Source organism: Pristis pectinata, chromosome 22, assembly GCF_009764475.1.
Source record: "Pristis pectinata isolate sPriPec2 chromosome 22, sPriPec2.1.pri, whole genome shotgun sequence".
Classification (NCBI taxonomy): domain Eukaryota; kingdom Metazoa; phylum Chordata; class Chondrichthyes; order Rhinopristiformes; family Pristidae; genus Pristis; species Pristis pectinata.
The window spans coordinates 20,725,958-20,784,286 of record NC_067426.1 but is presented as its reverse complement, the minus strand read 5'-3'; the positions used below and the strand labels follow the sequence as shown (position 1 = coordinate 20,784,286).

At 38.1% G+C, this 58,329-nt stretch overlaps 1 protein-coding gene and 1 long non-coding RNA gene across 4 annotated transcripts; one reads left to right on the top strand and one right to left on the bottom strand.

Moving 5' to 3' along the window:
* Positions 1–605: 605 nt before the first annotated feature.
* LOC127581587 (protein argonaute-4) lies at positions 606–55,978 on the bottom strand. 3 transcript variants are annotated; one of them, XM_052036072.1, is made up of 19 exons: positions 55,805–55,978; positions 43,517–43,688; positions 42,773–42,893; positions 41,547–41,728; positions 35,124–35,260; positions 33,852–33,986; positions 32,753–32,840; positions 32,452–32,599; positions 30,588–30,707; positions 23,264–23,446; positions 18,077–18,210; positions 17,457–17,641; positions 16,062–16,221; positions 15,232–15,322; positions 14,351–14,575; positions 13,748–13,882; positions 10,219–10,320; positions 8,956–9,155; positions 606–8,627 (listed from the first exon to the last, which is right to left on the bottom strand). In XM_052036072.1, exons 1-19 carry the CDS (start codon positions 55,821–55,823, stop codon positions 8,519–8,521), a joined length of 2,646 nt encoding a protein of 881 aa, XP_051892032.1. In that variant the 5' UTR covers positions 55,824–55,978; the 3' UTR covers positions 606–8,518. The 3 variants fall into 3 exon arrangements, with proteins under 3 accessions (XP_051892032.1, XP_051892033.1, XP_051892034.1); XM_052036073.1 differs by having other exon boundaries at positions 23,318–23,446; XM_052036074.1 differs by lacking the exon at positions 55,805–55,978 and adding an exon at positions 55,214–55,350.
* Positions 55,083–56,696, top strand: LOC127581588 (uncharacterized). The gene is made up of 3 exons (XR_007957972.1): positions 55,083–55,185; positions 55,282–55,374; positions 56,270–56,696. It is a non-coding gene; the product is annotated as an uncharacterized LOC127581588 (long non-coding RNA).
* The last annotated feature ends 1,633 nt before the right edge of the window (positions 56,697–58,329 follow it).

Genomic DNA, 58,329 nt, shown 5'->3' with positions numbered 1-58,329 from the left:
TCTCATCAAAAAATTCAATGTTGTTTAAGCATTAAATACCTTTCACAAATATGTCCGGCTTTTCTTCATCAACTTCCACCTTTGCAAGAGCTCATTTACCCCCATTGATTATTGCTTCTGAAAGCTTCCCCACCGTGGAGGTTAAGCTGACTGGCCAGGCTACATTTGGCTGGCACGTCAGTGTGATGCAAAAAGGTTACCAAGCATGTATCTGAACTAGATATGGTATGTGTGATCCAGGGATTTTACAGGACAATTCGCTGGCTATCCCAAGGTAATTTTTTTCTTTGCCAGATAAACATTTATCCTCCTATTGACCTAGGACATCTATTAATTTTATTCTCTGATCCCAAGCAAGTAGCTGTTCCGAAATCAATTGTTATATTGATCATTTACAAGTATCTTGTGCACAACCACACTGGGTAAATTCCAAGTTTTTGGTGGATTCAGTCCAGGGAACAATAAAGCTGGCCACACTCCCTGGAATCAGTTTCTGTCCCCTCTCTCCACAGCCCACATCTTTCACTCTACATGTAACCTGTAACTCATGACAATGAGACAACCAAAAGAAAAAAGACAATGAGGAAATTGTTAGACTTTACAAGTTCTGGCATAAAAATACCATTTTATTGTCATGTGAACACAAGTTGTCCCTGCAGACTAAAAATCATATTGCAATACAGACTTGCAATTCAATCAGCCAATATCTTTTACCATGTAGGGAAGGTTACCACACAATTTCCATTCCTACAGCTCAAGATAGTACCTCGTATTGGTAGACACAAAAATCAAAATAATCAAAACAGCACTTATCTAAACGTGTAAACAAAAAGAAAAGCTTTTCCAACTTCATTGAAGAATGCATACATCTTATCAACAGCTTTCCCAATGAACTACACAAAAATTGTTTACAGCAGAACTATGCAGCATGAAATGCCTTCAATGAATTTTCATACAGCAAGGGCTGGGGCATTAAGCCCATGATTACCAGGCTAATTTACAGTATTACAAATTCTAGGCTCCATTTTATTTTCTGCAAAACCCAAACCCTCTCAACTTCACCTCGGGTATAAAACTTGTTACTCAAAAACATTAGATGAATGCGTATCACAAAACATGCAATGATCAGTTTAAAAACTGGTAACACATTTGGGCATTTAAAATTTCATGGCGGTGCATTCGTTAAGAAATCTATTATTATTAGATGACAAGAGCCACTCAGAAAGGAAAACAAAATTGCATGTGAGAAGTTCAGAATGATAATCCCTCTGGGCAGGTTAACTGAAAACCACAATAAATCAATTATGATATAATTGGTAGTAAGTAATTCACTCATAACTTTCTTTATAGATGTTATCTATTCTCAGCAATACTTATAGCAACTGGAAACTTCTACCTACATATGTACACAGAAAATCTAAATGGCAAGACAAGAAAAAATATAAATACTTTCACACTTGTATCAACGAACATGTACATCTGATCATTGTTTCCATTAATATAAAGGGCAAAACTAACATGAATCATTAGGTACACAGTCTAGCATGGTACCAAGCTACACAGATCGTGAAAATTCCAGGTAAAAATACAGCAATTGTGCTGAATCAATTTATTTCTGCTAGGCAGCAGAAGTGATATTTAGTTCAAAAGAGAAAACCTGCACAAGGTTCCCAGTAATGCATAGTTTGCAGTAATTTGTGCTAGATGTGTGCAGGGTGGGGGGGAAAGAGGGTAAAGTTAGTTTTCTTGTCTCCTTGTGGGCCAAATCTGTCAACAGCACTAAGATTTTCAATTTAAAACTGGCAAAAGTAAAATGCCATAATGGAAGCTGATAATGCAAGAAAATTCAGAAAACTACACCAATTACTTTTAACATATGTATTATAAAGCACACTGTGGTGAGATGTTTTTGGACTGATTAAATGCAATCATCAAATATCATTAGCAAGTAACATCCACTGGATGAAAGATCTGCCCTTCTCAATCTTTTAACAAGGTCAACCCACACCATCCTCCTCCAACACCTCTCCACCTGTGGTCCAGCTTTGTGGGATAACCCTCATAGTTCCAATCTCATCTATCCAGTCACAGCCAGAAAATTACCTGCAACAACTTCTCCACCTGTTCCTGTAGTTACTTTTGGTATCTTCCAAGAATCAAATCATTGGCACCTCATTGCTCATTTACATACTGCCCTTTATCAAAATTAGGTTATACTTGCAACATGAAGCTGTTTGACAACTGCGCTCCTATTTCAAATACCTTTCAATTGTTGGATTGCAAGAATCATATCCAGTACTGAATGAGCAATAATTTCCTCCACCTAACCATTGGGAAGACTGACACAATCATCTTCTGTCCCCACTACAACTCCAGGCACCGACTTCTTTCCCCATTGTGGCAACTGTTTAAAATTGAGTGTCTGTTGCCAGTCTTTGTGTCAAATTTACCCTAGAGTTGTACTTTGTACCACCTATCCACACCACAACCCACACTAGCTGGCTCCACCTGCTTCAGCAACTTTCACCCATCCGTCTTCCTATTTCTGGACCCATTGCACCTCCCATAAACTTGGCACTGCTCATCTTGTACCAAGTTTGATTCACTCATCAATCCAGAACTTACAACCAGCATTGGCTCCTAGTGAAGCAAATCCTCAATATTATATTTCTCATCTTCAACTGACGGCTTTAGGTACTGTGCAGATACCTTGCATACTCATTTCTGGGTCTTGAACATCTCCAAATCTACTCACTCTAATAGCAATGGTGTCATCTGTCAGTTGCCTACATCTTAAGTGGAACTGCGTCCTTAATTCCTTGCTTCCTCATCTCTTTCCTCATTTAAGAGGTTCCTTAAAACCTAACTTTGACCAAATTGTTTTGTCAATTGCCCCACTATTTCCTTATTTAGCACAGTACCAAGCTTGTGCAGGAATCTTAACAAAATGTGAGATGTTTTTCTATGTTAAAGTTATTCTTTAAATACTGCTGCCATTGATACAAAGAATAAAAAAGTTGGGGCTCAATGTATATACAAAATTATTGATCTGTTAGCCTTCCACCTATGTATTGTGAAGAATATGCAGTTTTCAAACTTCGGTAAAGTTATTTTTATGTACTGAATTCCATTGATAATACACTGATTCTAGAAAGACAAGAGTCTGCTTCTGGGCATCACTGGCTAATAATGTAGAGTGATCTATGGTCCTGTAGCCATGCTTAAGGTACCAGCTTTCAGTATGAAGCTGCTGAACCCACTGATCATGGTGGTTCATCCCTACCCACAGTGAAACTCACCATTTGCCTGTCATCTGATGCAAAATATGGCACAATAATAATACTTAATGTGATGCAAACTGTAGATTTGTTGTTAGGGTACATTTCCTTATGTTGTAGGAAGCTATGCTATCCATTGAATCTTGTCAGCTTTCAGAACAATCCCATCAATCCCATTCCCTCAATTATTTCCCCATTACCTGTTCTCTCTTGCATGCCCATCAACTCCATACCCCTCTGATTCTCCTACTACCCAGATATACTTAGGGTAAGTTAGGGTAGACAATTAATCTACCAACTAACACATCTTTGAGACATGGGGGGAAACTGGAATACCCAAGGAAACCAATGTGAATATAGCAAGAACATGTAAACTCCACACAGATAGCACTGGAGATCAGGATCAAACTTGGGTTGCTGGAGCTGAGGCAGTAGCACTACTTGCTGCTCCACTCCGTCTTATAACTGGGAGTGATAGAAGGAATAAAAATGATTGAAAAGTGGAATGAAAAGCAAGTAAATTATAAGAAATGGGACTTTCAATGATGTCATGACGTGTCTAAATTTATGACCAGATCTTAATGTAATTATTCAAATCAATGAACACTTAATGCTTTCATTCAAATTACAATTCTGAATCTAGCATTAACAGGATTTAAATATGATGCTGGAAACCCATAACAAAAATAGAAAATGTGGAAATACTCAGCAGAATAAAAAGACCATTGACCTGAAACATTAATGCCAGTTCTCTCTTCAAAGATACTATCTGACTTGCCGAGTATTTTCAGAATTGTGTGTTTTTTTGGTAGTTTTTTTTTTGCAAATCAGAAGCAATACTCTATCTCCAAGGCAGAGGGATGAATTAACTGCACACATTATTCAACTGATATTCTTAGTAAAACAAAAATAAGGAATGGAGAGAAAAGAGGATAATCCTTAAAATCCTTAACCAGATGCATGCCCAGAATGAGTACTAATCAGAATGGAGTATTTTTGTTATGGTCATATGACAGAGAAAACAGTTTGATCAATAGCCAGTCAGCAAGATGGCAATGGTGTAAATTTATGACAAAATGGAGAGGTTAGGAAGAACACTTAAAACAAATAAAGTGCACAGGGCAGTCAAGTCACAAAAGATCTGATTAAGAAAAGCAGGGAGACCAATAACAACTGTCCAAAGAAAACTATGTGTGGGACAGTGCAGGAGAATGGGAGTAGATGGACAGCTGTCTGAGAAAAGTGCAGGAATTATGGTTGAATGGTGCCTTCTGCACAATAAAATTCTTTCATCCAATGTGCATTATCTGTACCTATATAAATATTGTTAATGCAAAGAATGACATTCACACGCCTCTACTATTTGTTTCGAATAGAATTGCAAACATTTTTTTATCTGCACCATTCACTGCACCACAAACTAGTACACCAACTTAAAACTGGAAAATTCCATGTTTTAGTAAAATTATTCATATTCAACTGCAGAATGTTATCAGACTTGAGGTTAATAAATAATGGATCAGCAAAGTCATACTTTCCCAAAAACTGTTTTAATCAACTTGGTTTCTAGATTGCACCATTAGATATTAAATTCTCAGCAGGTAGACTTATGCTTCGCAGTTATGAGCAGGTAGTCGTTATTTTATTGTGAAGTAAACTTCCAGCCTCTATCTCAGATACAGCAATTTTAGCTGGTGGGAAGTATTGTTATAGACTACTTAATTTCAAAAGTTATTTTCTTTTGGTTCTGGTCAAAGCTACAAAATTTCTCTGGCACACTCATAACTTGAGCAGCATTTACCATATCCTTACAAATCAAAAAAAATGTAAAAATAAGTGTCAATTACTCTATCATTCTTAATTACAACCTCTGCCTCAGATAAATCCTATGACAGTAATTGAAATTTAGATAGTCAGAGATTATCTAAAGAGTAAACAAATAGAAACAGAATACTGCAATATGCTGAAGTCCCGGCTGTCTGCATTATATATTTGCAAAACTATTCTGGTGTTCTTTTGAAGACATGGATCCAATATCACAGAAATTTATTACAATATTAAGTACAAATACACCTTCAATAAAACTTGCCTCACTACATGGTCTGCATCCCTCAAGACCTGATTATTGTCTCCTGTATTCAGGAAACAGAAATAAGTGGCATAATTCTGAAGAGCCATTTCAAGCACAAATTCTGAAAATTACTAATATTTATGTCCTTTAAAACATTAGGTTTTTATGATCTCTACTCTCCATTTTTCTAGGCAACATCTAGTTTGAGCAGTCTATTCTGGAAAGTACAGGCATCTCACAATATGAAAACTAATTATACCAGTCAGGAGAATTGGCTACAAAATACTGGTGACTGAATACCATGAAGCTATCAGTCTGCTGGTAAAATTCACTGCATTAAGACTGCAAAAAAGTGTTTGAAGACAGAAGAATAACAATTAATTAAAAAACCTTTTTACAGGTTGGAGTACTGAAAACTATAATGTAATAGTATCAATGGTATAGCCCCAGAATGTTGAAAAAAACAATTCATTAAGTGTATGTTCAGTCAAATTTGATAAGGAACATGGCCTCATTACTGCTTCAATTACTGCCATTGTTATGACCATAATAACCCCACAGAATTTTATTGAATATAAAGCCATTTCATGAGCAACAACACATACTGCAATGTGCATTATAAAGTTGACCATAGACAAATCAGTAATCATGTTTCTAGTTGATTTAACTGTCAGCAAAATCCCAATTTAAAAACTGAAACTTTATCTTGCCATTTGCAAATTGGCAGGCAAAGTTTAAAAATAACGCCAGGCTGGTATGGTAATGGAACATCCAACAGGTCACCAAATTAAACTGTTGTATACAATCATTTCAACTGTCAAAAAAATAATTTTAAATGTTTGGGGAAAAGACATTCATGATTTGATAAATTATTTTGACTGTTGTTACAAAAGGATTCATCTGGAGATCAGATTACCCATACATTGTCATTTCTTTAAAAATAGCAACTGTTGCACCAGAAGTCCGACAGAAAAATTTCAAAACTAAGCTTCCTTATCAGTACCTTCATCTATGGAATGTTAAAATGAAATAAATGAAAAACTAGCTGACAAAAGTGTATGTGGCAGCATAATTGTTTTAAGAGTAAAGGTTGACAGAATAAAACCAAGATCTAGCTGTGACTCCCGAAACAGCCTTATTAGCTAGTTTAGGATAACGCTGGTTTGCTTGCTTAGAAATAAAAACATTCCTACCCTACAAAAAAAGGTCAGTACCCACGGAAAATTGTGTACAAGGACATAGAACCACATAATAAATCAATATCCCTTACCAAGATCCTCGAGAACTATACTGGAAATTTTAAATGACTGCTTTTTAAAATCACCCACATGCCTGGCCAGCAAACCCCTTTTTATAGCCTTTACCTGTGCTTTACAGTTGAAGGTTTTTAAACATATATTGCACAAAACTTCAAATGCAAAAAAGTATGCTCAACTTCAAATAAAACAAACCATTGCAATTACAAATTAAAATGTCTCCTCCAAGCATTTGAACTGTAGTATTATATCCACAGTTTTGGTCTTCTTCCCAGTACAGCATTGAGTACAGCTTTCTTCCCTAAGCTATAAAATGATCATGGACAGTCCAGCTGGCAAAAGCCTCAATATAAATACAGTCAAGTATTTTTCAAGCACCATAATAGTTTCTGCAATAATCAAACAGGCATCTAAATGTTACTCCACTGGAAACATAATGCAGCAAACTATCGGTACTTAGAAGCTTCTGATGCTGATGAACAACAGCAAAAAAAAACCTGACAAATACCATTTAAAATGTTGCATAAAAAGTTCAAGAATCTTTTTCTTTCAAAATATGCAAGTACAGTACACTCCACAGTGCATGTTATTCTATTGAGCAACTTTTCCTAATTACTAACTTTATTCCTGTCAAATGCAAGTCTGGTGAGGAACTTTGTTGATCAATCACACGTGACAGAATTGTACTACATTCAACTATGATTAAGGTTTAAGGTAAAATCACAAAATGTAAACTTTCAGTGCAAAATTCCTATTTAAAAAAATTAAATTCACTGGTACAAGGAATGGAGTTTATCACTGGCAATTGGGGCTGCATCATCAATTGTGATTTTCATGGCAAAAACATGTCACCAAAGTTAACTGACAATTTGTATTCATGACTGACCTGCCACTAACTAAGTATGGGAAATGTGTTGTGGTTTTGGCAGTTCATGGCAACTGGGGTCAGGCCATAGTGATGACCATACAGGATCAAAAAATAAAATAGAAAACAATTGTCAAACCACCAAACAGATTAAGACAAAATGATGTAGGGCACTCGTTAATGGGACAAGCACACCTGATATTTTACATATTACAGAATGTCAATGTTGGTAGCAAAACATTTCAGAACCATAGGATTCTGAAATGATTCATTTAATGCTGAATATTGGACTTATTTACACTTCCCTTTAAATTCTACCACAAACCTCAACCATTTAGAATGCAGCTCAATCTCCATGAACAAGCTAAGTCACGAGAGGGACTTAAGCCTTGCAAAGATGGACCAAAAGAACTACTTTGCAATTATGAGTGCACAATGCGGTTTGCCTGTACTTGTATAGTTTGGAAACACTTTGCACCTTTATAGTTGTACAATTTCAAGGGTTCCCTTTGAAACTGTTGCACAATTAATAGACTTGAACTAGCTATAAAGAATCTCTAATGCCCATCTCTCTCTCTCATACGTGTATATACACACAGACACACACACTCACACAGTCCTTTTGTAAAAGATTAAAAATAGATGGGAGTTTTACAACAGTGTTACCTCGTATAAACAGAGAAAGAAAACACACAATATCAAAACTTGCTACCGAATGTAGTAACAATCAAAGTCATTCATGCAATTTTCCCCTATGTTCAGCCTTCTAGCCTTGAGGTAAAAAATATAAAATCAGTGTGGTAGGAAAAAACCACCACAGTTGTCCTTGTATAGTGCTTCTGATAGATTATGAAGAACAATGGCTCATTTCTCTGTGCATTTAAATCCTAATGAGTTAAATGAGTCATTCAGTGCGTTGCATCTTTTTCGCTGGTAGATTGCTGTCTGAAACCTGCTTGGCCCTTACGAGTTTGTAAAAAAAATTAAGCACGAAGGACGTTTCAGAACGGCACAGTATGCTGGAAATGGCTGGAAACTTCAGCAGATTTTATGCAAAGTACATTGTATGCTGGGTATCGTGGTGGACCTGTACAGCCTTGGCAAGTGCCAGTGGATCCCGTCCATTGCTCTGTCCAGAGATGTGGCTTCCTTCAGCACTGCAGAGATCAAAAAGTTACATTTTAACTCGAAACTAGTCTTAGAATGTAGGATTTGATATATGCAAGCAATAGATTAAAATAACTATTTAACTTTCAAAGAATTGTCCTCTAAGACGCACCTACTATATTGCTGTTTTATTTCAATAGCCATTATTAGGTGTAGAGATAAAACTCCAATGAAATCTTTTTCCCATTAATGTATATAATTAACTTTCTAAAAATGACAACTCATTAGTTTGCAACCATATTAATTGCATGCATTAATGGTGATTAATTGGTTGCTCTAATGAATACTAAATTTATACACTGAGCCCAAGCATTTTACCTGTCATGATCCTTATCGACGAGATGGTATCTTGCTCTGAATGCAACTAGTCTGGCATAATATGCTGGTGCAGGGATTGAGACAGAGCGTGTGCAACGTACATAAGTATGACACAGCTGATACGTCAAAAGCTGCAGTTCATCTGCTGAAAAGCAGTTATCATCCCACAGGACATGATAGTGCGAAGGACGACTGGTACCCTAAGGAATACACATACAATAAAAATCAAGATTAGGACTATGGGACAGAGAACAACATGGCATTCTCATCCTGCAATAGAGTTCCAAGAACGAAATGTGTCAAAGAATCATTTATTTTGAGATTTCTCCATGAGGCAGCTGCAACTCCACCACCAACTCAGAGCATGTTCAAAGTAGATTAGTGTCTCTAGGTGCTTCACAGGATGACACGAAATTTGACAGAAAAGGCACAAAAGGAAGTTAGGACAGATGGCTAAGAGCATTAACTTTACAGCATCTTAAAAAGGAAGAAAGAGACAGAGTGACGGAGAGGGTTAGAGAGAGAATTCCAGAGTTTATGGCTGGGCAGCTGAAGGCACTGTAGCCAATAGTGGAGTGATTAAAGTTAGAGATGCTTAAAAGATCAGAACTGAAGGAACTTTTAGTAAAGAATGAGATTACAGGAAGAGGGCAGTGAGAATTTTAATACTTTCCATAATACTTATAATACTAGTGTAGGTTAGTAAGTGCAGGGCAATGAGTGGAAAGGACTTGCTGCAAGCCAGATTTGTACAGTTTCAAATTTATGGAAGGCAGGAATATGCTGTGATCCTTGGATGAAGGATAACAAAAGGATGGATGAGTGTTTTGACAAAGGGAGGCTGGAGTTGGCAATGTTACGGAGCAGAATCAGCCAGTCTTAGTGGTGATTTGTATGTGGCTCACAGTAGGTCAAATAGGACACCAAAGTTGCAAATAGCTTGATTCATCCTCAGAGTTGCCAGGCAGAGTGACAGAATAGGTGGCTAAGAGGGAGCACTGGTGACAGGGATTAAAGATTTTCCTAGATGGGAGGAAATTTCTGTGAGCCTGATTTAGATACAGTAAAGAAATTGAAAAGAGATGATCGTATGGTGGAGTTGGGTACTGTCGGCTTGTAGGTGGAAAGTGACTTTCATAAGGAGCTTGTAAAAGAATGAGCTTATGTTTTGATGTGATTACTTAAATTATGGTGAAGTAGTTTAAAAACTGGAAATTTTAAATAGGTTTAAATATCAAAAAGAGGCAGTAGCATTTACTGTACCTGAATTCCTGCATGACTACAAAGGTAGAAATCAAACTCAGAAGGATGGGTGATGGTGCTGTCAACAGTTGTGCCAGCAGGAACATTGCCACTTTTACCCACCTGTCAATTGAACAATAAAAAGATTACAGGAAAAAACTAAAAGCTACATACAAACAACGAAGTAAAATATTAAATGAAATAATTTGACTTACTGCCTTTCACAACCTTAGGACATTCCATTTAACATACAATTAAATACTTCTGAAATTTGTCACAGTTGCATTGGATGAAAACACTCAATATGTAGACATCAAGGTCTAATTAGAAAGTTTCAGTGATGCTGGCTGAAGGATAAATGATTGGAACACTGGGTCATCTTCAACAAGTGCCATGATATTTTTTAAATTCAAGTAAAGAGAAAGACTGGGCCTTGGTTTAACATCAAGCCAAAGATGGCACCTCTGACAGTGCAACTCTCCCTTGGTACTGTGCCAAAATGGAGACTAATTATATGGACTCTCTAGAGTGGGGTTTCAAATACAAACATCAAACTTCTGACTCCAAGGTGAAAGTGAGACCACACAGATACTTTGTTTAAAAAAAAAATCACAATCTTAGCAAAGCTATCACAAAAACTACAAGATTGTTGTAAAAAAAAACATTAGATTCACTCATATCCTTTAAGGGAGGAAATCTGTCATATTTTCTTGCGCTGGCTTTACCTATCAATATGGTTGATTTTTAAATGCCCTCTGAAATGGCCTAAAAAACCATTCACTTGTATCGTTGGAATGGACATAGGCAGACAGACCAGCTGGCACTGAGCCAAACACTGATTTCAGACATGGTAAAGTTGCTCCTGGCTCAGCTGCATTGCAAATTCCTCCTCACAAACAGCTGGGGACTGAGGTCCAAATTGGGATAGTTGTCTTATAAACCAGTCACGGAATAGTCTGGCATAATTATACTCTCAGGATCATAACTTCCTAAGTGTCAAATTCCTCTATCACAATCTCTGGATAGATCTATCCCAATGGTAGGACATGCTCCCAGAGGTGGAAGCATAATGATGTATAGATGGGAGGGAGGATCTTTGGAGCCCTCAATATTGACTTCTGATCCCATCAAACCTCATAGGACTGTATCTACATGGGGAATGAAACCACCTCCTGATTACTATCTACTGTTTCATTAGCTGAGGGAGGGCAACATTCTTCCATGTTGAACATAAAGGGAGGAAGCAATTAAAGTAGCAAGGGTACAGAATGTACTCTGTGTGGGGGAACTTTGATGTCCATCACCAAGTGTGGCTTGGCAGCACCAACGATGACCGAGCTAACCAAGTCCTGAAGAACTTGGGTGCCAGACTGGATATCCTCAGGGCAGTGCTCTGTGCCCAACCACTTTTAAGAGTTTCATGAATGACCCCCTTTCATCAAGGTCGAGAGGTTTGCTGATGATTGCATAACATTTAACTCTATTTGCAACTCATAAGGAAATGAAAATTATAATTTCTGTCACCCTCCCCCCCACCCCCCCATTAAGCACATCTCTATCTCTTTAGCTTTTAAAATAGTTTTCTTCCCCTTCCCACAGTTGCACATTGTTGGAATTGGTATACAGATCCTCCCCAGGTTATGAGAGGGTTCCGTTCCTGTCAAACGTTTGTGAACTGTTCGGGTTACAAGTCAGAAATGTGGCCGCAAACTGAGTTCCCAGACAGCAAGACGACGCCTGCAGCCTGCAACAACCAGTAAGTCCATCCCAGCGGTCTCCCAAGCACTTGATTGTATGTACGGGCTGTATGCAAGTCAGGTGTTCGCAAGATGGGGAGGACCCATACTTGCAAAATATTTACTCTATGGAGCATTCTCAGCAGTATTACCAATTAACTAAGCATCATATCTTGTTGGTTAATGGTTTAGAACGATTACCCATGGAGAAAAAATATCCAAGACAGGAAATGCTGCTTTCCAGTTTACAAGTCAGAAGCCAATGGTTCATCAATTTGTTGGAACCACAGTAATTGAAGAGCCCTAGAGTGCTGGTACATAGAAACAGGCTTAAAATGTAACCAGAGACACCAGAAATTGCAGATGCTTGAATCTGGAGCAACACACAAAACACTGGAGGAACTCAACAGGTCAGGCAGCATCTATGGAGGGAAATGGACATTTGACATTTCTGGTCAAGACTCTTTAACTGGACTGAAAGACAAAGGGGAGATAGCCAGTATAAAAAGGTGGAGCAGCTGGCAGGCAATATGTGGATCCAGGTAAGGGGGCGATAGGCAGATGGGGGAGGGAGGAAAGTAGGAATGGCGTCAGAAGCTGATATCTGGAAGTGCCAAAGGGCTAAAGATGATGGAATCTGATAGGAGAGGAAGGTAGTGCGTGGAATAAAGGAAGGAGGTGGGGAAGGCAAAGGGGAGGGGAACCAGTGGAGGAGTGTGTGGGTTATGGGCAGATGGGGGGGGGGATTGGAGGGGAAAGAGATATGGTGATGGGGGCCAGGTGGATCAGGAGGAGATGGAAAAGAGACAAAAACAAAGGGGGAGCAGTTACTGGAAGCTGGAGAATTCAATGTTCATGCTGCCAAGTTGCCAGGCGGAACACGAGGTGCTGTTCCTCTAATTTGTGTTTAGCCTCAACTTGGCAGTAAAGGAGGCTGAGGACAGAAGTGTTGGTGTGGGAATAGGAAGGAGAATTAAAATGGCTGGCAACCAGGAAATCCAGACAGCCATGGCATGCTCAGCAAAGCAAAAATGTAACTGGTTTAAAAGGCCTATCTAAAAATAAATTCTAAGGAGACCATTCATTAAATAAAAACAAAATTACATCAGGCTATCGATGGAAAACAGAAATCTTTATGAAAACAAAATCAGTGCAGTTTGATTCACTGTTTAGCAATTTTCTCCTCTGCTACTGCAGGAAAATAATTCTTGGTTACTTCTTTGGCAATCTTGTAGAATTTTTTAAAAAATTAATAAAGGTGAGCCGGGATAAAAATTTGCAGGCTATTTTGGAAGCATCATTGTGGTGCTCCAATCTAGCTTCACACATGCAGAATTTCCAGGTGGTGTCATGGAAGAGTGATCGGGTGGGGACAATGGGTTGTTCCTCCGCTTCACCAACACTCTTATGAAGCTTGGTTAAGCAAATGATCATTCTTGTGGTGCGTAGCTGAATTTCATAACTAGAAGTGTATTTAGATAAGATTTCTTTATTAGTCACATGTACATTGAAAAACACAGTGAAATACATCTTTTGCGTGGAGTGTTCTGGGGGCAGTCCACAAGCGTCGCCACACTTCCGGCACCAACATAGCATGCCCACAACTTCCTAACCTGTACGTCTTTGGAAAGTGGGAGGAAACCAGAGCACCCGGAGGAAACCGACGCAGACACGGTGAGAACGTATAACCTCCATACAGACAGCAGCCTGAGTTGAACCTGGGTCACTGGTGCTGTAACAGCGTTACGCTAACCGCTACGTGACTGTGCCTGCCCTACCCAAATTGCAATATATTTACATTCTAGAACACCTACCCTTTCACTTCTGTCAGCACAGAATAGTCGCGTATGATGTCGTTTCTGAACAACAAGGTACGTAATGCCAGGTCTGTAGTCCTCCTCTAAGCTAATACAGGCTTTTCGAATAGCAATAAGCTCAGGCCAGGCAACCTAAATTCAAGTTTGAACAAAAATAAAATTACACAATTGAAGCAGCAGGAACATTCAATTATTTTCAACATTGTCTTTAATTCACTTTTCAGCATTTTCCCTGCACACCCCACATCCAACCTAACTCTCTGCAACATCCTCCATCCATGTAAAGTGGCCACAAAGTACCCAATGTGAAAGTAGAGCAGTCCAAGTTACTCAAATTTATTTTCCAAGCTAAGTGAGCTGCTTTCAAGCCTTCAAAACCAAATATGAATAATTTGATAAAGTAATTGTTTGTTTCAACTCAGCTACTAGTTGAATTACTGTGAAGCAAAGCAAAATAGTCAGATGCTTCACTCCAAAAGGCCCAACATAGACAAGAAAAGTCTCAAGTCTATATCTCAACATAAAGTTTCAGAAGTTTATCAATGCTTGAAACTGCAAAAAGTGTTACAGAAAGCACCCCAATAGTAACAAAGTACAAACCTGTTTCATCTGCCCTTCAGATACTCCACCCCTGTAGTAGATGATACGTGTAGGCTTGAAGCGAGTTGATTTGTAAAACTGGATTAGAAGCTCACGCACCATGTTGGACAGATCCTGGATTACCTCTTGACTAAACAGAAGGTCCTGAGATGTTTCTTGCCTCGATGTCTGCACACGCACTGTTGCACAGTATCGACTGGGGTGTCCATCCATACTACCAACCACCTTGAAGGGAATTTAGAACTATCAATATTACAGCTCTGAGGGTCAAACCAATACCGTTGTTTCAGAGGCAGCGGAGGAGGGAGGGATTTTCTTTGAATACATTTAGTTATTATTAATGGAATACATGAAATACAACAACCATTTATTCAGTATGAAAACATGCTGAAAGAATGTCATACTCAAGCTACAAAATATACTTGCTTTTACCCTTCTCTCCCAACTCCCCTCATGCCCCAACCACCTCTACGGTCAATTCCACAGGTAATGGTTACTGGTGTCAGCAGTTTACCTGTGTTTTTTTCTCCCCCCCACCGCAGGAACCCAAATAATTGTCAGCTGGCAATCTGTGTACAGTATATTATAAGCTGGCATCTCCTGCTAGTGGGTGTGTGACATCAGTGACCAAGATTACAACTGGTTGCTGGAGCAGGGATAGCTTACTTCCAACAAGAATTCCATAATCACTTTGTAACACATTTTTTTCTTAAACCAGATGGTGTTCTGGTTGATTTTTCTCTACCCCACTGTCTGTGCCAGGTTAAGAATATCCAAGTCTGCATAGTTGCATTCTGAGGAGCCTCAAACAGTTGTTTCAGGTGAGTCAACTTTTCTCCAGCTCTGGCAAATTTGGTTTGCTAATAGTAAATTGAACTTACTGCTGCTATTGAGGGTTTCTTGCCATCTCCTGCTGGTGGGTGTGTGACATCAGCTCCCAAAAAGATGACTGGCTGCTGGAACACAGATGGTCTATGTACAACAAAAATTTCCATCTTTTAAATAACTGATGAAGATGATCTACGGAATCATCATGGTTAGCACATTATTATGTACCTTCCCTAGTTCTATTAAAACACTCAATTAGAATAACATGTTTATGGTGATTAAAATGCAGTTGTGATGCAGACATATTGAAAGAAAGCAGCGGGCATGATGATCCTCCTGAAAATAACATCAAGAAGCTGCACTCTTCCTGGTTTTACATGCTTACAAATGTTTGAAGTTGTTGATATTAGTGTTTTTTTCAGCACAGTAGCAAAGATGAACAAATAAGATGGTATAAAAGGAAATAAAAATCATGATCATACAGTATTAGTTTTAAATATTTCCCTAACTCTTTTTTAAAAAAAAACATTTATTCAATATAATTTTAAAATAACTAGATGTTAAGTACAGTTATCAGGTTACTTCACTTAGAAGTGAAGACTTTTTTGCTCTTATGTGTTTCTTACTATTGCTCTACATTAAAAACGTTTCTCAATCAACTAATAATACTAACGTTCGGTCATTATTCCTCTCGTTAGCATTTGAGATGTGCTTTTGACCTAGAACTGCTATGTTGGTCTTTATATGTCAATGAACTTCAAAGTTAACATGTGGAAAACAACTTAATAATGCAATAGGCATTACATAAAACATTTTATATGACATTACACAATTTGCTAAAATGCAAAAGTGATATACAAAAATTAATGCAGACAGAACTCACCGTTGGTGAGGTACAAGGACATTATTGATTCCACCAAGTTTTGCATTAATCTTCAAGCAAAGATTTGATAATGTCTGGGGAGATGTTTTGACTACATTCTTCACCTGAACACACTGTGTGGCCATTCCCAACAATGTGTCACCCACACGTTTTACTTCAGCTGGAAGATAGATGAGCAAAAATTTTAAAATGAAATCTTCTGCATGAACATACACCTTGAAATGTTTCCAAAATGGAAAAGCTTTTGGTTGACGCCAATATTTTTTTTAATATATAGATGTCTTTGAGTATATAAAAACCACAAACTGCTGGAGGAACTCAGCAAATTAAGCAACATCTGTGGAGGTAAAGAGATAGTTGACGTTTCAGGTTGAGACCCTGCATCAGGACCTAGAACCAGGCCTGATGCAGGGTCTTGACTTGAAATGTCAACTATCCCTTTGCCCCCACAGATGCTGCTTGACCCACTAAGTTCCTCCAGCAGTTTGTTTCTTGCTTCAGATCCTATATGAAGTTTCTTGTATCCCCATATCTTTGAATGTATTTTATTCTGCAGCACGTAAAAACCTTTCAGAATGATTTTTTTGTTACAATAAATTTTTTACAGTTGTGAATATCAACAAATACCAATTACTTGATATGGATTTTATTTCTGTTTTTCATAAGCAAGAAAATCAAAACTATGTATTACACTACATTGGTACTGAACACCAGCATAACAAGGTCATGGAATGATCAAACAGAAATATTTAAGGGAGCTTAACAATCTCCTCTGTAAAGCAAGTGGTGGATGAGAAATAGTCCAGTGGTGGACAACTGAACCTAGAAGATTTAACTTTCAAGTAAGTTCACAATCAAATTAGAAACTTCAATTTAGAGAATGATGTTACATTATTGCCTAGAAGTTTCCAACTTCTCATTTTAGTACTTGGTGCCAATATTACTTGTGTATAGGGCCAAGCCAACAATCTGCCACCAGATCCTTGCAAAATTACTTTAACTGGTTTGTGGATAATACCCCAAGTTGTACATCTTTTGAATTTGGATTCTGTGATTATTTTTCTCATCTTCCTACTCATTTTTTCCCCTCAAACTTGCTTGATGGGAAACTCATGGTGTGAAGGTTTTGCAGATAATATGTTTACACTGCACCAAATCAAAAGTTACAATAAATCAAAACATTTCCAAAAATAACCATTACCATGACTAGCAGTTTTTGACTTGGTTTTTTTTAAAAAGAGGAATTGAGATCACCTACAGAGCTGAAAAGTAACTGGTGGACCATTTCAGCATTTAAAGGAGTGAATCTACTTTTGACTCTGTTAACACCCATGGACTACCTTCCAGTGTAATATCCGTGGAGTTACAGTTACGTAATACTCATTACATACGTACCATAAACAGGAGTCTTCCCAGGGAGGATGACTACAATCAACTGCAGACCAACATAAGTCATCTTCAAGTGCTTAAACATCGGTTCTACACTGTCTGCACCTTGTGCATATTTACAGAAACATGGTTGTCCCTGAATAGGCATTCCAGCATCTTTGGAAATCTTACGCAGCTGATCAGTAAAATTCCTGAAGGAGAAAGGAGGAATAGCGAAAACCAAGCGGCATAATTAAAGCTATTTTTCTGATGCTTTGCATCTGCACTCATATGATAATCTGAAATTGAGTAGAAAAAGAACAATCACCACCACCCATTGATTGTGTTTCAACTCATTTTAGTAAGAATACAATTCCTTTTTTGCTCAATAAAAATGAGAATTTCAAAGACAAATTTCAAACAGACCGTTTGAGGTAATAATGCAAATAAAAAGAATGATAGTTAGAACAGCTGTACTTCAATTTCAAAACCTGATCATGCAAAAGTACAGAAAACGGTGAGTTGAAATGAAACCATTAACCCAATTTTTTTTTTTGAAAAATGTCCTTATTTTTTGTTTTTGATATTAATGCTTTCCAGCAAACCTAGAAGCGAATGCTTCATTCTGTAAGTGAGAGGATCCTTACTTTAGAACTTCCTCCCGGCACTGCTTCTGTGGTGCAAAGCAGGCAACTGCCCAGACTTTAATCTCAATGCCAGCATAGAATTGTTTGCCTCTCATGTCCCATACCCCCTGGTTTGGGGTAGCAACAGTCTTATTCTGAAATAAATGCACAGGGGTTGGGAAGGTGAAAAGAAACCTGTTAAAGACAATTAACAATTACATCTTAATAGAAAGATTACTTGTTTCTTTACACTTTTCCTACTCTGAACTGCAAAGTACAAGTAGAAAATTACATCTACATATGTGGAATCAAGATCATCCCAAATAATGTATATAATCCCTTTAGCATGACCTTTACTGTAATGGCCACCAACTATTCTTTTTTTGTATATGGAGTGTCATGCATGCTTAACACAGCAAGTACTGAACTCCACTGTGTTTAAAAGATACCAATTCCCAAAATCCTTAGATGGTACATTATCTTAAGCAAATTTCTAGTCATTTTCCAGTAGAAAGCATGAAATGTGTATAAAAACAAAAAGTTAGCCAAATTTAAAAGGATTGAGAAATTATTTACTTCCATTTCCAAAACAGGTTACTTCTTAAATATAAACTGCTATAAACAATTCTAATTGAATCTATTAATTCTGCAAATGAACCAATTAAATCCTAGTACTTATGCAAACCCACTGACTTAAAATGCAAAACAATATTTACACCAATTCATAGAGAATCAAGGCGGATTACTATCCAAATCGAATAATCCTCATTCTTCAAATAAATTGCCTCCACCCACCATGGTATAGAGAGCCCAGATCTAATCATGGAAAACCTCCCTCTCCCCCCACCCAATTCCACCCATGAGAAAGCAGTCCCTTTGAAAGACTTGAGCCAGAATCTTTCCATTCCCATGTACAATTGTTGCAATCCCACACAGCCATCTTCAGTTCTTTGGACCAGAAGAGGAAAGTAATGCAAGGTAAAGCAATGAAATTTCAATGCCCCTTTCCCCTACACAGGAGGAATTATTCTTCTGATCTTTTTAATAGACTGTTGGCAAAGAATTCAGAAATAAAAGTTAACAGTAAATATGACAGACTGGATTATTATCCAATAACAAAGATAAACAATAATACAATTTTAAAACCAGCAAAATCACAAACACATTAGGAAGCAAAGCCAAGAAGGTACAGATATAGCCTCCACAGAATATAAAAAATTACATATTTGACAACTGTCTGCAAACAAGGGTTACAATGCAGAAAAAAATTAAGACATCATTGTACAGCTGTGGCCAGAGTGCTATCTATGAAGCAAATGTTGTATTTTTTGAGAAGCACGCCCACTGTTCTAGTCTATTGCTGTTGCACTGTTGTCATTGTTTCCCCTTCTCACACCATAATTAAAAAGAAATCCCACAAAATAGAGCTTGGAATATCATTTACACCTCAATGTTTCCGTATTATGAACATTAAGAACTAGGAAGAATAAGACTAATCTATTCCACCATTCAAATAAGATCATGACTGATCTACCTTAACTCATCATCCAGTTCAATTTTTTGATTCCCTGAGTGTCCAAATATTTATGAATCACACTCAACAACTGAACATCCACACCTTCTGAGACAGAATTTAAAAGATCTATAACCTTCAGTGAAGGACTTCTCATCTTCATCCTACAAATCCTTTACCCAAGATTATGGCCCCAGTTCTATGGGCAAGGAAATGAGCTTCAGCACTTGTCATTAAGATTCTAGGATTTTAATAACAGCATTTTACATTCTTCTAAACTTCTGACCAATTTTTCTTCATAGGACAACACTTTTACCTCAAATCATTCTAGTGATATTTTCTTGCAAATATGACCTTCCCTAGACAAGGAGATCAAAACTCTACACAGCATTCCAGGAGTGGACTCAAACTCAAATTGTGGATAGACTTACTATTTTTACACTACTCTTAAACTCTTGTCAAAGGCTTCTCCAAAGTATGCAAGTCACTAATCTCTACCTCAAAAGGAAACATGGACTGTGACCTCAAGAGAATTAGTTTTCTCAGAAACAAGTACAAGTCAAACAATGATACTAAATCAAGACCAGAATTTACAGAGATTGCCTGTTTTTCTCCCCCTAAAGATATAAAGCAACTTTGATCAAGTGCATTGTAGCAGGCCACAAACATCACCTGGCCTCTTGGCAGCACCTGAAAAACAAATTTAAAATCACACTACACAACTAGGGGATCATGATTGAAGAATATAGGAATTAAAAAATATTTTTTCACTTAGAGCAGTGAATCTTTAAATTCCCTAACCCCAGAGAGCTGCAGATACAAGGCAGTGTAGTTTTTTTTGAATACTATGGAAACCAAGGGATATTGAAGTGAATCTTCCTGAATTAGGCCTCCTGGACAGAATTGCTGCACATGATTCCTGCCCACCTACACTTACCTGGGCTACAAGTGGAGGGTTGATCTCACTGACTTTTGACAAAAGGGCCCTAATTTTGAGGCCTTGCCCTTGCAATGCCTTGACAGAATGCAAAGTGGTAGGTGTCTTTTGTCAAAGCCAATGAGCATTTTTTTGTTTAAATATAAATATTTCTGATATTCAGGAGACATTTAAATACTATAAGTGATGTAGATAATAATAATGAATAAAAAAGATTAAATAAAAACTCAATAAAACACAAAAATTAAACTAAAGCAAAATGATGTAAAAAGTTGTGCCATCTTCATTCTCTAGATTGGGAATACCTATTCAAATGAATGGAGGCTCCAATCCCATGCCAGGCCAGACCTGGCCTAGGGTCTATGGGTCAATTCCCCAAATATTGCTGGAAAATCCCAGTAAACACTGGGCATTGCATTGAACTACACATGGAGTCCTCTAACAGAGCAGAGGACACACATATTGATACTCAGCAAGTCCAGGACTTAAAGACCAGGACTTACTTGCATGTGATTGGCTGAACAAATGGGGACTCAGCCATTGAATTATGCAGTAGAAAAGCAGGAAGGTAGGACAGCCAGGATCTTCCCAAATGTCAGAACAGGCTCAAGGGATCACATGACCTGGTTCTTGTTCTGTTGCTTATGACTGTTTTTTTCCTGCTAGAAGGCAAACAATCCCATCTTCTCTAACCTATCCAAACATTGGGTTCCTCATTCTATTAACAGCATTACATACAAATCCCAAACATTTCAAAAAAAAAAGTTTGTTTCCACAGATTTCAGAACTTTTTACAAGAAAGGAGTCAATATCAATACTTCAACACTCTTCCCAAGTCCTTTACTGGCCCAAAATATTGACTTTTAATTAGTGATTAGTCCCTGGGATTAGTTCATTGTCTCTCAAGCATCAAAAGGGATGCCAAACATGTAGACATTTCCTGCTAATGTATTAGGATGCAGGTAATGCATTAATGTAATACCATTCAAAAGAAAACATTGGATAATTTTATCATGGCAAATTATGAGTTAGGAGACTTGAAAAGGTAATCTTTTATACAGTAGCTGAATTCCACTTAGCAGAGCAAATTTAATGGCAATGATAAATTCCAAGGAAAAAGATTTGATCTGACGATGGCCAACCCATTTAATGCTTTTGTCCAGTCTCTCAAAGTTGGAATGCAAATGTGGTCAAAACCTTTACTTAGTTTTTATTCTCTTGCTACAGTGCAGGCTAACTTCTAACTCAGACACTAATCAGCAACCATTCCAACAATGACACAGACACAGACTTTGATTATTTAACAAGAACTTAGGGCATTTTACTGGAACACATTTTGTAAAGTTGTCTTATGAAAAGTCTACACGTTGAAACCAGACAATCTTAAAAGAACACAAACTTTTGTAGTAAGGAAAGCAATACAGAAGCAACTGGTACAGAGAGCAAAGATGGCCACAGAAGATATTAAAAGGACTATAATTTTAACTGGGCTTTGAAAGATGAATGTTGGTATGCAGTAACTTTGACTATTTCGTTGTTATTGCCCACCTAACCCATGGTGCATGGAGGGCAACTCAAGAATGAGAAATGAATGAGAACTGAAGAAAAAAAATCAGCACTTTATAACTGAAATCCATTAAATACATAACATGTAGATGCAAGAATAAGAATGACATTTCAATCATGGTATTTTGAAGACGGGAAATTATTCATTCTCCAACAGATATACATCTAAGCATAACAAAGATGAAGCTTAAGCTTTTTAATTGGACTCGGGTAGCTATGAAGGAGCTAGAATATAGATCAGCATCCATATTTATTTGCCCAGTATATACATAGGACCTTGCCTTTAGAAGTACATTACTACTGGACAAAAACACCTCCAGATTAGAAAAACCACCATCTATAATTGTTAGATCAATTTAAAAATTAGATTGACATCGCAAAAACATAGTACTTAAGTTTAGGTTCACCGGTTCAAATAGTCAAGTGAAACAGGGCTCAGCTCACTTTTGTGTGAATATATTTCAAAAGGCAGCATTTATAAATGAAAACATTGTAATCTCTTTAACCAACGATTAAAATTGAACAGATCTTCCACTTTCAAATTTTATGGAAAAGAAAATTTCAAATTGAATCTACAATTTGCTTTTATGTTGTGAATGAATCACTGGAGTACTAGAGAAAATTTAATGAAGTTAACTGGTTAAAAGATAATAAGTGAAGATTCTTCAATTAATTTCCTAACATAGATAAATACATTGTTCTGAGAACAGAATTAATTAACCACTACATGCTGTGTGGAGAAATCTAATCCAGTGTAAACTAACACCATGTAGAACTCTAAGGCAGTGCAATCTAACTCTGGAGTTTGATAAAAGGTCATTGACCTGAAGTGTCAACTCTATTTCTATCGCTATGGATGCTGCTTGACCTACTGAAATATTTCCAGCATCTGCAGTTTCTGCTATTGGATCAAAGTTTCTGTACTGAGGTTAGATACAAATTTGAAACAATATAACATAGTTCACAGAAAAAACTTAAAATCTGCGCACAAACATGTTCGCCCTTCTCAAAAAAATTAACAGTTTTGAGGGGAAGCTAACTATTTTATATACTAAAATGTAGTGGAGCAGCAGGTACCAAAAACAAGAATTTTAGATATCCAGAATTAACTGTTGCTGGTAAATATTTGTGCTTAAAATAGTTTTGCTGTACAACTCATACATATAGCATAGCGATGCGCTATATCACTTACTTCAAGTCCTGTGCATTCACAATTCCAGCTGCTTCCGTCCAACATCAGACTTACCCTGCCTCCATACTGGAGCATCGGTGCAGGCAGCACTCGACCTGTGACCTCAGTCATTTCATTATGAACGACAATACCAAACTCCTTTAGATATGGATCTGGCCCGCCAATCATACTGTTACTCTTCACCTTTTTAAAAAATAACAAATTTATCCAATGTAAAAATCTTAAAAGTACATTGCAATCAAAATGACTCGGTGGCAACAATTTATAGGTGAATGACATACGAAGTTTTGCTATTTGAATATAATCAAAGAAATGGCAGTTCAGTAGCATTAAGTACCGCAGTGACATTTAGTCCATCTTTAGACTTCGTGAACTTAGTCGCCATGGTACAATTAGGCAAACAATTCATATAAAATATTGAGACAGGTGACGAAAAGTTGGTAAGTCTGGCTGCATTTCTAGATCTTGTACAACAAAGTACAATTGCTCAAAGCTACCCAAATGGATTAACCAAAGCAAATCAATTCACTTAGTAGGGCCATATCACAGCTCCAGGAATCCTTCTGACCACTAATTCTACTATCAATATTCACAAAGTAAACCTGCATCAATGTACCCAGTGGATGGATCCATGATTTTGGTAGATGGACAAGATGAAATAAAGATGATTTCACCTAGTTTCATTTTTAAAAACATACTGCGTTTTCAACAGATGTAGTTTGCTACATTTGAGGATATAAGCAAAATGTAGCATTGGAAGATTTTTTTTTACACAAGTATTCAATGCTGCTCCTGTGTACGCTCAAGTTAGTAAACTGTCCAAATTTTTGGATTCTTACACCTAGGAGACAAATATTAGGCATACTGAATATTAGGCATACCCAGATAAGAAAGGTTGTCAGCAAGAAACTGCACCATTTCCAAATAGAAGCACCAAGCCTGCACAGGTCGGTTGACCTGTACCTATTCATGCATTGCAAGTCAGACAGTATTTGAGCACAATCTGTGTACAAATGCCAGATAGCACCTGTGTAATTCACTCTCCTACAGCAGCAACTGTGCACAGGGTTCCACATCAAGCATAACATCCCGAGTTTGGATATCACACCACAAGAATTGAACAGGCTAAGCTAGTGGTATAGGCTTCACATAGAGAAACTGGCACTAGCAGGCTATAATTCAGCCAGAGGTGATAGAGAAGTAGGGTAGCTCCAATTAAATAAGGGGCCAAAATTGTTCACAGTATTCTACAGGTTGTCTTACTCATACTTTATATAGTTGCAGTAAGACTTCCTACCTTTATACTCCAAACCCATTTAAAGGCCGCCCAACATTCCATTAGCCTTCCCTATAATCTGCTGCACTTGTGTTCTACCTTTCTGTAACAAAAAAATTAAATCCCTTTTTGCTGCGGTTTTCTGCAATAATTATTGATTTAATTAATACTCGTTTTTCCTTCCATGCAAAAGATTAGGCCAGTTAAAGGGCCACCATTAAGTGGACAACAAAGATGAATAATTAAAATCACTCTATAATGCTTCCTTTGTCATTAACACATCAATGCTCTGACTGCAACAATACTCAAGATTATTTATCCACCACATTCTAGCCAATCATTTCAATAAAACATGCAGATGGATTGAAGAGGGAGGCCCTGGAAACGTGTAACATTGCAAGGTTTAAAAAGGCTTCATGCACTTTGTTATTGCTCATTTTATTTATGGTATGTGTGAGCAACCAAGATCCTGGTGGGATCACTCTGTGGTTAAAAGTGTACAAATGTCAGTGACACATTGACAATCCCCCTTCAACAACAGGAACTTCAGGAGTCATGATTTCTACAAACTATTCTGACACCAGTGGTAGGGAAAATACAGGAATCTATAATTAAGGAAATGGTAACATGGCACTTAAAAATATAACAACAGGATTGGGCAAAGTATACAGGGAATTATAATAGGAAACGATATTTGACAAATCTGTCAGATGTTTTCTTTCAAGGCTGGGTGAAGCAGTTGATGTTGTGTACTTTCATAAGGACAATAAGGAGCCATGCAAGAGAGTATTAAACAAAATTCCTGTGTACAGTAATATACTGGCATGGATTGAAGATTTGTTAACAGTAAACAGCTGGAACATCAAAGCAAAAAACCGAAAGATGCAGGAACTGAAATAAAAACAGAATGCTGGAGATACTTAAGTCAACTACACCTGTGGACAGAACAGTTCAGCTTAATGACTCTTTATTAGAACTGGAAATGTGAGAATATTACACGTATTAAGTTGCAGAGAGTGGAAGAGGTGGAACGAACAAAGTGAATGTTTGTGATAGGGTGAGACCGAAGTTGTCTTAGTAACAACTGCTTTTGGTAACGTGTAATTAATCATGGAGGATCTAACCTGAGACGGATAAACAGAAATGAATGAAGGACGCAGAGAGAACAAAACAACATGCCAGAACTATGAGATGCAGAACACCGCAATCCTTTGAACTAATCAGATTAAATAGGCATAGAAATGAATGGGTCAATTTTGAGCTGGGAGACTATAACTATCTGTACTGCAAGAATCAGTGCTGGGCCAACAAAATCTGCAGGAGGAACTCAGCAGGTCAAGCAGCATCAAGAAAGGAACTGTTGATGTTTTGGGTCAAGACCCTGCATCAGGACTGAGAGTGGAGGGGCAAGATGGCCAGTATAGAAGGGAAGGGGAGTGGTGAGACAGAAGTCCAGGGGGACTGGTGGATTGAGGAGGGGTGCAAGATGACAGGCAGGTTGTGCCAGGGACGCGAGGGGAGCAGGGGTGGAGTTGGGAGACAGTGGCAGGTGAATATTCTAGCATATGCAGTCTCTCGTGTCTCCTCAGTGCTGGGCCTTTGCTTTTCAAAATCTTAGAAGTGGGGATCAAGCATATATATCCAAGTTTGCTGATGGTATATAGCCAGGCACCAGCATGGGCTTTGAAGAAGCTGCAAAGGAGTTTCAGGGAATAAAGACAGGCTAAGTGAATGGGCAAGGACATGGAAAAATGTGAGGTCATCCACTCTGACAGAAAAAACACCAGAAAAACCAGTTGGAGACCGAAAGATGGTGGTGTTCAAAGAGACCTGGGTGCCTTCGTAACAATCATTGGAAGTTAACAAGCAGGCACAATAGCAATTGGGAAGGCAAGAGGGTATGTGCACAAGAGAAGAAATATCTTGGTCCAATTAAACAGGACTCTGGCAAGACTGCACCTGGTATATTGTGTACATGCTTGGTCTCCCCAGCTAAGGAAGGACATACTTGCGATAGCAGAATTGCAGTGATGTGTACACTCCCTTAAGTTTAGAAGAGAAGTGATTTCCTTGAAATATATAAAACCCTTACAGTATATAACAGACTAGATGTGGGAATGATGTTGCACTGGCAGGAGTGTGCAGAACCATGGTCAGTCTCAAAATAAAAAGTTAATTATTCAGGACTAAGATGAAAAAGAAATTGCTTCACCCAGATGATAGTAAATCTTTGAAATTCTCCACCAAGTAGCATTTTGGAATTTTAGTTATTAAACAGAGATGGATAGATTTTTAGATGCTAAGGGAATCAAGGGATAGAGGATTAGTGCATAGGTAAAAATAAAAATTGGCTGGGACCTTAAATGGTGGAGAACGGGCAAGAAGACCACAAGACCTATTCCTACTTTTATTCCTTATGTTCTTATTCTGTATTTTCAAAGTCAACTTGAAAGATGGGCCAAGGTTTTGGTCACCTGCTTTGAGTAGCAGTATATTTTAATGCTCAATGCAGAAATAATTTATCAAGGTTTAGCATAAAGGCATTGTGCTTTCTACTGATAATTGATCCAATGGCATGGCAATGTAGCTGCTAAATCTGCCTTCATTTTCCCCAAGAGCTCCACAGATTTAAAAGGCTTGACCAGTTCAGACATTATGCCTGTGTAGACTTCAACCGCAACAACTTTATAGATCAGAATGATTGATTTCCAGCATGGAAGGAGACAAATTGGCGTGTTGTGTTCCTATCTGCAATCTAGACCATAAACTGTTGTGTAAAAAAAGTCTTCATATCACTTTATTTTAACCAAGCACTTTCATTTTATACACCCAAGTTATTAATGTGAACATTTTCTCTCCATCTATACTGATTCTACCATTCATGATTTTAAATACCCCTATCAGATCTTCTCAATCGCTTCTACTCCAAGGACAATAGCTTGTTTCTCCTGGCCAAGCAGCTAACTAAATTCTCGTGTACCAGGAATCATTTTGGTAATCTCTTCTGCACATTCTCCAAAGCCTTCACATCTTTCCCAATGGGTAGTGCCCAGAACTGGACACAATATTTTAGTTATGGCCAAGCTTGCCTTTTGTAAAAGTTCATTATGACTTTCTTATTTTTGCAATCCACAGTTCTATTTAAAAAGCCCAGGATCCCATATAATTTTCTTTATATAAAAAAAAACAAAATGTGACTATTTTCAATGAACTACACACATATCCCCAAATTTTCAATCTTGAATTATGCCCTTACGTTTATATTTCTTCATCACATTCAAAATGTAATGTTTCACATTTCTCAGCATTAAATTTTGTCTGCCATTTATCCACTCCTTCCACCAGCCTGTCCCCATTTCCTTGAAGTCTATTACTTGAACTTCATTTTTCCTCCAAGTTTTGTGCCATAGGCAAATTTGAAAATTGGGTCCTGTACACTTAATTCCAAGTCATTGATGTACTGTATATTAAGAAAAGCAGTCTCCTTGTACTGATCATGGAAAATCTTAGTGTGCACCTGTATTTAGTGTGCACCTTTCATGAGAGAAGGTAGGCTCTATTGTAGCTTTCAAGAGGGAATTGCAAAGAAAAAATTGCAAGACTATGGAAAAGGATCTGGGAATGAATCTAGCAAGTAGGTCTGGTAGGGAACTGGTGCAAACATGATGTGCTGAATGACCACTTTCTGCATTGTACCCATTCTATAATTTTGTGATGATTCCTCTCTTTTCTTGCTACTTAATCAATTTTCTATCAGCGCAACTGCAGCCTCAGTTATTCAATGACGCTGTTAACGTTAGGTACAGCTCTTAGGTATGGGTTGGTGGGGAGGTAGGGTTTATACACTCACCATAAACCCAGTTTCTAATATTCTTATATCATGTTAATCATTTGTGTAGGATGACTCAAGTATAGCACCTGGTTCTTACTGTGCCACATGCTCTCTATTTGTCTTCACTCTCTCATTTTGGTCATCTATGGAATTTTGCCTTTAAATTCTTTAACCTTATCCCTCACAGGAATGTACCAAGGTTTAAATTGAAACAGCTGTACCTTAAAAGGCCTTCCATTGTTCAAAGAGTTTTGCCAGTGAAGCTTTGATTCCAATTTACCGTAATTTTTCCCGTACTTGCAGCACTTGGCCTGGCTCATTTCCTAAACAAACTCCCACAAAACCATCTTCCCTGGGCCAGACACTTACTGATCAAGAAAATTATCCTGTGCACATTTCAGAAACTCCTCTTTCTCCCATACATTGATATGCCAGTCTATATTTGAATAACTGAAGTCCCCCATTACCACTACCATAGAAAATTTTGCACATCTTTACAATTTCCCTGCAAGTTTGCTCTTCAATATTGTTCCCACTAGTTGGGAGCCTACAGAATAGCCCCTATAGAAAAGGTAATTGCTTTTCCATTGTTTTTTTTTAATTCTAAACAGGCAGATTCTGTCCTTGATTGTTCCAGAACATCCTCTTTTCCCTCAAACATGCAATTCAGGGGCTCCCCAAGTTTCTCCAAAACATAGAAAGCATCCTGAATATCCCACATATGCATTCCAAGGTTTGGAGTGCCCTGCCATTTCTTCTATTTTGTTATATTGGCTCAACTAATAGGAAAAAAAGACTAAAAAAATTAATCATTTTACAAGCCATTTGCTTAACCTGGAGGCATTTTGTTTTAAATACAAGAACTGGAAAACCTTAAATCAAATGCTTACACATTGGCCTCTGTCCCTCCTGCACTCCACATAAACTCGCTGGGATTCTGGCTTTCTGCTCCCCTGCAAAACTCATTGGGGCTCTGCTTCCCACATTCTTTTTACTCAATGGGGCCATTTCCACTGCTCATTTTAAACCCTCCTTGAAGGTTTCTCACACTCCACCCAAACTCACTGGGCATATGCTGCCCATGCTCCTTTAAAATTTACCAGGACCGTTTACAGGACTGTCATTATTTTCCAGGCTCCTTTTAAATTCACCAGACCTATGGTTTGCATGATTCTTTTAAACTTCTCTGTAAGGATCTTTAACAAATACATTTGATTGGGCTGAATGTGTTCTCTAGATGTACTGACAAACCTTCATAATTTTCAGCTGCTGAGGAGAATGTCTTTGTGGTGTCTTTTACTAATTGGGAGTCACGAGGACTGACTGTGTTACTTCAGGGATGAATCCCTTTGAAGGTAAAAAGTAGGCCTTTTGCCCTGTAACTTTATCACTGCTGCTCTGTGCAAGCTAATTACAGCTTTCATTACAGACAAGTGTTAAGATTTTCTGAAACAATCAGAGCTGTAGTCTGTTGAGTCGACACTCAACATGATACCTTGATAAAGTTAGATGGTGTAAAGCTAGCCTGTTATTTTTCCAAATTGTATATGTGTACAGATGCAGACCATGGAGCATGATCCTAAAGGGAATTTCTGAGATGGGCTGTGCAAGCATGCTCAGCAGACCTCCCTTTGTCAGTGTGCTGAGATCCACCCACTTTGCACGTTCCCTTCCCTTTCTCCAAACCGCCTGCAAGCCCAAACTTCACATGAATCTGTTTCCACTCAGTTTGATGGTCTTTGTTAAGAAAATTTTATATACTTTATGCATTATACCTGTAACTGTTTTAAAAATATCAGTAAAACAGAGTGGAACAAAATTATAGAACGTTATGATACAGAATGAGGCCATTCTGCCCATCAAATCTGCATGGCCCTATTTCAGCTGGCAAAGCTCCAAATGACTAATGCATAATAAATGATATAATTTGTCACACCCAACTTCACCATTTACAATTTTTGATTCTAATCACTGTCCAAGGCCAGCTAATTCGGAACTAGGAACTGAATAAATAATCTAACAGTCTGCATCTTTATATGTTAAATTTATACTCTAATGATAATTTGAAAATATATGCTTTTACATTAACCTAGCAGGTGCTCCAAAATATTTCAATTTCTCTATTATCGACTTCCTGATTAGTTTTGCTCATAGTCAAATCTGCACCACATCTCCCAAAGTGAAAACCCAAACTTTAAAGCATCATCTCTACTTACCAGACGACTAATCTCCTCTTGTCGGTCGGGCGCTGATCGTGCTGTTGCTTTGATCATTGTTGATGTTTGATTGTCTGTTAGTTTCTTGATACAACGTTGCCCAGCTACAATGTTACATACCTACAAATGGAAGGAGTTACATTGTAAATTCATATTATATTTTGAAATAATGATTTTTTAGAAAAAAATTAGGTCTTAAAAATCCCCTCCCCCAAAAAGCTTTTCCAAAATATGTGTATACAGATATTAGTGGATACTATAATTTTGTGCATTGCTATGTAAAGAATCAGGGAAAGAAGATAACAAAATAATGTATCAACTGCTCTTAGGTGTTCCCAGTCAGATGGACAATGCTTGTTTCTGCCAATTGTTTTGAAGTCCATTAATTTCAAAAGGTCAAAGCAAGACATTTCAACCTTTCTTCTGTTAACTACTCTGCATATGATTACACAAAATGCTGGAGGAACTCAGCAGGTCAAGCAGCATCTATGGAGGGAAGTAAACAGTCGACGTTTTGGATATAGACCCCTTATCAAAAAAGAGGGTAGAAGCCAGAATAAGGTCGGGGGAGGTGCACAGGCTGGCAAATGATAGGACAGTCCAGGTGAGAGGGGGAAGGTAGGTGGGTGAGGGAGGGGAGATGAAAGGGAGTGACGCAAGAAACTGACAGGTGATAGGTAGAAAAGGCAAAGGGCTGAAGGAGGAGAAATCCAGTAGGAGAGGACAGTAGACCATGGAATAAAAGGAGGTAGGGAATGGATGGGCAGGTTATGAGGGTGGGGGAGGGGGCCACAGGAATGAGGGAAAACAAAGGGAAGGGGAAAAAAGGGAAGGGGAAAAAAGGGAAGGGGAAAAAAGGGAAGGGGAAAAAAGGGAAGGGGAAAAAAGGGAAGGGGAAAAAAGGGAAGGGGAAAAAAGGGAAGGGGAAAAAAGGGAAGGGGAAAAAAGGGAAGGGGAAAAAAGGGAAGGGGAAAAAAGGGAAGGGGAAAAAAGGGAAGGGGAAAAAAGGGAAGGGGAAAAAAGGGAAGGGGAAAAAAGGGAAGGGGAAAAAAGGGAAGGGGAAAAAAGGGAAGGGGAAAAAAGGGAAGGGGAAAAAAGGGAAGGGGAAAAAAGGGAAGGGGAAAAAAGGGAAGGGGAAAAAAGGGAAGGGGAAAAAAGGGAAGGGGAAAAAAGGGAAGGGGAAAAAAGGGAAGGGGAAAAAAGGGAAGGGGAAAAAAGGGAAGGGGAAAAAAGGGAAGGGGAAAAAAGGGAAGGGGAAAAAAGGGAAGGGGAAAAAAGGGAAGGGGAAAAAAAGGGAAGGGGAAAAAAAGGGAAGGGGAAAAAAGGGAAGGGGAAAAAAGGGAAGGGGAAAAAAGGGAAGGGGAAAAAAAGGGAAGGGGAAAAAAGGGAAGGGGAAAAAAGGGAAGGGGAAAAAAGGGAAGGGGAAAAAAGGGAAGGGGAAAAAAGGGAAGGGGAAAAAAGGGAAGGGGAAAAAAGGGAAGGGGAAAAAAGGGAAGGGGAAAAAAGGGAAGGGGAAAAAAGGGAAGGGGAAAAAAGGGAAGGGGAAAAAAGGGAAGGGGAAAAAAGGGAAGGGGAAAAAAGGGAAGGGGAAAAAAGGGAAGGGGAAAAAAGGGAAGGGGAAAAAAGGGAAGGGGAAAAAAGGGAAGGGGAAAAAAGGGGGGGGGGGGGGGTGGAGAAAGAGGGGAGGGGTTACCAGAAGTTAAATACACTGGAAAAAAAGATGGTCATGCAGTACAATTAATAGAATTAAATGAAGTCGAAATGGCCCTGGAAAACATGTGGACTCCTAGATGGTCCTTACTATTAAACTTCATAACAAAAATCTCACTTCAATGGTATATGGCTCCCTGTATTTCAATCTCACCTCAAGTGGCAGATAGGTGTGCTTCTGCTCCTGTCCCACCTGTAGACAAGGTAGGTGGGGATACTTAAGTTGCAAATTGTATTTTTGTTTGAAGTATTGTGCCACTGTACACTCCATTGCTTGCCCATTTTCCAGTTGCAGAGGAAACCTAGCAAAGAGGATAATTGACAACCATGAGGAAAACCAGTACAATTATTTAGAGGTACGAAAGAAATACAAAATAACATTATACTTGGCAAAAAGATGGGATTCAAAGACAAATGAAAAAGCTATGAAATATTGCAAATGAGTGCATACTCACGTCTGGTGACTGGCCGGCCGGCGGGTGACATTACATACTCTATATTTTCTTTTCATCTGTCCACAGTGAGTCACCTCCACTTTTAGACCTGAATATAGGTAAGCAGATCCCGTTAAAATTAGTTACAGAAAACGAGACCAGCAGATTGAAACATTATTAAATGTTCAAATAAACTGCACTGGACAATAATCTCAATTTATATTTTTGTTACATGCAGCATAATAATTTGAAAGATAGCATTTCAATTACTTAGCATTAGCTTCCATTACCCTGTTCATGTAAGCACATTACAACTGCAAAAAGATGGGGATGACTTGCTATAATTAATATGGTAATTCAAACTCTCATTTCTGCAAACAATAAACATTAATTTTCATTTTACTAAATGCTCAACCCAATTTGTAAGCCAGGAATTTACAAGATTAGGAAGGAAATGCATGATACTTTGAATAAAGGTAAATAGTGATTCTGTAAATTTAGTAAATTAAGCAGGAGGCAGAGACTAAATTGGGATGAAAGTTCTTTAAAATAAACACATTAATAAATTAACCCATTTTTATCAAATGGACACATCTGATGCACAAATCCCAATCTTGTAATATTTAAAAGACACCAAGACAAGTGATTTTACATAACCCTTTAATTTGGAATGCAGTAAATTTGCAAAATTATGAAGTATAATGCTGAAAAATAGCAGTGTAGGTAACTTTAGATATGAAAGGCTTCATGGTCTAAACTCAAATCTTAAAATCATGGTCTATTTCATTTTATCAATTCTAGAGACAAAACGCAATTGACAAATAAAAATTGAACACATGCACCTTTACAAACATTTAACAAACTCACTATCCAAAACTGGCCAAATGAGGTATGGTCAATAACACCTAAATGTTCATTTAGGTTACATAAAAAAAATTCCAAGTGAATCAAGAATTTTTTTTTAAATAGCTTTCATGCTGGGTTCACACTTTTAACAGAGTTCAAACAAACAGCCTTATCAAAACCATTCACTTCAACTGAACATTTTCTATCGCAGAAACTGACAGCAAAATTGCTTGCATTTAGATTTTCAATCTTACCATTGTCCTAAGCATGTTACCTCTTATTTCTTTGGTAAATTTCACACGCTGAGAGTCAGTCAGTGGTTTATTTTGCTCATTGATATTCTGAATGTCTAACACCTCACACATGAACTCAATGACTGGTTGAGCTCTGTAAAATGCTGTTGCAGACACTGTAAGACACAAAAAGATCAGTTTTCTTGAACGCTCAGGCTTCAACAAATTAAATTCCTGACCATCCTTTCCCACCTCAATTTGAAATCATAGTTGTTTTTCTAAACTTCAAATCCAGGGAGTTCCCTGATCAATAAGCTGATGAAGTTAATAATAGGAGTGAGGGGAGATGGACTGATGAGCTTCTATTTCTTTCCCTTTCCTGGCTGGCTAAATAAAATAGAAAACCCATCTGTAAATTGCATACTGATCACTATACTGAGTAAGTATACTTTGTATCATTGATTTGTTTTGTGGCAAAAGAAGGTACAAGTATACTAAAACTGAGTTTAAAAGGATGATTTATGATCCAAGTAGGTTCACATGGTTTGACTAAATAATATAAATACCATTAATATTTTAATATGAAGTAAGCCCTTGTAGTTGCTTTGATGGGATATTACTAGTTTATTCTGCATTCCTTTGGTAGGAAGAACAGAAAAGTAGAATATTGCTTAAATGTAATATTGTTACAGAATGCTGTTGCTCAGAGGGATCTGGGTGCAGCAAATAATTAGGAAGGCTAGTGGAATGTTAGCCTTCATTGCAAAGGGGATGGAGTACAGAAGTAGATACGTTTCACTACAACTGTGCAGGCTGTTCTCAAGGCTCATGCCTAAAGCATAGTATTTGGTTTTGATCTTATTTAATGAGCAATGTACTTGCAGTGGAGGCAGTTCAGAAAATATTCATAATGTTGATTGCTGGGATGAAGGGATTGTTGTATGAGAAACAGCCAAGCAGACTGGGCCTAAACTCATTGGACTTTAGAAAAAAAATTCTGAGGAGTTTTGACGTTGTAGATGCTGAGAAGATGATTCCCTCGAGGGGAAATCTAGAACTGGAGAAAATAAAGGATAACCCATTTAGAACAAAGTTGAGAAGGAATATCTTCTTCAGTGGATTGTAAAGCTTGAGAATTCTTTCAGCAGTATTAGACATCTACTATACTATCCTGATTTCTCACATACTGTGAAAGATGACTTTATTGGACTTTAAAATGAATATTTTATGAAAGCTCTAAAGCAAGTCAGGTAAAAACATTCAGAATGTTTTAAGATCCACATAATAAGTATGTTCATAGTTTAGCAACTCACCATCAATGTTTAACATCATATTCCACATGGCTGGTCGAACAGATTGATGGAAACCAAACCAAACTTCTCTACCTCCTCCCAGTGGGTGATAATAACCCTCTGGAGGAGAGAAAAAGGAACGACCCACTGGGGTATACCTAAGGTGAAGTGGGGAGGGAAAGAGAAAAAAGTAATCCTCCAAAACTCTTTAAAATTCCACCTGCTAAAACACAACAGAATCAGATAGTGATGAGAATATGATATTTTACAAAACATTTTACTAGCGCTTACTGTGGCCTCTTCTCAAAGCCATTTCTCTACTGCTGAAGAGAAACCATTTCATTAGAATTATAAACCATACAGCAAACGTGATAAGATAAAACTAGAGCATGGAATTCAGAAGAAGCAACTCTAAAATCAAATTGTGAAAACATCAACAGGTAAAGCACAGGAGGAATTTACCACTCAATAGCCTGAGTTGCACTCCATTCAGTCAGATCATGGCCAATCTGGATCTCAAGTCCTTACCTAGCAAAGATCTGTTACACAGAGTCAAGATACTTTTAAGTGACCCAGTGCACATATTTTCCAAAGAGAGGGGTCCAGAGCGACACCAAGTGTCTACATGGGATTGTGTGGAGGTTCTGATGGTACAAACGCACCAACCAGATAGTCCCAGGTATGGGAGTATTAGTAGGCATAGACCCTGGAGTAACATGACAGGAAGAATGTTTAGAACATAGAGGACAAGATTCCATCAAAATTAGTAGGAAAAGTGCTTCATTATTTCATTTCTAAATAACCCAGCTAGATTTAAACACAGGACAATTTAATAGGGACATAAACACAAATGAACAAAATCTTGCAGTATCAATAAGCCTTAATGGTCAATACACCACACGAAGGACAGTGACAGGGCCCAATCTAGCAGAGATTCTCCATTGTTATATTGAGGAAACCACTGCTCAGATCACATGCTAGTTTAAGCTCGATACAGGATCTGAGATCCCAATGATTTTACTGGGGATTCAGGAGTCTTTTCTGAATTATTTTACCCCCATTTACATTTCTGAGTAGCTGGTCTTCTAACTATTTTCTTAAATTAATAGTTGTTAAACTTCAAATTATGTATTTCAATTTTATTTTAAAATCATCTTCAAAGAAAAATTTAACAACTGTTTGTAATTCAAAAAAAAAATCACACTAGCTTGACAGAAGGAAAGCGAAAATAGTAATCGTGGAGGAATTTAATCTACATATAGACTGGAAAAATAAGATGGCCAAAGATAGCCCAGATGAGAAGTTCATAGTAGTTTTGGGATAATTTCTGAGAACAGCAAATTCTGTAGCAAAACACAGAACACACTATACCAGGCTTGGTGTTGTGCAACAAGATGGGATTAATGAGCTCATCACAGTGGCATCCTTAGATAACAATGATCAAAATGTGATTGAATTTTACATTCAGTTTAAGAGAAAAAAATGCTTCGCAAACTACTATTGTAAAACCTAAATAAAGGCAATTCTGAGGACATGAACTCAGAGCTAGCTAAACTGGCAAATTAGTTTAAGGTACCAGTAGGAGATGCAGCAACAGACATCGAGAGGATCTTTCAGAATACACACATTCCAATGGAAAGGAAAAATTCCAAGGGGGAAGACCCATCATCTACAGGTAATATAAAAGTTTAAAAATATCAAACTTTTTTTAAGCATACAATTGTGCAGATCAAAAGATTGAACAAAAATAGCAAAGAATGATTAAAAGACTAATTAGGAAGCAAAAAAAATAGAGTACAAGATAAATCTAGCCAGAAAAAAATAACAATTCTATAGGTATTTAAAGTAATTAAAAACTGAGTGCTGGTCCTGCAGAAAGCAAATCTGAGGAATTAATGGAAAACATGGAGATGGCAGATGAATTCAACAGATATTTTGCATTGTCTTCAATAGGAGTTGTAAATCAGGAATTTGAATGGAGCACAGAATGCAGGACAATTGCAATAACCTGGGAAGTGGTATAGAGCAAATTGTTCATGCTGTCTGATGACCAATCTCCGGATTCTGATAAACTTCATCCTATAATCAAAGTGCAGCTAGTAAGAAAGTTAATGCATTAGCTTTATTTTTTCCAAAATTCCCAGTATTCTGGAAAGATTCCTTTTGATTAAAAAACGTGGTGGTGAACCACCTCATCAAATCACTGTGGTTGTGGTCTGTGTGTTGAAAGTATTCCAACAATTCTGTGAATAGGATGCCTACTGACACTAACGGATTAGCAATACATTTCCTGTTTGGATGGCTTGCACACTCCCTTTGGTGGTGTACATTAACATAAACAGGAACAGGCCCACTGAGTCTGCTCAGCCATTCAATACAAACATAGGTGATCTGATCTTGGCTTGAGCTCCATTTTTTTGCCTCTTTTAGAGACCAAAAATCTGTCCATTTTGGCTTTCAATATATTCAATCAAGTCTCTGGAGCTCTCTGGATTTGTGAATTTCAAAGATCCACTAAAAGAAGATATTCGTTCTCATCCACACCAAAAACAAGGTCTTTCTGAAATTGTTTTCTACTTCTAGATTCCCCCACAAGGGGAAATATTCTCCCTGCACCTACCTTATCAAGCCCTTTAAGAATCTTATATGGTTCAAAATGATGCGAGGTACAAATCTTGTGCACCTGTTGCACTTGCTAGGTTGTCAAATGCAACGTTGTTGAACTGAAGCACTGCATCTCAACAAGAGTACACATTGCAGCTACAATCCATATGAAGGGAATGAATATTTAAGATGGAAATGAAGAGGGATGCTTTGTACTGGCAAAAAGCCAGCGCTCAATCATGCCAGACTTGTGCCTGGTATATAACCGAAAAGCTTTGGACAACAGTGGCACATTGTATCATCAGTTTGCCCTCATCCAGAAATATTGATACAATATTACTAAATGTCAAGGTGAGGTGGTTAGGACCTTTGACTGGAGATGGCAATAATACCATTGGAATTACATTTGTTCATAATGGAACATGACATTAGAGCCTTGATCCAAGTGGTTCTGACAGGAACACAAACTTCAGTGAGATTATTGTTCAGCAAAAACAAAACCTCCCTACCTCTGCATTCTCCATGAGGGGGAATATCCTGCTGCTTATGGGGCCTCAAGTCCCATAAGCACCAGGATAACATTCTCAAAACATCTCTGCTGTTTGTGATATAGTATATAAAATATATATAAAAATGACTTGAATGAAAATGTGAATGGGTGAGTTAGAAAGTTTGCAGATGACACAAAGATTGGTGGTGTTGTGGATAGGGTAGAAGATTGCCAAAGGATACAATAAGATATAGATCAGTTACAGATATGAGTAGAGAAATGGCAGATCGAGTTTAATCTGACCAAGTAGGAGGTGTTGCACTTTGGGAGATCAAATGGAAAGGGAAAGTACACACTTAGTAGAAGGACCCTTAACAGCATTGATGTACAGAGGACTCTTTGGGTCCAAGTCCAAAGCTCCCTGAAAGTGGCCACACAAGTTGATTGGGTAGTAAAGGCGGCATATGGAATGCTTGCCTTTATTAGTCGAGGCACTGAGTTCAAGATTCAGGAAGTTATGTTTCAACTCCGGTTAAGCCACATCTGGAGTACTGCATTCAATTCTAGTTGCCCCATTATAGGAAGGATGTGGAGGCTTTGGAGACAGTGCAGAAGTTTACCAGGATGCTGCCTGGATTGTGGGCAGGTGCTATAACGAGAGATTGAACAAACTAGGGTTGTTTTCTCTAGAGCGGCAGATGCTGAAGGGAGACCTGATAGAAGTTTATACATTTATGAGAGGCATAGATAGCGTATACAGCTGGCATCTTTTTCCCAGGGTCAAAATGTCTAATACTAGAGGCCATGCACTTAAGGTGAGGGGATAAATTCAAAGCAGATGAGTAAGGCAAGTTTTTTTTAAGAAAGGAAACAGAGTGATGGGTGCCTGGAAGGTGCTGCCAGGGGTGCTGGTGGAGGCATATACAATAGAGGCATTTAAGAGGCTCCTATATAGGCACATGAATATGTAGAGAATGGAGGGATATGGACCATGCACAGAAGGGCCTGTTCCACACTGTATATCATCACTGTTTAATAACTGAAAATAAACAGATTAGGCAACAACTGGCCAGAATGGATTTATTCTGTTTTTTAAACCACTTTATTGGGTAGATGTCAGTGTCGTAGCTGAATTGCAGCCATTTTGCTTAAGGTATAATTAGTTCTGGAGCTACAGTCTGCAGTGCTACACCCAGGTGCTCTCAAATCCTATTGCTTTGAGTGGATCCAGTGCACAGTCACTTCTTGACATTGTTGCAATTAGTTGTAGCTGATGACTATCTTATAGGATAGGAGGGGAACCTCAGTAGATGGATTATTCAAATCAGGAATTCTGGCTGATTATGGTTTCAAATTTGCCATTTGCCATCATTCAGGATGGGGATGATAATGCACCTCTACCTCTTATTAGATGCTCAATCGTTTACCATCATTCATGGGCAGGCACAGTAGCATAGCAGTTAGCATAACGCTATTACAGCGCCAGTGACCTGGGTTCAATTGCAGCCGCCATCTGTAAGGAGTTTGTACGTTTTCCCCGTGACTGTGTGGGTTTCCTCCAGGTGCTCCGGTTTCCTCCCACGTTCCAAAGACGTATGGGTTAGGAAGTTGTGGACATGCTATGTTGGCGCCAGAAGCGCGGCAACACTTGCAGGCTGCCCCCAGAACACTCTAGGCAAAAGATGCATTTCACTGTGTTTCGATGTACATGTGACTAAAGATATCTTATCTTACCTATTTGATTCAATGGTTCTGAGATCAGTTCACTTTCCCATAATATGCAGCTTCCAGTGCTTAGTATGCATGCAATTATGCTTTAGGTTGATTGTAATGGTACAATGAAAGATATGCTAGATCATGGTAAGGGATTGGGTGTTCCCAGAGATAGTGTTGGAGAGTGTGGGATATTCACCAAAAGGTACACTTTTGTCATGATGCTGTTCAGCTGTTCAACTGATTTTCAGGGAAGTTCACCAAATTTTTGCACAAATCTCCAAGGTCTGGAAAGGATGACTTTGCAGGGTTGACTGGGCTCTGTATGCCTTTGTTGTATTCAAATTCAGCATCTAGGTTGATGCCAGTTGGCATATTTAATTTTATTACAGATTTTGTGGTGGTTTAATACAGAGTGACTTGCCAAGCCATTTTAGTAGGCCCTTGAGCCAACTACATTGCTGTGGATACGAGTCACATATAGACTGTACACAGGGACAGGAAATTACTTTCCCTAAAAAAAGGCATTGGTGAACCAGATGGGTTTATTTATAAAAGCATTAGTTTCAGGATCGCCACTAATAACTTTTTACTGTTTATCTAAATGTAACTTAATTTCCAAAGATAACATGGTACAGTTTAAACTCATTGGATCCTTTGCCCAGGCTTCTGGATTACTAATCCAGCAACATGCCCAATGCTAGTGTACCTTTTGAAACCATCTCTTCCACCTACCAACCACACTGACTCATCTGCTGTCTTAGACATCCCTTCATCGAATACATTCAAATTTATTTTCTGGAACAAATATTTATTCATCTTTACTTACCACTGTTTATGACCCAAAATTCATGCACACTTTCTTAAATCTACAGTATCGCATTGTGGTATGATGTGGCACTTTCCTCAAAAGATACTAAATGCAGATTTTAAAATTGCCATGTCAAGTGCTTCTATTTTACCAGCAGTGTGATGCCTACTTTTCTGTGTCATGCCACTTCATCACCTCCACCACTGTACAAGGTGGAGCTGTCCAGATCAAGAACACAGCTTTCTTCACAGCACTTTTCAGTCTCTTGCTCTGAATTTTCAGAAGGCCCTCGAATCAAATATTGTGACGGATCCACAACCTTTTCAAACCTTAGCCACATTTTCTTGCATGTTTTTCTATTGGATATTGACTTTTTTTTGGTTTTCATACAAGCTATTAACTGAGGGGCATTCAATTTTTGCCCCAACATCTTTCCAATGCACAAAATGACTTCTGCATTTCACCTAGTACTCATCCAATCCCTTCACAGATAATAGATTATTAGCAATTATGACAAGTTTAAAAATTATATTCATTTATTCACCCAGTTCCAGTTGAAAGATCTATAGCAGAATTATTAACCCATTTCAGTGTCCGTCTTACATTTTGCATTGGGTTCTCTTGTTAAGTTTTTTTTATTCCGTTCAATCTTAGCTAGTTTTCTGGCCGATTTCAAAAAGGAACACAATGTATACTTAATTTAACAAACACAAAAAATGCCTTTATGAGCTGTTACAAGGGATCATCAGAGCAGATTTTCTGTCAGAAAATGAAGCACTTCAGCTTTAATCTGGAAAGATAATAGTAAACACACATCAGTATTTACCTCATTGAGGGAAGATGTCTTGTGACAACATCAAGTGCCTGGACACAATCTTCAGGAACTTCATTAAGACGCCCTGCCAAAGCTTCTAAGAGTAACTGCAAACTGACAACTGACACCCACTGTATGGAAACCTTGAATGTCTGATCTTTCCCTTCTCCTGGGAGAGTCACTTCCAAGTCAACCTATAAAACAAATTGAAGTGGACTTAGACACCCTAGTTCCTCATTAGAAATATTTGTTACGGGTACATACCTGCCAAGGAAACTATAAGCACTGCCCAATAAAAGCTGATAACTTATGCCTCCAAGAAGCACAAGAATTAGTAACTCAAGTTCCAAACAGGCATAGCATTATTTTTAAAAAGTACAAGCTTATGAAAGTCAAAATAGGAAATTTAAATGACCTGATTACATTCAATTAAAATACATGAATCACTAAAATTACATTTTTATTAAAAAGATTTAACAGTCCAACTAAACATTACTCAACCAAAACCTCATTTGAAATTTAACTCTCCATTATTCAGCTATCAAAACTTGCAAAGCTATTCCATCCCCTCCAAACCCACCTCCCAAAGAAGTGGGACTTCATCTACTATTCCCTTTCCTTTTCTATCTTTCTCACTTACTATTATCGTTTTTTTTTCCACTTTTGCTCCTCAAATTAAATCTGGCACTCCTCTCTGCGTTCACAGTTAAACAGGAATTCTTCCATCCTGGTGGTTAAGACAGTTCTTTTCTTTACTTGAGGCCACACTGAAGATGACCATCTTTCAATGATTTAACTTATTTTAAAATGAATTTTTAAATATGTATTTGTGGTGGAAATGCACAGTTGAGAACCAAACACCAGCCTGGGATCTTGGAATCTTCGAGGAAAGCATCAATGCTGGCTGGATTTAGGTATGACAGTCACAGGACTCAATCCTGTGAAATATTGCTTGGGTGCATCAGGTAATGTGGCCCAATATTTAATGCTGCTAATTATCTTACTAATACTAATGTGGATTAACTTTACATGAACTGAAAAAACTGGCCCCAAATCAAAATTAAAATCTTTGCCTCCTTTAGTACCACCCTTTCACCCCTATCAAACTATTGCCATGATTAAAATTACAATAATAATCCAGAACTATTTTTAATTAAAAATCTCTACAAAATTTCTGGTGACCTACTTGTGTTCAAAGGTTACAAAGTAAGTGCTGAACAGAAATCTAGAATACTCACCCTCTCTCGTCCAATTGGTAATGGATTTGCAGTGTACATGTTCCTTTTCCCATCATAACCTGGTTGTCGATCTCCAAAAATTTGCATCTTGAAGTGTCGTACCATTGTATCAACCACTTCTCTGGAGAGGAATAAAATTCATAGAAGATTTGAAATTTAAAAGTCAAAATATACAGATAGAGGATGCTTTTTCATTGTTAAATGATGGTAATAATATGTCCTCAAATTCCTGGGATAGTTTAAAATTTATCTCCACAAATGCCAGGGAGTACAAGTGTAAGCAAAAGAACAGGATCCCATTTCTAAATACACTTTGTCCCAGTAAAGCATCATATTTGGGTTGGCAATGGGGTAAATCAGCAGTTACAAACTGAACTTATTGTGCACCATTTCATTCAAATCAAAATATAACCATAATCAAGTAAGAAAAACACATTTTTGATCAAAACTTCTGTGCTGGCAGGAGGAGGAAGTGACAATACTTTAGTTTCAAAGAAGAGACTTACTAACAAGTCAGTTGTCTACTGGAACATTTATTATGTTACAACTCCGAGAAATTTAACGGGAAAGTTATATAGCAAAGAGTTATTTTTCCTTACAAGGTTACAAATAGGAAAATAAATAGCATACCCACATCCTGCATAAATAATCTTTTAATAAGGAATATTAGATTTTCATTATACCAACTAACTGGAAGCAAGGACACTTCCATCTTCTCCTATCAAGAAATTGTCCACCTCTCACCTGTTGACCCTGCGGGGACGTTTCTCTGGTTTGATATCCACTTCATAGTGGTAAACATCAATTTTAGGGATTTGAACCTGAAAATGATTGGCCAACAGACGAATCGGCTTCCCTACTGTACCAAGTCCTGGCCTGCGAGGAGGTTGAAACAAGTTGGTTGTTGCAGGAGGTCCTGCAAATCACAAAAGACAAGTTGAAATTAGATCATTAAATGTAATTAAATATGGCATTGCATACAACTCTAATAGCTGCACATTTCTCATTTTTATTAAGTATCCAACAAAAGTGGTCCACAAAACTCATTCCTTTGAGGAAATATCCTCTCCTCCTCCACACTCCCCAGCTTTATGCACCATGCTCAAAAGGGAAATAGAAGTTGATCTTGCATCCGGGATATGTTCTCACCAATTTATCACTGCTGCTAAATATTACTAAAATGATCTGCAAAAGCAGATTAGGCAAAAAAGAAAAACAGTAAAGTAAAATGCATAGAAAACTGAAAGCACTTAAAATAGTCACAAGTGGTCATAACAGTTCCCAAAAGTAAACTGAATTCCTACAATAACACACTAACAGTACATCAATAACCTAAAGTGTACATAAAACAGTAGATCAAATTCAAGATTTAGAACTAATTTAATAGGTACAAAGTTGCTCTTTGATGATCTCCTGAGACAACCTTTGCTGTGTTTTCTCCTCTTTAGCTCAGGAAAAGCAGAGACAAAAAGTACCCTATTGGGACAAGTAATTGCCAATCAGAATGGATCAAATCAGACCACCCCACCCCTCCCCAGAATCTGTTAAGCAGCACATTTGAGATACAGAAGGGGGTGTGGGGTGTGGTGTGGGGTGTGGGGAAGAGTGGAGAGAGTTGAAAGTTTTTTTTCTGAAAAAACCAAGTAGGATAACTTTAGATCTGTATGGAAATCTTATCTTGTTCCACATTATGGCTGATATAATAAATAATAGATTTATAATCAAGTACAAAAGATACATGGAGGAAGCATGCATGCTCAGCCAGTGCAAACTAGTTTGAGAATCAAGCAAAATACACCAGATTCCAAAGAAATGAGTTAATCATCTATGATTATAGACCCAAACTTAAAGATATCAATTTCTTAGGTCCAATTCCACTATTTAAGGTTCACCACAGGGCCAATAAATTGTTTGTATTCTTTCAGGTTGTCATGGCAAAGTAAGGGGAGTCTGGCAAAAGAAGCCTGAGTCTCATCAGCCAATAATTGATACATACAATTAAGAATTTTGTTACAAACATCATTCAGTAAACTTTCAAAAGATTTAGAAGCTGCTGACATACAGTCTAACCATAATAATGATCAAATATATGGAAATGCACAAAATTAATCCATAGCTGTAAAATAAACTACTTAAAAATAAAGACAACAGGAAACTTCCAGTTTATAAATGAGAAAATATAGAGTTTTCTCTTTGGAACTTAAGGAAAATATGATAGGAGGTAGTTACTCATCCTCCATGGAAATCAAGAAATGCTGTTTAGTTATAGGAAAAAGAATTTCTTGATTTTGCCAAGTTTCTATCAAGGATGAGTAAATGAAGAATAAGCCAACAAGTCCACAGAGGAGAACATATCCAACACAACCATTCAGTACTTAGTAACATGATTAAGATTAGGGTGGGGGCATATGGGGGGCAAGAAAGGATCAAATAAAGTGTCAATAAATACCTTTCTGAATGAGATGTTTCTTTATAACCAACACCAAAAAGGCAGCACAGCAGTTATGTAAAAGTAACTGAGAATGTATGGGTTAATGTTAGTCAGCTGCTGTGGCCTAACCATGGCGTGACTATAGTTGAGATGCATGATGTCCAGCACTTGTGTAAATCAAAGTAGTAGTTAGTTAAGGAGTATCCCGTCTTTGCTAGCTGTTTGCAATAAAGCAGTTAGTCTTGGAGCCTGGAGCTGTGACTTCAGATTGTAGCATGGTGAACTGTTGCTGAGTTACAGACTGCTCAAGAATAGGAAGGTAACGGATAATGAAGCAAAAAGTCAATTATAATGAAGCAAAAAGTAAATAGTTATAGATGGCTTGATATGTGAAACTTCGCACGTAGGCTTCTTTGTTTTAAGTATAAAAGCAGGGACCCTGGCATGTGAATCTGAGTGGGGATCAGTGTAGAGCTCAGGTTACACTGCTTACTCTGTATCCCTCACTCCTGCTAGCGAAAGAAAAATAAAGCGCTTGTCATACACTCCTTGGTTCTGTTTATGTTTGCTTTATTACAGCGCGGGTCGACTTTCACAGTTAGTCCTGCTGCCACACAGCTCGAGGGCACCAGGTGCTGTCTGTGTGGAGTTTGCACATTCTGTGACTGGTTATCTGGTTGGTGCTTTGGTTTTCTCCTGAAGCCCAAAAGATGTGCCAGTAGTTTAACTGGCTACTGTAGATTATCCCTTACTGTGTCACTAAGTAAAAAAAAATCAAAAGAGATGTTGATGTGCATGTGAGAAAGAATAAATTGTGGGACTACAGGGAAATGAGAGAAGGAATGGGACTTATGGAATTGCTCTGTTGGAACTGACATAGTATTGAAGTGGTGAATATCCATCCTTCTTGCACGTTATAGGCAAGTGATGCCCAGAGCACACCACTTTATAGACAAGTCCCTACCAAAAATAAGAGCTGCAAATAAATATATTGAGAGACCTTTATATTCAAAATCATTACAATTAGCAAAATACACAAAATTTTTCAGAAATAAATCTTTTCTTCTAAATTTTAATCTTCTCATGCAGATTTCATTGATACTATTTCACCCAACAGATTGCAGCCACCAAAAGAATGTTTTGATTTATTCATCACTCTGCATAGAGGTATGATCAAACTTGATGGCTACTGCCATAAAAACTCTAAAAGTTATAGATATGCTCCTAACAATGACCCTGCATTTGTGTTCCAACTTGAATTCCTAAACTACCTTCTTGTGAGCATACATATCACATTGTCCTTTGAAAATACCATTTATAAGTGAGAGTACAATGATATTCTTGTCCCAAGTATTTTGCCTATAATAAACCTGCTGGAAGACTAGACTTCCAAAGCTAATATACTACAGTTTCTTTAAAAATACAAAAATAAAAAGCATTTCAATCTGCAATAACTTTAAGGGATGGTACCAGATGGAAAGGTAGGAAACAGAACTAAGAGAATTTTATGATTAACAAGATACAAACAGTTTTCTTGTAGGGTTTGTACCAAAATCTTAGTTCTTCCACAATATTTGAAGATTCATGAAGAAATCCAGGCTTGCAAATGGTTTGGAAAGGCAATGAATTATGCAGATGGGAACACCGAGGTGCAAAGGAACAAAGATCAAATGAGTGCAAAATTATAGCAAAAAGGAACTTAATGTCAGCCATTTGGTTGAAAAATAGTTGTTTCTAAAATTGGCTGAAGTAGTAAACAAATCACTAAAAGTTACTGCCAAATTAGAAAACTTAATCAAAGAGAATGTTGCCTTTTATCACACTTAATTCAAAGTGCTTCAGGCGCACAGAACCTCGATCAGACTCTTTCTGGAGAAGTGTACTCAGTTTTTGAGCACCATTCTTAAAATATTACTATTATCAGAATGCCTACCTCTCATTTGAAATACTTACTATCAATTCAGGTTTTAAAGCAATTCTCTAATCAGCTTTACAAAAACATCTACAAATTGGAACAATTACAATCAAACACACATCTGACAACAAAACACACATCTGACAGTAAAAAAAATGCCTTAAATGTCTTTAATTACTTGACCCTACTAAAAACAATGCTACCTGGAAAATTTTACCCATCTCCCCTCAATCCATATTGTGTATTTGCCCTTCACTATCTGGATTCTTTATATTGAATACCAGATAGAAACAATTATTCTGAAACATTCCAGAACTCCCTTGTAAATTGAACATCCTTTTTCATTAAGTATGTACTTATTTTCAGAAAACTGTTCTGTGTAATGGTTTTAACCACTCACAATAAGTCAATTTCCATCTTTTAAACTTCATTGGCATCTGTATTTTATCTTACTGAACTACAAAAGCTTCTTTAACCTAATTTATTCCTTTTTGAACAATGAACACTCATCATGAACCCAAGTGATACAATCAAAAGTTGCAGAATATTAGAATATTTCCCAACAGTTAGTTCCTAAAATTATATTTTTCAATGTTTCAAAATGTTAACATCTTATTTAATAATGTTAGAAAAAATTTAAACACTATTTGCTATTAACTTAAATGATTTCTATTTTGCCAAAGTCAGACTTTTAGTAGAAATATCATGCAGTTCCTATATTTCATTTCTCTCAATTTCAGTCGTCCTCTAAACATCACAAAAACTCATCAGGTAAGCAAAGGATGGGCAAAGTGAAATATCTGTAGAGATTGATAGATTATGGAGAGTCAGAATTCCAGCAGCATCGTGTCCAAGTGCTCTTACATGAGTGACCCTTTACAGCAAGAGTACTGATAGACTATTGTGTGATAGAGTGGGCAGGGTGGCTGCAGAGCCAAGCGTGATCCTACCCTCACAATTGCAGCATGGGTCATCAGATGACAAATACAGGGAAAGGCTTGTAGAACTTCTCCCCCAAGCAGTACTATGGTTAGAATTTATTTAATGCTGCATGTTATATTCCATATCTACATAGCTCAGTAAGAGACAATGCACAGCAAAATTGCACTTGCAACAATGCCAATGTGGAAATCTTATCTAATTCATTAGAAATTTAAAAGGGTGGTTCCTCTTATTGAATTATTTCACAGCTCTTAATCACAGGCAAAAAGTCAAGTATCCTGCAATGAGCAAGTCATCACCTGATACCCCAAAGCCATTTGATAATTCAAAAGGATAATTCAGGAGTGTAAATGAAGATTCTCCTCTTATTTGGATGCTTGGATAAATGCAAAGCAAGATTTGAGATTTAATAGTATCCTGGGGGTGGTGGTGGGGAAATCAAAAAAAAAAAATCACACCTCATCCACTAAAGTTCACATTCATCCCTCCTATCATCAGTGCAACACGTATAAAATGCATTACAACAACTTGTGAAGACTTCAACAACACTGCTCAAGTTTACTGTGGCAACAGACAAAAAGAAAACCCACAACCTGCAAGTTCACCTTAAAGTCATAGATGGAAGTATGCACCCTCACCTAAAGAACCACAGCAGTTGCTCACCATCATCTACAAGGGCAGAGGGGTAGTTGTCAAATATTGATCTAGCCAGTGACATTTATTTCCCATTAAAATGAATAAAAAAAACATGCAGCTTGATTTCTCAACAAGTAGTTTCTGATCATTACAGTAAGGTAGGCCCAGACATGTTACTGACAAACTTGCTTCTCAAGGCCTTTCTGTTTAAAGAGCTCATCCCTCAAAATGTATGGGAACACATTAATTGAAAATTAAGTTAAAGACAAACAGATCAGAATTGAATACCTGGTTCACAGAGTAGCACAATAAGACTGGATTTCAATTGATTGAATAGTTGCAACAGTAGAGGAAAAACCTGATATGACAGGCTCCACTTAAACTGGGTTGGGAGCAGTTCTCTGATGAACTGAATAACTAGAGATTGTGAAAAAGCTTCAAACTAATCAAGATGATGGGCAATGAGGAAGAAGAGCTTTAGATGCAGGGAGAATTATATATTTAATAAGAAAGATCAAGACCACAGAATAAGGTCACAATTTTGGCAAGAAGCAGAGAGTGGTAAATAGTTTAGGAAGCAAAAATCAGGCAGGGCTCTTGAGAATTATAAGGCAGCCAGGAAGGAGCTTAAGAAGGGACTAAGATAAGCTAGAAGGGGACATGAGAAGGCCTTGGCAAGTAAAGGAAAACCCCAAGGCTTTCTACACGTACGTAAAGAACACAGTGTAAGGGTGGGACCACTCAGGGATAAAGGGGGAAACGTGTGCCTGGAGACAGGAGGTAGGGGAGGTCCTTAATGAATACTTTGCTTCAGTGTTCGCTAGAGGACTTTGACGAATGTGAGGTCAACATACAACAAGCCAATGTGCTGGAGCTTGCTGAGGTTAAGAAAGAGGTAGTATTGGAGCTTCTGAAAAACTTTAGGATAGATAAGTTCCCGGGCTGGATGGGATATATCCCAGGTTACTACAGGAGGCGAGGGAAGAGACTGCTGAGGCGTTGATGATGATATGTGTGTCCTTCCTGGCCAAAGCAGTGGTACCAGAGGATTGGAGGATGGCAAATGTTGTTCTGTTGTTCAAGAAAGGTAATAGGGATAATCCTGGGAATTATAGACCAGTTAGTCTTACATCAGAGTAGGCAAGCTATTGGAGAGGATTCTTAGGGACAGGATTTACGAGCATTTGGAGAAGCATAGTCTTATTAGGATAGTCAGCATGGCTTTGTGACGGGCAGGTCGTGCCTCATGAGCCTGAGTTTTTCGAGGAGGTGACAAAACAAGTTGATGAAGGTAAAGCAGTGGATGTAATGCATATGGATTTTAGCAAGGCGTTTGACAAGGTTCCCTATGGTAAGCTCATCCAGAAAATCATGAGGTATGGGATCCACAGAGACTTGGCTGTGTGGATTTGGAATTAGCACACCTAGAGAAGGCAGAGGGTAGTAGTAGATAGAGAGTATTCTGCCTGGAGGTCGGTGACTAGTGGTATTCTGCAGGGATCTATTTCGGGGCCCCTGCTCTTTCTGATTTTTTCTAAATGACTTGGATGAGGAAGTGGAGGGGTGGGTTAGTAAGTATGCAGATGACACAAAGGTTGGAGGTGTGTATAGTGTAGAAGGTTGTCATAGGTATCAATGAGATATAGGCAGGATGCAGAGTTGGGCGGAGAAGTGGCAGATGGAGTTCAATCCGGAAAAGTGTTAAGTGATACACTTTGGAAGAAAGCACTTGAAGGTCGAGTAAAAGGTTAATGGCAGGATTCTTAGCAGTGTGGAGGAACAGAGGGACCTTGGGATCCAAGCCCATAGATCCCTCAAAGTTGCCACGCAAATTGATAGGGTGGTTAAGAAAGCATATGGTGTGCTGGCCTTCATTAGTCAGGGGACTGAGTTCAAGAGCCATGAGGTAATGTTGTAACTCTACAGAACTCGAATTAGACCACAGTTAAGAGTATTGTGTTCAATTCTGGTCACTTCAAGGATGTGGAAGCTTTAGAGAGGGTACAGAGAAGATTTACCAGGATGCTGCCTGAACTAGAGAACATATCTTATGAGGAAAGATTGAGCAAGCTAGGGCTTTTCTCTTTGGAGTGACACAGGACGAGAGGCGACTTGATACAGATGTACAAGATTATGAGGGGCATAGATAGAGTGGACAAGCCAGTACCTTTTCCCCAGGGTGGCAGAGGTGATTGCTTCTTTTATTTTTAAATACACAGAGTGGTGGGTGCCTGGAATGCACTGCCAGAGGTGGTGGTAGAGGCTGACACAATAGGGACATTTAAAAGATTCTTAAACAAGCACATGGAAGCAAGTAAAATGGTGGGTTATGGACTGTGTAGGAGGGAAGGCTCAGATTGATCAGGGAGTAGGTGTTTATATAGGTTGGCACAACATATTGAGCTGACCTGTGCTATGTTCTAATTTAAAGTTAAAAAGGTGTTATATGAACTACTAGTAGAAGTGGACATAAATGGATTTGAATTAATAGTTATTACAATGACACTAATGCATTTCTTATGATAAAAGTTTGGAATTAAATATTTCAGAGTACTTGGAGGATAAAAGAAATGAAAAAACATGGTGGTTGTAGTAATGAGACGGGATATTGCTTATGACAATAAAGAATGACAAAGATAGTAGTGTAGAATTATCTACTCTTGAAGAACAGGAGGTAGAATCAGTTGATGGGGTGGGAGGAGAAATAAGGAATGACGAGAGACAAAAAAAAGAGTAGCAACATTGTTGGAAAATGTATCGATTAAGAATTAAATTTATTGTGGAGGTCAAACACTAATCACGGAAAGTTCAATCCCCATACAGACTGGGCATACCAAATGGACAAAAGTAGTTTGGAAGACAGACTCTTTGTAGCATCCGACATTAAAAGATTGAGTATTTTATGTACAAAGGGCAACATGTTATTACCATGTACAGAGGATTGGTTAAATGACAGAAAGAGAGGATGTTTCCAGATTGGCAGGCAGTTACCCACCCATTTTAATAATCAAGATGAAAAGACCCAGCACAGATTGCCCCCAGATTACCAACAACTGACTAATAGACACCTGTACATATGAATGAGCTCCTACAAGTTTGATGTATGCACATGTTTGTTCCTATGAACGGCAGAACTCTCTCTACTTTCAAAGACTGGCAAAGTTTGTCCTACACCTGAAGTTTAAAAATGGAGGTGATTTTATTGAAACATGCAATTCTGAGACAATCACTGGGGTAGATATTGGATAGCCTTGAACTTGAAGCTTAGAATCAGGGTAAAGTGTTGGACTTCTCAAAGGTGACAAAAGAATTTCATAACCAATGATTATACAGTGCTCACCTTAGTCCAGAATGTCCAAGCCCTTGAGTCTCAGCCTTAAATTCTTCACTCTCCAACCACAGGAGGTGGCCTCTCACCATTTATTCTATTATTCTTCTCCTCAGAATGATAACTTTATTGAAATACATCTCTCTTTTTTTAAAAAAAACTTTCAGCAGAGGTAGGACAAACCTTACCAATCTCTTTGCAAAAGACAGCCCCCACATCTTAGTAATCAATCCCCACCATTCTAAGACCACTAAAAGTACGTATAATTCAACAAGAATTCTCAATCTCAGAAGGCCGAAAATGTTCAACCAGAATGTATATTCCAGGCTAAAATTGATAAATTTTACGGCACAAAAGGGAATCCTAGGATGCAAGTGCAGTTCCAAATAGAAAATTAGCCTTAGGGAGCTTCAAGGTCTATCCCAGCTTCAAATTTCCTCATCTTTAAGTTCACATCCTTGCAAGAAATACTTTCCCCAATTCCAGACATGTTTATCGATATTATGGGCTGGCTGATACGGATTAATTTTGGCACATCAACCATTTCTCTTTCCTGAATCCAACTTGCATATGCCTTTAAAAATTTGGAACAGCAGGTTTGAACTTAAATGGGCTTGACGTTTCATTTAGAGGCAATTATCAAACTTGCTTGGAAAGACAAGAGGAAAATAATGATGTTTACATGCAAACACATTAGCTAAAGCCTGAACAAAAATCTTTTATTAGATTGGTACAATCATGTCACATAACCTACATGGTCAACCAGTGACTGAAACACAGCCACTGGGACTCCTGACCCTAGGATGGTGTTTGTTTTGTAATCAATTGATGATTACAACATTAGGCAACATTGGCCTGTAACTTCAACTGGCTGATGACCAAATCTTCAATAAACTAAATGAGGTTTCTACAGTAACAAATTGACTGAATTAATGCTCATGGTCTTGATCTAACTGCTTTAATGGCAGAGCAGACTTGATAGGAAGCTTCATTCAACAGTTGGTCTGGGGTTTCCTGATTCAAGTGTCCAAGAATTGGGATGCAATGTGATGAACTCCAGTAAAGCACTTTCAGCCCAAATTGCTCTTGAAAAGTAGAAAATGTGACAAATCCATATAAACACCAACGAAATAATGACTAGGTAATCAGTTTTAGTGGTGCTGGTTGAAGGATAAATATTAGCCAGAGCAGCAGTAGACTGTCCCTTCTCATCTTCAAATTAGTGTCATGGGACCTTTTACATTCAAAAGGAGGTAATGCAACATTGAATCAGATGCAAGAATCCCATAAACTCAGCTCACAGAATAATCTGAATTTGAAGAGGGTGCTTCAAAGACCCTTCCAATTTATGGAGTCAGAGGTTTTAGTCAGATCAAAGGACATGTACAGTGGCTGGTGCTGCTCCCTGAAAATTTCTCGTAGTGTACACAACAACAAAAAATCACATCCACTGCACCTTAAAATGGACAGAATCCACAACGTGATTTGGGGAGCTTTGACCACTGGGAGGTGATAGTTAAGGAGGTCTGTGATGATGACTTTTCCTGTGGCAGACAACAGAGACCCCTCTGTAGTTGTCACAATCAGGCTTGTCTCCTTTCTTGATGATGGTCATGGTCACTGCATCTCTGGAGGTCCTTTGATATGTCCTCTTCCCATATCCAGACAATAAGATTGTAGACATAACTTACTGTGATGTAGGATTTTGGCAGGTATACTCATCTGTTCCTGAGACCTTATTAGATTTTAAGTTTTGATGTGGTCTTCTCGCTGTCTTGCTCAGCAGTGGCAGTAGGCTGCTTCGAGTAGCTTACTATGGGACAGAGTCAAAGGCACTCTTGTCAGGAGTGTCACAGTTAAGGTGGTCTTTGAAGTGTTGCTTCTAGCAGGTGTTCACTGCCCATCTGATGCATTACACCTGTTCTCAGCTTTTAGTGGAGTTGGGCCTTGGGCTGTAGATGGCTCTTCCAACATTGAAGATTCCACACATCATGGCTATCAGCAAGCTGCTGAGCCTCAAGTAGAATATCCCCACAGATTCCTCAAAACCTCTGATGCATAACTACTCAAAGTGAAGGAACAATCAGGATGTCATTGAGAATTGAGGCCAATCTTCGAGAGCACACAGAAGCCATGCAGCATACTGCCTCACAAACTACCCACTCACCTGCCCCATCGATGGGGGAGTCTGTGGCTCCCAAATGGACCCTTTATCCACCTAAGAACCCACAAAATTAGAAGTCATCCATGATCCTAAGAGACTGCCCAAGAAAGGGAGAAGAACCCAGACTTCAGATAACAAGACAGGGAAGTAAAAATGGAAGGCCTTATGAAATTTGTAGGTAGATTCAAAACATAACCAAAACAGATGACCAAAAGATAGCATTGTACAGTCTGAAATAATAGCAGAGGATGGGAATGACACTAGTGTCAATGGTAAAGCATGTGGTGGTGGCTGTAGGTAGTAGGGAAAAGTTAAAAGTAATGACTTTGGTACTTTAATTACACATTAGAGAAAATTATACAGGACTGGTGTAAACTGGAGGAAAATATTCATACCCAAGTTTAAAAACAGCATCTCCAAAAGCTACCTATCACCTCCCTCACCTGGATCCACCTATCACTCCACCCTGCCCCCACCTTTTGAAACTGGCTATCTCCCCTTTCCAGTTCCGATGAAGGGCCTGGACCCGAAACATCGACTGTCCATTTCCCTCCGTAGACTCTGCCTGACCCGCTGAATCCCTCCAGCTTTTTGAGCGTTTCTCCAAAAGCTACAGCTGAACTTTGAAATTAACTGATATTTCCGTCCGCAAAAACATGTCCTGGTCTGCACTCAGTTCATGCATTACGAAATCCCGTGTTTAATAGCTCGGTTAATGACACAAGAATCAACGCAAAATACCACATTAAAAGTAGTCTTCAGAATGTCGCCTAATTTCATTCCCATACAACGGGCTTCCTTTATAACATACATTTCTGTCGTCATGTACATTAGATCGAAGTTGAACCGCCTTTGCCTGTTCCTCTACACAAGACTGCTGGAAGCGGATGTTACGTTCTTCTAAATAACTACTAAAGTTCCCACACCACTTAACTATTCAGCTCGTTAATCCTATTTATAAACATGCGCCTCGCTGTGTTCAGAAGTCACAACCCGGGTAAATAAACAACCAGATTATTACGAACGTGCATTGTGTGAACTCAGCCTTCATGTATTTTCGTTAATCTGGACTTTCTCCTTCCTCCAACTCCAGCAAACCAATCGCCCCACGATTCCATCCTTCTACCCAGCCCATGTCGCCGATTACTTGCTCCTCCACCAAGCTATGAGGAAAGGAACCACAACTGTACGTAGTAAACTACTTGCTCCAGGCCGTGGCTTTTCGCCTACTTTCCGATTTGCCCCCCTATCTCCTGCGACTCAGTCCGCTCGCTTGTTTACAAACAGGCTTCAGGTGCATGTCCGCGAGGCAGCAGGATTAAAAGGGCCTTCGCCCATCGGGAGAAACGTGGCAGGTCTCAATCCCCGGTCATGGCAGCAGAAGATATAATCCATTTTAGCCGGCTGGACACTGCCTGTGACTACAGAGCGAATGGTCTTCCCTTTCTCCGATACCTCGGTACCGGTTGTGCGTGGCCGTGAACTGGGCCGAGGCGGCGCTCACATTCACGGGCCCAAACCACTCCTCGCCGCCGCCTTGGCTTTTGTCAAGTGCTGGGCTGCCGATCACGTTTCCCTTTAAAACGATCCCGAACCTCCCAGACCCTAGTCCCTACCTGGCGCCATTGGCTCCATTCCCACCGCTGTCGATTCCCGACTAGTATCGAACCCGACTCCCCACCAAACGACGCTTCAGACAGAACTACTACTGCGCATGTGCAAAACAACCCACCTCCAGAACACGCGTGCGCGGATCAAGGAGCTTTAAACGGCGCGCGCGTGTGCACGTGCATGAGAACGGGGGCCAATCGTGCGGTGGTTCCAGTTTATTGCCAAGTTGAATCTCACCAGTGGACGCAACAATTTATTCAGGTTGGATAAGCAATGGTTCGTTCATTATTCTTACTCCACACATTTGCTGGAGACATTTGCAATGGTGCAATATAAATGCAATTTATTTGTGTAACGCAGATAAGTATATGATAATTCAAAAAGACAGGAAAGGGATGTGGTAGATGATAAAATATTGTAATGGAATTGAAACGCCGATTTAATGCATATCTGTCATTCTTCTCTCTAAGGTTGAGAACAATTTGAAAGTATAATATCTGACATTGAGAATCTGAGGAAGTTTCCCGTCTACATTTCCCGTGAAGAGTAAATGCATATCAAAAAAATTATAATATGGTTGGACTTCAAAACGCTACTGAACAACTATTTGTGAATTTAGCTCTAAATGGAAACAATTTATTGTTAACAACATTTTTTATTTCAGTTTTTTCTGCTTAACGTAACAGAAAATCAATTACGTGACACTGAATAAATATTAAAAAAAACATGCAAAAATGTGTTCTGTAAATATTTCTGTACCTTACCACATTGGCCATTGCTACAACGACTTGCTTTCAGTCCTAAAATGACTGCAGTAATTAAACTATTCTGCCTTTATTTGTCTTGGTACAGATTCAATGCTTTACTTAAGATTTTAAGTAAGCCCTTAGTATTCTAGATGCCTTATAAACATTTTGCTGTCTTGTTCAATCATTTTCAAAATATGTCATTGATAACTGAAGGAGCTAAGTGACAATATACTTTTGCAGGCTTTTTTAGTTTATTTACTATTGTGAAGACAAAAGCAATTAGCAACAGAATCTTTAATAATTAACCAAATAAATAAAAGATCTATCAAGTTCTGAGAACATTTGAGTGTTGTAAGACACATCCAGAATATGAACAACACATGAAGTTTGTGTAATAAGCATTTATGAAAACTTAAGACAAAATTTAATAAATCAGTACAATTGCATTAAGAATAGATTTTTTTCATACATGGACAGTGATGACATTTTTCATACATAGACAATAATCAAACAAACAAGATGCATTAACAAATAGTCTAGTTTATGTTGTAATTTTCTGTTATATAGGATTTGATTCCTTACGCTTGAATGTATAGTAGACTTCATTGTTCACTGATTGCAGCATCATGCAGATGAAAATACATCACCTTAACAGAGGAACCATCAACATATATTCCATTCTGCTGAGTGGCAGTCTCTGCACATAACAGTTCTGATGATATTAAGACTGCTGTTGATAGGAAAAACAATCATTTGCATTCAAAATGCTCATTGCATTTTCCAATACAATGATGGCTGATACCATAGCACCAATTCAACACAAAGACAAACTTGTACTACTATGTAATTTTACATTATAATGGAATCATTGTCTCCTTTATTCTTCTTTCACTACTGATTATTTTTAAAATGAGGACAAACAAGATCAACTATTGTTAAAGTATAAGGTTCTTGTCAAAATAAAGTGATTGATAAATACACTGTAAAACTGACCCATACAAACCTTAGGGTAAATCTTCAGCATTCTCAGCATTGTTTGTGGGTATATATCTTAGGAATTTGAGCTTGTGTCCCTATAAAAGTTTTAATCTACTTTTTGAAGCTGAAAGTGAGGACAAAGATTTTGCCAAAGGTTTCTGTGGAAGTTACTCATTGCAATTATCATTGCAGTAGAGGTTCTACATTCAATTTCAGGCTATGGTGATGGGGATTAAGAGAAGAAAGAAGACACTTTTTCTAGTTATGATGGAAAGCCTGCATATCTTAGTAGAAGTGTCCTTGTAACATTCACTATATTGGCACACAGATAAAGAACAGGGTGATGTACCTGATATTTACTAGCACTTTTGGTGTTACATTCTGGCTTATTAGTACCTGTGAAAAATGAAAAGAATTTTTAAAAAATTAAGCATTCAATTCTTAGTCATCCTGACTGGAAATTAATTCTTCCATATTATTGTTGCTTTTGGGATTTGGGGAGGGAGGGACGTGGTCTCTCTAATATTTTCAAAAATATGAAGAGAATGTTCCTATTTTAGACCTCCATGTAAAAATAACTTTAAAAAGAAAGCTATTATTTTCCAAAGAGCTAAGATTTGGATAAGATTTTTATTTCAACATCCAAGCTTTTGACCAGGCTGTGTGTTTTTACCAATCTTAGTTTAATAATCAGATCACTTAAAAATAACAATTCCATAAACAATTTAGCTTTTGTGATAGACAAAAGCTGAAACATCTTGGTGAAATGCTGAAAATTTTATTTTCTTCCCACATTTTTCATA

Excerpts from the sequence above, each read along its gene's own strand:
- LOC127581587 (XM_052036072.1), bottom strand. Across the intron at positions 41,729-42,772 it reads TACCAATTGGACGAGAGAGG|GTTGACTTGGAAGTGACTCT; the intron begins GTGAGTATTCTA and ends TTTGTTTTATAG. Across the intron at positions 13,883-14,350 it reads CTGAAGGGCAGATGAAACAG|GTTGCCTGGCCTGAGCTTAT; the intron begins GTTTGTACTTTG and ends ACTTGAATTTAG.